Source organism: Phragmites australis, chromosome 22 (genome assembly GCF_958298935.1).
Source record: "Phragmites australis chromosome 22, lpPhrAust1.1, whole genome shotgun sequence".
In the NCBI taxonomy this organism is placed as follows: domain Eukaryota; kingdom Viridiplantae; phylum Streptophyta; class Magnoliopsida; order Poales; family Poaceae; genus Phragmites; species Phragmites australis.
Genome location: NC_084942.1, coordinates 20289402 through 20360349, shown reverse-complemented (window position 1 = coordinate 20360349; position 70948 = coordinate 20289402). Strand labels below are relative to the sequence as shown.

General features: G+C 42.6%; 6 protein-coding genes, 1 long non-coding RNA gene and 3 other non-coding genes across 10 annotated transcripts; 8 read left to right on the top strand and 2 right to left on the bottom strand.

Annotated features, from left to right (window-relative positions):
- The first annotated feature begins 1182 nt into the window (after nt 1–1182).
- Nucleotides 1183–2361, top strand: LOC133904589 (uncharacterized). The gene is made up of 2 exons (XM_062346070.1): nt 1183–1601; nt 1693–2361. Exons 1-2 carry the CDS (start codon nt 1296–1298, stop codon nt 2359–2361), a joined length of 975 nt encoding a protein of 324 aa, XP_062202054.1. The 5' UTR covers nt 1183–1295.
- An 871-nt stretch (nt 2362–3232) lies between these two features.
- On the top strand, nt 3233–4216 carry LOC133904588 (uncharacterized). Its single transcript, XM_062346069.1, has one exon. It carries the CDS (start codon nt 3233–3235, stop codon nt 4214–4216), a length of 984 nt encoding a protein of 327 aa, XP_062202053.1.
- A 13067-nt stretch (nt 4217–17283) lies between these two features.
- Nucleotides 17284–19651, top strand: LOC133905130 (uncharacterized). The gene is made up of 6 exons (XM_062346840.1): nt 17284–17604; nt 18307–18385; nt 18489–18551; nt 18858–18902; nt 18981–19043; nt 19269–19651. The coding sequence occupies exons 1-6, from the start codon at nt 17378–17380 to the stop codon at nt 19359–19361; spliced, it is 570 nt and encodes a 189-aa protein (XP_062202824.1). The 5' UTR covers nt 17284–17377; the 3' UTR covers nt 19362–19651.
- A 15383-nt stretch (nt 19652–35034) lies between these two features.
- Nucleotides 35035–36624, top strand: LOC133904587 (uncharacterized). Its single transcript, XM_062346068.1, has one exon. It carries the CDS (start codon nt 35116–35118, stop codon nt 36622–36624), a length of 1509 nt encoding a protein of 502 aa, XP_062202052.1. The 5' UTR covers nt 35035–35115.
- A 494-nt stretch (nt 36625–37118) lies between these two features.
- LOC133904878 (uncharacterized) lies at nt 37119–38328 on the top strand. Its single transcript, XR_009907516.1, has 2 exons — nt 37119–37191; nt 38111–38328. It is a non-coding gene; the product is annotated as an uncharacterized LOC133904878 (long non-coding RNA).
- LOC133905621 (small nucleolar RNA Z159/U59) lies at nt 37282–37371 on the top strand. The gene has a single exon (XR_009907672.1). It is a non-coding gene; the product is annotated as a small nucleolar RNA Z159/U59 (small nucleolar RNA).
- On the top strand, nt 37736–37832 carry LOC133905595 (small nucleolar RNA Z159/U59). Its single transcript, XR_009907647.1, has one exon. It is a non-coding gene; the product is annotated as a small nucleolar RNA Z159/U59 (small nucleolar RNA).
- On the top strand, nt 37899–38041 carry LOC133905619 (small nucleolar RNA snoR137). The gene has a single exon (XR_009907670.1). It is a non-coding gene; the product is annotated as a small nucleolar RNA snoR137 (small nucleolar RNA).
- A 116-nt stretch (nt 38329–38444) lies between the features above and the next one.
- On the bottom strand, nt 38445–49611 carry LOC133904877 (trafficking protein particle complex II-specific subunit 130 homolog). The gene is given in 21 exon segments (XM_062346505.1): nt 38445–38922; nt 39015–39105; nt 39451–39731; nt 39871–40054; nt 41328–41412; nt 41471–41561; nt 41644–42010; nt 42225–42437; nt 42657–43202; nt 43418–43628; nt 43748–43902; nt 44613–44703; nt 44883–44944; nt 45849–46010; nt 46132–46221; nt 46736–46896; nt 47595–47685; nt 47815–47998; nt 48229–48410; nt 48543–48772; nt 49410–49611. Coding segments are annotated over 21 exon segments (3717 nt in total). The 5' UTR covers nt 49474–49611; the 3' UTR covers nt 38445–38746.
- A 12586-nt stretch (nt 49612–62197) lies between these two features.
- LOC133904917 (uncharacterized) lies at nt 62198–67280 on the bottom strand. Its single transcript, XM_062346564.1, has 7 exons — nt 66861–67280; nt 65501–65692; nt 65080–65352; nt 64066–64168; nt 63568–63686; nt 63254–63421; nt 62198–63170 (listed from the first exon to the last, which is right to left on the bottom strand). Exons 1-7 carry the CDS (start codon nt 67188–67190, stop codon nt 62574–62576), a joined length of 1782 nt encoding a protein of 593 aa, XP_062202548.1. The 5' UTR covers nt 67191–67280; the 3' UTR covers nt 62198–62573.
- Between the last annotated feature and the right edge of the window lie 3668 nt (nt 67281–70948).

Genomic DNA, 70948 nt, shown 5'->3' with positions numbered 1-70948 from the left:
GTGGGTGTCTGGGGCAGCGATAGGCGACGGCGAGGGCTGGCGGCCCTCACGTTCAATCTCCCGGAAGACCTCCTCGACCTCGTCGACTATCGACTGTAAGACATCTACCTCGAGGAGATGCTGGAAATAACTTGAGCCATGAGACCATGACCAAGGAAAAGGCTCGAGCAGGAAATTTTGAAAAAAAAATGCTAAACATACCAGTTTCACCCAAGCCCTCTCCGACAGGGGGAGCTCACACAAGGGACACACGAAGGGCCACCCTTCCTGGTGGCCCCCGCCATCAGCGACCTGACCCGTAAGTCAATGACCTCGTCGGGAAGATCTGATCAAAGTGAATAAGACACCGCATGACAACCACATAGTGACAGAGGGATGGCTGTGATGTTACCTGCCTCGCTCTCCCGGGTGTCATCATCACTTCCGGTGTACAAATATGCCGGGTGTGCTCTCCACCGTATGGGACACAACTGGCGCTTGATGAAGTCCCGGACGACGTCCGACCCTGACAGGCCAGCTTCCGCAAGCGTCTTGACCCTGCCGGCAGGGGATAACAGTTCGACGTTCGGCTTGGGGGAGCTCCCCAACCTCTCCGCAAGACGTGCCGACGCATCAGGCACATGGATGTTGTCCAAGGAGTCGTCAGTCGTGATGTAGAACCACTCGTCCCTCCAGCCCGACCACGATAATTTGATGTTCATCTCCAGATAGGAGCTCACGACACCATCACGGAGACGAAAGCCACAACTCCCAGTGGCCAGCTCGAGCTGCACCTTGGCCGTGTAGAAAAACCAGAACAGATCAAGGCACGGATCAAGGCTCATGTCTTTTCGATGCTTCGCGATTTTGTCTTCCCTCTTCCTGCCGGCACCAGCCCGCCGCCGCCGCATTTCCCAATTAAGATTTCGTTGCTATGTAGTAGTAGCATAGGCCGCTGTATGTTGTACAATTGTATTGATTATAATTATTATGTTATTTTCATCTTAAAAACGTTCATGTGTTTTCCTGTGAATTTATACCCTACATGTTTTCAAATCAACTACTAAGTTTATCTCTTTCTTTTCACTTCTTATATTCCAAACAATGCGTAGGTAAATTATATTAGTTATTTTACGTAACAATTGAAGTTGATAGAAGATATAATATATTACAAACTAGCTTGATGGCATGTGCTGGCCATGTTGTTCTGTATCCACATTGCAATAAATTCTCTAGTTCTTTATTGGAAAAAAATGTACAAAGTTTTTCCGTGCTCCAGGACGTGATCAGGTTGGCGCGTGAGTGTGGGAGGAGGAATGGGGAGCCAAGCGGCGGGGCAGCGGCGGCAATGGACACTGTGTCTGGTGACCGTGGTGGCGCTGCTGGAGAGCGCGGACGAGGCGCTGCTGCCGGCGGTGTACAGGGAGGTGGGCGCGGTGCTGGGCGCGTCGCCCACCTTGCTGGGCTCAATCACGCTGTGCCGTGCGGTGGTGCAGGCCATGTGCTACCCGCTCGCGACCTGCGCAGCGGCGCGCTACGACCGCGCGCGCGTTGTCGCCGCTGGAGCCTTTCTCTGGGCCGTGGTGAACATGCTCGTGGGCGCCTCGGACACCTTCGTACAGGTCTGCTACCGCCTCTTCCATTTGATTTGTGCTCACAAGAGTGCGCGCGAGCTCTCTCATCTCAAAAGGAAAAAAACGAGCTCTCATGCAGATGGCGATCGCGAGGGTCCTCAACGGCGTCGGGCTGGCGCTCGTGCTGCCAGCTGTCTACGCGCTGGTCGCCGACTACAGCGACGACGCCACGCGCGGCTCCGCCTTCGGGTGGGTGTACATGGCACAAGGCATGGGCGCCGTCATGGGGAGCTCCCTCGGCGTGCTGCTGGCGCCCATGAGCTTCCTCGGCGTCCCCGGTTGGCGGCTAGCATTCTACACCGTCGCTCTCGTCAGCATCTCGGTCGCTGTCTTGACGTGGCTGTTCGCCAGCGACCCCAGGACCAGTAGCACGAAGGCCACAGCCACGGTGGCGGAGCTTGTCCGAGAAGCCAAAGACGTGGTGAGTGTGCCGACGTTCTGGATAATCGTGGCGCAGGGGGCGGCCGGATCGGTGCCGTGGTCGGCGCTCAGCTTCGCTGTCATGTGGCTGGAGCTCGTGGGGTTCACGCACTGGGAGACCACCGTGATTACCAACCTGAACTGCCTCGCCAATGCTCTCGGCGCGCTGTTTGCGGGGTTCGTCGGGGACCCCGTGGCGCGGCGGTTCCCCGACACGGGCCGGGGATACTATTACAGTATCCCCTATCACTATTACAGCATCCATCAATCCCTCCATCTTCAGCAGCTACTTTATATCTCATCCACTATCTTCTCTCCCCTATATTAAACTGATTTTTTCCCAACCGCCATAACCGTCACAGGAGCAATGTTTTTTCACATGATCCCGTTGCAGCGGCTATTGAAAGGCACGTTACAAATCAGTGTGATGAAATTTATTTGTTCAGAATATCCTTTTTGCGGACGATATTGTTGCATTAAATATTTGAGCGCTTATTTTGTTGTCGCCACCTGCAAATACGCAGTCCGAAATGAACGTTTCCAACGTACGCAGGACGTGGCGTTCCCTACAATGTAGCTTGTACAGATAGAAGGCCACCAGTCTTGATGTGGAGGAATGACGAGTACTGGCTTGCAGTGGAAGGAACTGCGGTGCGTTGCTGCGGAAGAAGGCCGCGAGTCTTGCTGCCGAAGCCTCACGAGAACTAGCTTCCAGGGGAAGGAACGGCGTTGGCTTCCGTCACAAGGCTCATGATATCCCATATATATGAGGGTGAGGTACTCAGACTTTGCAAGCCAGCAAAAAATGGATTGTCGCGAAGCCTGGAAGCAGACCGTGAGGGAGCTGTGTTTCAGCAATGACTCTTCTGATGAGGAAGATAATTTGTTCCTTGCGACTGTGAGCACCTTGCATGAGTCGGAGGCATCACAATGGGGAGCTTGGGGTGGTTCAGTGCCGGGCCGTCGGCGTATCCAGCGGAATCGCCTGGAGGGCCATCATAGTTTGTTCAATGACTACTTCGCCGATCACCCGGTGTACCCCGATTACATCTTCCGTTGCATGTAATATTGCGAACAGAAAGTGTCTTGTCAAAGTATTATGAACACATGTATGTGTGTGGCGTCTTATGGTCGTCGGTCCTACAGGTTTAGGATGAAACGTGACCTGTACCTCAAGATTGTGCAGGCAGTTGCGGACCATGACCCGTGGTTCCAACAGAGGAGGAACGCTGCAGGAGAGCTCGGCCTGTCGGCTTTGCAAAAAAGTCACTGCGGCGTTTCGTATGCTCTCATACGATGCTCCTGCCGATTCTCTGGATGAGTGCCTCCGGCTAGGGGAGGCCACTATCATTGAGAGCATGAGGCGGTTTGTTCATGCCGTCGTCAGGGTATTTGGCGATGAGTACCTCCGTGCTCCGAACGAGAAGGACACCACGCGCTCGATTGCTATAAACGAGCGAAGAGGGTTCCCCGGGATGCTCGGAAGCATCGACTGTATGCATTGGAGGTGGAAGAACTATCCGACAGCGTGGTCGGGTTCTTTCATCGGCCATATCAACTCTCCGACGATCATTCTAGAGGCGGTGGCGTCACAGGACCTGTGGATTTGGCATGCTTTCTTCGGCATGCCAGGTTCGCTAAACGACATCAACGTTCTGCACCGCTTGCATCTCCTCGACAGTCTTGCCGCTGGCGTGGCCCCCCAGGTACAATACTCCATTAACGGACATGACTACACCATGGGGTACTACCTTGCAGACGGTATCTATCCGGAATGGGCCACCTTCGTGATGCCCATACCTTGTCCTGTTGGGAGGAAGCGGCAGCACTTCGTCGTTCAGCAGGCGGCGTTACGGAAGGATGTCGAACGGGCCTTCGGGGTCCTACAGTCTCGGTTTCCCATAGTCCGGGGGGCTACGAGGATATGGGATGAGGAAACGCTTCACAATATCATGACCGCCTGCATTATCATGCACAACATGATAATCGAAGATGAGAGACCTGATCGAGACGTCGAACACGTGTACGACGGTGCTGGTGATCATGTGGAGCCATCACACACCCCAACCCCCACACTACAAGCATTTGCCCAAAGGTATGGGATGATAACTAGCAGGCAGGGTCATCACCAGCTCCGTGACGATCTTGTCGAGCATCTCTGGCAGGTCCACGGAGTGGAGTAGTATCCACATCAGGTAGTCTCAAGAATAAATTGATTTGTCCTGTGTCCTTTGGCAGTGCATATTATGTTGAGTACTTTGTCATTTGGCATTCTGTACGCCATATTATGAACCTATGGTATGTTTTGTTAGGAAGAAGGTACTGAAGAGTTGCAAATTCTGAATGCTTCTGACCTTCTTTTCCTTCCCCACTAAAAAACAAGTGTTACAGAATGTACTCCTCCACCGAGCAGCCGTTCTTCTGACAAGCAAGGGATGTCCTAAACGGTGGGACATCGATACTCACAAAACAGCATATATTACGCACCAGAATGATAGCCATCACACACCAGAACATACCAGCACTACTCATGGATGATAGCCATCACACACCAGAATGAATCAAGTTTTCTATATCAGCTCAAAAGAACTGGATGCATGAGACAGAGTATGTAGGATTTCCATGAGGAACAATTTCACTGGTGAATCAAACCTGATAGAAATCATGGATGAATAAAACCTGATAGCAAAGCCATTAACCAGTATGAAAATCATGGATGAATAAAACCTGATAGCAAAACCATTAACCAGTATGAAAATCATGGATGAATCAAACCTGATAGCACAATCATGAACCAGAGTAGTAATCTAGCACGGTACCACAATCTTTAACCAGAAGTTACCAAGTGAAACTTCATAAACCAAACTGGAATAAGCCATACAGGTACTCAACACTTGTTCTAAGCCAAACAACATCAATATTGAAGTACTTCTTATGCATCAATCAACTAGAACAGCGTCAGTACAGAAACCAAACTGGAAAACAGTTTCAACATCAAATAAAACTCCGCAAACAAGATCACAATTACATAGATGGGCCTTAGGTCATGCGCATAGCGGCAATGATGCTCTGCCTGAGGCTCTTGTAGTAGGCCTGCTGGTCCTCATCCATTTGAGAAAGGTCCATGCTCATTATGTGCCTCTCCTCCTTTTCCTTTTCCATTTGCATACGCTCCGCCTCGAGCCTGAGCCTCTGCTGCTCCTTTTCCAGTTCCATTTTCATTCTTTCCTCCTCGAGCCTTAGCCTCTGCCGCTCCACATCCATCAACTCAGCAAACCTCTCAGCCCTTTCCTTTTCAATCTTGTCTTTCATTGCCAACTGCCGATCAAATAGGTCTGTCATGGGCCCAGAGGCTGAACTCGACGAGGAAGTACCGTGGGCTTCCTTGGACCGAGTGCGACCAAGTGCCCGTTTGGCACATTCACCGGCATTGGATGTAGGTGCATCCACATCTTCTGCTCCGTTCAGGCCGGCAGATGAGGCTACATTAGGCGTCGATGAGGGGCTTCCCGCGGCGGTGATCTTTTGCCTTTTGCACGAGGACTCCACTTGCCACTTGGGATGATCCCGCAACTCCCTCCAACAAGGCAGCAACGTGGACTCCTTGTGCTCAGCGGCCTGAAACATCATGCATGCCTCCACGACCTCCAATGTGTACAATACATGGTACCTCAGTTTAATAGAATTGCATATATGTTGCATATGAGGCATGTTGTAATTGTTGCAAGGTTGCAAAAATTTTAACCAAAATCCTATTGATATGTTTGGCCAATATGAAAAACTTAAGCACAGGCCTCCTATGGAAAAGAGCTACAATGGTTTAGGTTTACACACTGAGCTAATCTACATAACGAAGCAGTACAAGGTGCAACAATCTTAACTGTGCTACGCACTAATAGACAAATTGCACTCTGCTAGTTAAACAATGCACCAATTGCTTGGAATAAATAGCTGAATTGCAAAAAAAAGAAAGAACTAATCACATACCGTCTCGGCCTCGGTTGTTCCACTCCTCCTATTGCGCTGAGCCCTAGCGTAATGGCCGCAGAACTTTTGGACCATACCGTTGATGAAAGTCCATCTCCCCTGCAGCGACTTACTATTGCGGGTCGACGTGAACTTTTTGTTCTCATGGTAGAAACTCTCGACCCGCTGCCAGAATGCACCTAAACTCTGGTTGCTCCCCACCACGGGATCCATGCTCACTTGCAGCCATGCCCCCACCAGTAGTAGGTCCTCCTCGACCCTGTAACTGGATCCACGGCCACCCCCAGGTGCGACATCTCCCTGAGCCTCTACATTCTGGACCTCTGCCGAAGGGATTTGGGTCCTGAATATTCCTTCTTGGGTCAGCGGCGTAACCTCGCCCCAATTCATGTCTTCCCTGTCGCCACGAAGGAACCCGGCGTACTCCATAGATTCCCTGAACACAACAAATTAAGCAAATGGACTGACATTCTACGGAAATCAGTATGGCTTTAGAGATAGAGATTCTGAAAGGTACATTGAGACATAACTTAGCTCAGTGAGCATCAGAGTTCACCCTGCCATAAGCAGTTCACACACAAATTGTTACGTCTTAGGAAATAATACATACATCACGCGGTACTACTGGAACACATACATTACGGCCAATTCCAAACATCTAAGTTTCCACCCTCCCCGACTACATCCTCCCAGAACGATCAGATTCATAGGCCATGCTATCATCCGAACAAAGTAGCTCATCCGGGCTCCAGTCAACGGGAACCAAGTCATCGTCGTCAACATCCAATGATCCCGAAGCTTCCTCTTCCTCTGCCACGCTCGTATTGTCGCCGTGACCAACATGGTTCATAGCATCTTCTACTTCGAACCCAAGTTGTTTCAAGTCCGCCGCAATGGTCTCGACCTGAAGAAGTGCCATGTTCAGGTCCACGGCACCAAGGGTGCTGTCCGGACTCAGGTTATCACTGACCACCTTCTTCAACGCGTCAGCCGCCACTTGCACACGGTCTTGCATCTTCGACACAAGATCGGCTAGCTCGGCGGTGTCCATCTACAAGCACGGGAGAAGGAAGACTAAAGCGACAAACTAAATTTCAACTCAAAGTGAACACTGCATACAAATTTCATGCAGCATACATACGTACACAGTATTGCACACTAGTGTATCGCCCATTCTCATTATTATCCCCCCTCCCCCAATGGTTGGCTTTGCTACGAATTTTCAAGTGCAAATGGAGCCTTCTACTTAAAAAAATGGATGACGCGTGAGTTCTGGATCATTGTTCCAACATACCAGATTGTTTATACAGCACACAATTGAATGTAAAAACTATAGCATGTCGTTTCAAAATATTCCATCCCAACTATCATGATCAATAGTGGAAAGAAATAATTGTTGTTAGCTCCAATTTCCAAGTTATACTACCAGGACTTTTTATGCTGTACTCCATCTGCCATCTTCATGACTTCATGTGATTAACAAAAGCATGCTTTTCGGTTCAAAACAAATTATTGCACTAGGTTTCATGCCTTCCCTCTAATATGACCCCTTATCTTACATGAACCTTATATGAACTCAAGCTTCAGTTCAGTCATCAGTACCATAAAGATTTATAAAGCTTCAGTTCAGTCATCAGTCCAAAGTACAAAACTTCATTTTTCTAATCAAACACAATGCACTTATTTCAGTGATTTGCACTTGCAATGAAACTACATTTATCCAGCATCAGGTTACTTCAACATTGAACACAACATCAATTCTGAACACACTATGTACAGGATGATCTATCACATGACAGTTTGCAATATATTTGCAAGAGCCCTTGCACAAAATGGTCGATGTCCCAATATGTTATGAAGCTGCCAAAATTCCATTTAAACAGAGGTCAGTTGCAAGAATGCTAGCCTGTTACTGTCTTCTGAACGATTTAATTTTATCAAACCTACATAAAGATTAGTATGAAATGGTCAGCACAGTACCTGACAAGCTTATAGTTCAAATACATTCAAGGTTCTTATATTGTAGTAGGAAATTTGATCTTAACGGCATTTCTATTGTTGAAGTTCAAATGAGTGCACTTGTACAATAACAAAAACAGGCGATATTATGTCCAAATATCTTCTGCGCCTGCTCAAAGGATCAATGCATCAGACATCCTATCAAAGGCCAGCATAAAGCAAGATAGCAGCTACAAAAATCCTAGCCACAAACAGAGGATGAACAAATGGGAATCGCCATGTCCAAAGCATGCTAACAGACCTGACTCTTTGAATCTACATGCTCAAATCAGGAAGGGAACTCGCTTGAATCTCATGCATTAATGAAAATGAACACAGTTCAAGTCAGATTGATGCTACAAACACAGTTGTTTAATTAAGCTACAATCCTACCATTTTGCTGCACAAATGAAGGAAGGTTTCCATCATTGCCTACCAGATCGGAATGTTAAGTGTGCCAAACCCACAGATCCGTGCACCAAACCAAGAAAGATGACACATTCACAGACTAATCACTACAAATCACTGCATATTCCGGAGGTAGCTTCCCTAGAACACATAGATCGTTGTATCCCCTTCACTGCCGACGGCAACCAACCCCATCACCGCCCAACCTCCACGCATAGCCATCGATCTAGGAGCGGAGGACTTACCACAGCCCTAGGGAGGACCACGGTCTTGCTAGGGCGGCTGCGGCCGAGCAAACTGAAGGTGGGGAAGCCGCCGGATCTGCGTCGTCTGCCGGCTCGCCGGATGGTGGTCGCTTGCGCCGGCCACCGAACCTGCCCGCCTCGCTGCCGCAACCAGTCGCCAGCTCCACTTCCTCCTCTCCGTGGGAGCAACGGCCGGTACTCGACTCCCCTCGCGCACAGTGTTGAGGCGCCCGCATCTCTCCGTAATTATGCCAATGCCAATCCCCTCCCCGCTTCCCTGTTCCACCGGATACGGTACCCGCTGGAGACGGATGCGACCGACGTCGGGACCAAAACTAGGCGCTACAGCGTTTTGCGGCTCAGAAACGGACTCCGCTGGAGTTGGTCTTAGATGGAAGGCTTGGGTGGCAGGGCGGCACGACGGTGGTGACGTGAGGTGGGCGGAGTGGTGAGGCAGTGAGAGCGCCAAGGGGTTAACTGAGGTCAGCCAATGGGTAGGGTCGAAGCGGGGCATCAAATCAACTGCCATACTGATGACCGCACATGGGAAAGCAAGCAAGCTGTAAGACCATCTTAACCATTTTCTATTTATTTCGTTTCCTTTTCGATTTTTTTTCTAGTTCCTATTCCTTTTATTTCCACCTATCTTCAACAGCTTCCTTTCGATAGAGATCGTGAAAAAAAAATGAGAGATAATTCCGTCCTGAAGATAATGACCTTGAGAATCCCTTTATAACGGAAACTGTGAAAGAAAACTGTTGGAGCACTAAAAAAACGAAAATCACTTCACAACAGGATTTTCGTCCCTAAAGAAAAACCGTTAGCTATAATCTAAGATTAAGCTGCTGACCGCACATGGGCTACCTCAATATGGGAGGCAAAAAGATCATACGTCCATACTGATGAGGGCAGCCTACTGATGAGTAATGAACCGTTGAAAATATTTTTGCTCTTTTTTTCTCTGAACATGATTGAATGTATTTTTCTTGATTGCCAACTGCGCCACCACGTGGCCGGGCCCCAGTTGTATGGGCAAAGAGCCAGAGACAATGCATGGGCCTCGGGCCCACGGATTAAAATAGATGTTAGCTTACGGCAGCGCTGATCACCGTACAATCAAATGGGGATCACTGAAGAGCAGGACAGATTCAATCGCATGTGTTTTTTTTTTCTATTTACTACAGCACATTCGATTGTAATCGTCCGTGATCTCAGTCTATGTACTCTCACTAGAGTTTAGGAGAGGGGGTTTTCGTCGATGGATCTTCGATGAGTCTCTATGACTGTCGAGCTTAGAAATAAATTTAGCGAAGACAGGTTAGTTAGTCAGACGGTGGTGGCGGACGGAGCGACGAGGTGATAGGAGACGCTGGCTGCGGGCGGTGGGTGGAACTAGAGTAGGGGCGTCACCGGTCGAGAAGTTAGTGTGACGGGGATGGCGAAGACGGACCTAATATCGTCTGGACAGGAATAGGCAGGGGCGAGCACGCCGAAGAGCAAAAACACAGGAGAGAGCGTGTCGGGCGGAAGGAAGAAGAGAGCACGTAGTTCGATTTCGATTGTGCGGTCCATGTGTCGATTGAAATTGATCGACGATTGAAAATTAGTTGTCGCCTTTTTTTCCCGATTCAATCGCATGTTGTAAATTGTTGTACTGATAAAAGTATCTGATTTTCAAGTCAAACTTGCATCTAATTACTAATAAAGATTAAGCCCATCTTTACTGCTGTGTTTGTCCATGTACCGAGAGGTGAGCAAAGATTCGAGATCATGCATGTGGACGCCAACAGCGGACATGCTGGTCATGTATACATATATGAGATAGCAGCCAACAAGAATCCTGTGGTTCCTGCGATTTTGGACGTCCTGCGTATCGCCATCCCAACTACCAGTGTCAACAAACACCTTTTACTGAAGAAAGACGTCGCTATCATAAAATCATTAAAAGTAGATAGTATGTCTTAGATAGTTTTTAAGTCATTACAAATTAAATATTCTCAGACGATGATTAAGATAGATATATCTATAATAAGTTAGGTGTCTAGTGGATGAACTCACCGATGATTTTTATAAATCCGTCTGTTTCTATTATATATATAGTTTTTAGAAAAATCCGTATGTGATATTATCATAGACGGTTTCTTGTAAGATTTGTCTGTATCTATTCGATGTACACAAATAGATTTTATAAACACTTATCTGTATTTAAAGACCCGCCAATGCTTTTAAATTTGACCGCTTGTCTATCCTGACTTTTGGCTTCCCATATACACAAACCGCTCGTCTCTCCTGACTCTTGGCTTCCCACATACACAAACCGCTCGTCTCACAAAGCTCTTTTAGCTTCACACACATAACCTATCGTCTCTCCTCAATATAAAGCAACGAGGAGTGTTTCTTCTTCCTCACTCGTCATATCTAAGTGCTCAACCGCATTGAGAAATGAGGATTATTCTGCGTCCTCACTCACCATCTGTGTCGGAGAAGCTAGATCTCGCCGGGGGGCGAATCTTTTTCACTGCACCGAGGTGAGTATCATGTGGTTCCTTTCACTGTAATGAGGTTTTCATTGCTTCGATCTGTGCAACTGATGGCAAAACATTGTTTATGTCGTAGATCTGCAATAGCGCAATTCATGGCAATCAGGAGGTGGTAGGATAGAGTTGTCTTCTTCGCTGCTGTGAAGGCCCCTTCTGTTGATCCTGTGTACACCGTCAACCACACGTTCTTCATTCGGTTCTACTAGATTTTTTTTTCTATTGTTGTTTGTAAGAATGGAGACATTTTCGTCAACTGCAAGACATGCTTGAATGTCCATTTGTTGTTGAACCATGATTGGCAGTTTGGCAGCAACGTAGTCTGGTTCTGGCTGATGCGTGAGATCGTCAAGGTGCAGCTAGATCCGGATGACTGTGATCGGCTAATGAAAGATGATACTTGGGTTGATGTTTTACTAAAATGCAGGAGGTTGAGATGATGATCATCTCATCTTTTTGAAAGACAGCGTCGATTGACCTAAGTTTGTCGATCACTTTTTATCTCTTTGGAAGACAGCGTCTCTTTGAAAGATAGCTAGCTAGGATTATGTGTTATAAACAATATGTGATATTCTTAACCTTTGTGATATATAAATACATGTATTTTTTGTTCTGAATAATGTGTGACGTTCTTAACTTTTGTGATATGTAAATGCATGTGTTTTATGTTCTGAATAATGTGTGATATTCTTAACATTTGTGATATGTAAATGCCGGTGTTTTGTATTGTGAATAATATTTCAATGTGTTTAATTTGTGAATCATAAATTGTGTATCTGTGTGATCAGCCAGGAAGCAAATTCGCTTATAGGGGGGAAAGGAGATACATAAAGTTTTTTATAAAAATCCATCAGTGACAATTAACATTGTTTTATAAAACCCATTTGTGACTCTTAGTAGTCACAGACGGGTTTAACCAAAGACCGTCTGTGACTCTTAGTACTCATAGATGAGTTTAAACAAACACTATCTATGACTCTTCCTATGCACATACAGTTATCTATAAACTTTGTCTGCGTGTAAGTATATTACAGACGGTTCTAAAACCGTCCGTAACAAGGTCGAAATCACATACTCTTTTACAAAGATAAAACCTATAACCGTGTGTGATTGGGTTTAAAATTTATCTATAATAACCTTTTCTGAGGTAGTGCATGTAGCCTCACATAATCACACCACGTCTAGATGTGCATATATTGCTATATTCCTACAAGTGATATTCATAAGTGAGTCTCATTATTTGTATGCACACATAAAGGGGGAGTTTAGATTATATCATGTCAGTTTTATGAATTATGATCCTTATTTGTTTTTTTCAATTGATATCAATGCCTCATATCCTTTCAATTGGTATATCTTTTCAATTTGTATCATTTCATTGGATCATGATTTATGAAGCTCTCTCCCATGTGCTCTAATGCTTTTTCTCGAGTTCAACATATGTTTGTAGCCCTTTTAAGATTGTTGACAAAGGGGGATAAGTTTGATGACCAAAGCAAGTAGCAAAGATACAAGATATCTAGAAATATCGAAGTTGAAAAAGGGAAAGAACAAGAAGAAGATATAAGAAGCAACATCATGCACCTAGGTTGACAAAGAGGGAAAGCTCTTGCATGGGTCGATCAAGTGAGATAGAGGTAATGGAGAAAAGGGAGCCACAACAAAGGGTGACTAAATGGTAAGAACATGCATCCAAACAATGCGGTAAGGCTTTGTGCTCTTTAGATTGATATCATTTATTATTTGCCACTTCCTTTGGTTGTCTTGTCATCAATCACCACAAAATGGAGATATTGTAACGAAAATAGCCCTATTAGATCATGATTGTGATTTTAGTGATTAATGACAATATAGTCATTGGGACTAATATGTTTGTCAAGAATATATGTTAGTATGTATCATGGATGCAATACATCAAAAAGCCACCGTAGCCGGAACAAAGTTTGATTGAAATGAAGAAGTTCTAGAAGAATTGACATCACCGGAAGGTCCGGTACAGAGGAGTTTGCACTCACTAGAGCATTGTGCACATAGCTTGATAGTCTCACCGGATAGTCTGGTGCTCTGTGTGTTGAACTTACCGGAGTATTTCTGACAAAGAGGGAGAAGGCTGAGGACCTCACTAGATAGTCCGGTGATCTACACAGGGTAACACTGGAGTATTTCTTACAAAGAAGAATACAAGTGCAGAAGACTGAAGATCAACCCACTGGATGGTCCGGTGCTTGGTTTGTGTACACCTGAGTATAGCACCGAGCATTTCTTGCAAAGGCGACTACAAGTGCTGAAGAATGAAGATCAACTCATCGGATAGTCCGGTAATCACATAGATGAATGCACCAGAGCATTTCCAGGGGAAAAAAAGAGAATGTTTAACTCATCGGATGGTCTGGTATGAATAGAATGAACACTGGAGCATTTTACATACAGAGCCTGCAGAGCTTCGGATGGCTAAAGACAACTCACCAGAAGGTCCGGTGATGAATTTAAAGACATACCGGAGTATCCGGTGTTCACAGAGGCTGTGAGTGGAATTACAACGGCTAGTTTCTTAGTTTTTACTCACCGGATCATCCGGTGTTAACCGCTTTTTTGAGCTGTTGGAAAAATGGCTAGTTGGCGGGTTTGAGGCTATAAATACCTATCCACTCAGTCATTTGAAGGTGTGGCTGGAGTCTAGAGGAAGCTCATATACACTTGAGAAGACATCCAAGCCACCAAAGTTCTTAAAGTGATCGTCTAAGCTGATTAAGCACAAGATTAGAGAGTATTTAGTGCTTATAGACCTAGAGTGAGTTGTAACTAGGTGCTGCAACTTGAAGAAGGGATCAAAGAGTGATCCTAGCTTATACCGAGTGGTATGTCGGCACCTTGGAATCTTGGTAACTCTCCTGCATCTTGGGCTTTGGTGGCTCAAGCTTGTTGACCCTTCGACTTAGTGTGGAGCGGCGGCAAGACACGTGTACAAGAATGCGGAGACCTTTACCTTGGTGGCTCAAGTTCCGAAGTGATCAAGGTAGCAAGTGACTGGAAGAGAGGCTAGTGGTGAGACCTTGCCTTAGTGGCTTGGTGGCTCATCATGCTTAAGACCTTGTCTTGGTGACTTGGTAGCTTAAGAGTTATGACCGAAAGAAACTTGACGATCGGGAGCATATCCTTTATGGAACTCCAACGTGGATTAGGGGTAGTATTCATGCCATCGATACCACAAGTTAAAAATCTCTTGTGTCGAGTTTGTCTCTCTACCTTATTTACGTTTTCGCATTTACATACTTATAATTTACCTTGCTAGAATAGGTTGCAATCCTCTTGAGCGGTGAGTAGACACACTAGACAAACCTAGAGCATATTTAGATAGAAATTGATATAAGTTTATCTTGTGAAGTTTTTAGAGCCAATTTATTTTAGGTTTCTAAGTGTCATAATTCATCCCCCTCTTAGGATGTCACCGTTCCTCACAACTGGGGAGCATTTCTCATCGCATGTCATTCATACTCATTGCGATGCACTGTTCCTTTATTTAGTGAACGATGAAAGAAAGAGTGACGCGTGAAATATCAAGGTCGAACCTGATCTCGAGATCGTTTGTGCAACACCAAGCAAGTATCTATTATATCTCTCCTATATCTTTGTGAATTGTTGGTCAATTTACTAGGTCTTGCCATATATCATATATGCATGTTTTAGCAAGTTAGTGTCGGGAATCGAGTAGATCCTATTTGTTGCATAATATCTACCTTGGTAAGTTATTAATCCTGATCCTTGCAATCGGGGTATTTTCATGACATGATCCAACTTAAAAGTGATACAATAATTGCTTAGTCCTTACATAGGTCGTCGGTAGAAGTCGAGCAATGGATGTCACCATCATTCGCGAGCTACAAGACTCCTAAATTATTGGTTCAAAAGAATGATGAGTTGAGATGATGAGTTGATGAGATGAAAAGAGATGTTGGCGGTGCTAGGGGTATTTCGGGGAAAAGAGTCCCGGATGTCATAGACTGCTTGTGAGTCAGAAAAATTGAGACGACATGTGGGCGAGGTTAGGGGTAGGTCGGGAGAGAAGACTCGAGTGTCATAGACCGCCTGTATCATTTAAGCATCGCTCGTTGGTGTCGATAGCTTAAGCACTTTTTCGTACTAACCATATGTGGATCTAATGGTAAGATAAGCTAGATACCTTATGTAGTTGTAATCTTTTGGCTTGGACGTCTCGGGTGTTGTCGGTATGATAGGCTTGCAAGGGGTAACATCTAAAGGTGTTGTCAGCATAATAGCCTTGTAAGAGACAGCTAGTTTACTTGAGGAGTAGTTCTAGCTATCTTCGCACTTTTAGGCATATTGATCTCCACACCTAGAGGCGCATGCTCCAAACGGTCAGGGTTTATTTAGGAAAGATTGTCATGAGTACATCCTTATGTGTACTTTTTAGTGGGTAGCACAAGCCGAATGATCCTCGTATCGTGTGGGTAAAGATGTACCTCTGCAGGGTGTAAGAACAATACGAATTGCCGCGCTCTCAGTCATGAGCATGCTTCTGTTCATCAGCATCAGCCGTAGAGTCCTGCTTAGTTTGGGAAATGGAAAGTATGTGGGCTTATGGAAGAAGCATGTACTGGTATTTATTTACGTTGAGCAAGTTTACTTTATTGAAGTTTATGTTTATGGTCGGTCAATGCTAGTTCGTGTCATTACATTGGTTAAATTGCTTTTTCAGTGAGTCAACTGAACTTTGTGGTCATTTCCTTGCTACTCAACTCAATGCATTATCTTTGTAGATGGGATAATATATACCTATATTGTGTAAGTCTTGCGAGTACCTTCGACTCGGAGTGCTGCTCTTAAGTTGATGCAGGTAACGACGAACTAGTTTACGAATACTTTTATCCCGCTGATGCTAGAGTTGGTCTGAAGTAGAAATCGAATGTCTGAACTAGTCCCAGTGGTATCTTATAGGCAATGGTGCCACTAGCCGTTTGTTTTATCAATATCTTTTCACGGCGTTCGAAAACTCTGCTAGTAAATAGAAACTGCACTTGTGAACAAGGTCTGTAATAAAAGTTAAAACTTTTACACCTGTTTATATCTTGTGATTAAAGTATGTTGTAAATGATATATATTATGATCTTATGTTTTGTTGAGCATATATCGAGACGGCTAGGATTACTCCCATTTTAATCAATTTAATTGTTGATGTAAGCCAGGTGTAATTTGATCGAGTCTGACAATTAGGTACCTGACCTGCCAGACCCGTATACGGGATTTAGAACTCGAACCCACAGGTATAACTACCATCCCTACCGAACTCTAGAGTAGTTGGGCTACTCCAATCGGAGCTCCAACAAAGAAGAATGGTTGTAATTTTTTATTTTTATATTTCTTAAATAAAAAATTAAATAATGAGCATCTATTTTGAAAAATCATACACCTTTCCTTATCGCCAACGGTCACGTTTAAAAATAAAAAATGATACATTCCATGACACTCAAAATTCAAAACATATCAAAACAGTCAAGAAAATTCTGAAAATTTTTGGTGATGAGTATACTATGATGTTACTCTTTAAAAAATTTCAGACAAAAATATGTTCTGTACAATGAGAGAAAAAAATACAAGTAATCATTTGAGTTCAAAAATACAAGTAATCTGTACAATGAGAACCAGATTATAGTATGTTATACACCATTTTAGAATTTTTTTAATGACTGTTTTGATAGTGTTTTGAATTTTGGGAGTATTAAAATACTGTATTTTAATTTTTAACTGTCACATGTTGAAGGGCGACGTGAGCCTAGATTTACGGTTTTTCAAAACACACAGCTATTTTTACAATTTTTCGATTTAAGAAACATATAATAAAAAACTCGAATGGTTTCAGTCCTGGGCCAGACGGCAACACTTCAGCCCACTAAGATGGGCCTAATACCCGGCTCATCATGGCCCATCCATGGCAACTAGGCCTATTCCGATAGTCCTTGAGGGAAAGCTTGGTAGATCTGGGTCATCGTTCCTGGGACCCATCGTGGTGCACGTGCGTCACGTGACCGGACCAGCCCATAAGCTCAAGCGAAGCCCTAGTGGAGCGGCCCGACACGTCTTCCGGCCGACACGGATCGCGCGGCGCTACCTCGTCGCATCAATCCCTCGAGCGCCGCCGCCGCCGGGAGCCATGGCGCGGTCCCCCGCCTCCTCCTCGTCCTACACCGACAGCACGGACTCCTCCTCCTCCGGATCGGCCTCCTCCTCGGGGAGCGAACGGCGCCGCCGCCACCGACGCCACCGCAAGGAATCCTCCTCGTCCTCGTCCGCGCTGAAGGCGCGCAAGGACCGGAGGTCCCGCCACAAGCGGCGCCGGAAGGAGCGGCGGCGGTCCCCGTCCGACGGCGACAGCTACAGGTGATCCCCCACTGCCTCTCCAGGTTTCTGGATCTAGGGTTAAAGGACTTCGTGATCTGGGAGATATGGTTCCCCATGATGTAGAGATTGTAGGAGGGGAAAGGAGCGGGATAAATTTTGTGGGTCGAAAAAAACCAATGATTTGTGGATTAGTATTGGTGTTTGGATTCTGCGCATCGTTCATGTGTTACCTCGTCTTGATGCACATATTGGGATTAAGGGAATGGAGATTTGGAGCTCTTCCTTAGTCAGGATTTTTTTTATGGTCTGGTTGGAGATGCTGCGCAAGGTGTGACTTTAGGTTGGGCAATAACCTGGGATTTTGGTGTGTACATAACTAACCGCACCTGAAATTTCGTGTTTTCTGTAGTTCTTTTAGTGCATGCAACAGTGCATTTGAAATAGATCAGATAAAGCAACTGAGGCATTCGTGTCCCTAATGATGGTTTGTTGATTAGCTGGAGGAGTTCAAATTTTTTGGGAGATTGTGGTTAAGAGTGACTGCGGTCGTTGACTCATTGGGTGAACACACCTATTAATTTGTGACCAATCAATATCCTGTTCTTTTCTAAATGAACTATTGTTATAGCTATCCTGGTTTTTCCGACTACAATCAAGAAAATTATCTTCTGTATGCAAAACTTATAATCTTGCGAGGTTCTCCCTGGTATTGTCATATTGAATATCTGATTCTTTTTTTAGTAGCACAAGCTCTTATGACAGTGACCGTGAGGCATCTGGCAGATCAAGTAAGCATAAGAAGAGGAGCAGATCAAGAAAGGTACTGCCACTAGAATTTGTGCATGTCTGATGTGTTATTTTAGTTTTTGTCGGCATTCACCTCGTATGCATTTGGGCTCCCATTGTATTTCCTTATGTGACAGTCTAGGGAGAGGGTGCGAAGCAAGGATAGACATCATAAACGAGACAAGAGTAAACATAAAGAGGTGAATTTCATATTTATTCAGAAACTACTTTTCTTTTATATGGCTTAACATTTTGGTAAATTAGAATGTTATCACATGCAATAATTATGATCTTGAAATCAACAAGTGTTGGTGATAGAAGTATGTATTTTTGTTTATATTTCGACACAAGAGATCCTTATATTTCTTTGTGCATGTTTCTGGGTTGGCTCTTTGACATTGGAGCTGGGGTTCGTGAACGGGTGACAACATGGTGGATTGGCTTGTTGGTTGTTTTGTTCGTTGGTTGGTTGGTTCTATTCTCTTCAATGCGGGAGCTCTATACAGAAGGAAGAGACTGCGCGTGCTGATGGTCCTGTCCAGCTCTCCAAGGTACAAGATATTTTGCTTTGCATCTTAATTACCTGTTGTGTTTACCATTTTGAAACACCCTTTATTTTTGTCAATTAGTTCCTTGGGCGCGAAAAGGAAAAGGAGGAAGGTGTTCAAAGGAGTGCAATCTCTGGTAAAAAGGTGAGGAAAAATGTTTAACTATTCTCATGTGCATTTTTTGAGTTGTGGTGTTGTGCTAAGTGAAGTAGTATCTATTGAAATAAAAAAATTATTTCCGATCTAATTTGGACTGTAAGTAGTGATCCTGGACTAATTCATTCAATTTGTGATTCTGAGAAAACAGAATGTGTTGCTTCTCTTACAAATACAATGAAAATCAAATAAGTTGTTCGTTTTAATGTGTAGATAATGATGAAGCTTGAGAAATCAAAGGAAGATAAGGCGGCAGAGAGTAAGCGCAATGAGCTATTGAAGTTTCTGAATGCCAGCTATGATTAACTGTTTGTTCGAAGTGGTGACACAGTATTATTACCTCTGGATTGTCTTGATACTACAGCATAGTCATGAGTGCTTTTGATGGTCTTCATAAGCTTTTTGTTGGGTTTGTTCCTAGTTTATCACATGACCATTTTTTTGTGGTATTTAACTAGTGACCGGAAAAGGTCTACACTTAGCATTACAAGTCTTGTATTTTCTGTAACTTCTTTGTGGTTTTTCTTTGTCAAAACTGTTTCACTGGGCATTCACCGCTCTTGTTGCAATTTATGCGAACTTGTTTGCTCGTTGTATCCGCATTTGCGTGTGGTTGCCTAATGAACTCTGCATATTCACAAACTTGCATTGGTTCAATTAAACAGTACAGCAAAAAAAGATTTGTGAGACCGCATGAATGACCTATTTGATATGGGGCACTATGTATTGAAAACTAGCAAAGCTGTATTGGGGGTGTGGCTTCACATTCTCGTGAGAACTAAATCGTTTTATGTGACTTTATTGTGCTCCAAACTGTTCCTCAGTCGTACCTCCTGCATCTAATGCTGTGATTCTACGCGCGATGTCACTCGTATATATCACCTTTCCCAAGCTTATCTTTCATCATAGTCGTGCTTTGCTGCTGTTGTGCCTCAATGGAGTCACGGCAAAGTGAAGACCCAACCATCCGCTTGCTACGCTACTGTTTTGATCTTTATTTCGTATCAGATTTACCACATGATCTCTCTGTGATTGTTTGCAAAACATGCATCCTATTAGTTAGGTTAGGTCTATTAGATTCTTCTAAGCTTACCTTTTTTCCTTATAATCTTTACTATATAAAATATGAGTTGATATTTTTATATCTTTCTCTAATCTTCTACTATCTAATAAAACTCTTAAAATTTGAATAACTTATTCACTCTCATCATCTAACCTTTCGCATATTTATCGGCTATGAATATAAGATCAGTTTTACTAATAAAAATATATAAATAAAGAAATTAGAAGAGAAATTAGCGGATAATCTCTTTTTTATCCTATGTTAAATCAAACTATGACATCACTATCATGTATTTGTTCGACGGTACTTTCATGTTGCATAGATATCATCATACCTTAAATTTATACTTGATGTTACCGTATCTAATATTTTTATTTTTGTTCTAATACATAAACATTTAGCTAGTCTAACTTCATCTAGTTCTTCCACAAAACAACCCACCTCTATAAGTTGTGGGTACTACTAAAGTTGGGGGTGAAACCCACATCTATAAGCTCAAGATCTTGTGCTAGATAACGAGACAGAGCTTGTTTGGCAAGAATACCAGGTGAGCCTTTGAGCCTGCCTATGTTCGAGCTTTGCTTGGCGCAAGTGCTCATCCTACTATTTGTGATTTATTCTTAGGTGCATTTACCTCAAGGATTAAATCCCAGACAAGTTATGGATAACGGTGGATCCAGAACGAAATATGAGCTACGCCCTATCTTACGAATACGTAAATAAAATAAGGGATACTCCCTCTAGCCGAATTATACGTCAAAATACATAGATTTATACAGGTTCAGACCTCCTAAAGGATAATAGTCTTACATCCTATCGTCTTGTATTGATCTTCGAGACAGAGTGCAAGAGGAGGGTGGGGAGGGGAGATCTTGGCTAGCCTAGATGGGATCTAAACCTAGTCGATGGCTCCTTGAGGGTAGTTTTGGCAAGATGTTAATGTAGATCGTGTGTACAAAAGACTCGAGGCTTGCAGTGCACTTGTGGCTTATATAGGGTTGTGCAATGGGCTTGTGTCTCTTTTTTCCTCCACAGGGTCCCTTGACTCTGTATATATATGGGGGTTGTCATGTAGCCTCCTGTGACGCCGTTTCACCAGGCCCACTTGTTAGCACCGTCTCCTTTGCCGTGCCGCGTCGACTGAGTCCGATTCGAGCTCGAGCGCCGTCGCCCTGAACCCGAATCCAAACCAAACTCCAACCGAATCCGTCCTCCACGCGTTTATCCGTTCTCCCTCTATATATGTGCACGATTTCCCCCTCCATTTTCCATCTGTTCTGCAGCCCTAGCCGCCGCTGCCCAACGCCATTGCCGCACCCTCCCCGAGCTCGTGTCGCTGCCGCTTTGCTGCTGCTCCGCCCTTGCCGACGGGTTCGCCAGCTTCGCAGGCTCAAGAGAAAGGTCGTTGGCTCCTTCCCGCCGCCTTTCGGCCATTGGAGCGCCTCCCCGTCGTCAACCTGAGCGCCTCCATCGCTTTCACCCCTGTCGACCACCTTCCCGTGCTCCGCCGCTAAAGGTATGCGCTAAAACAGGTTCATCGTTTGCCCCTCTTCCTCCCCAGCCACTCGTCGTCGTGAATCGTGCCCAACAACGAGGTTTTCGCTATTTTCCAGTGAAAGTCCGAGACGCCGCCACCATGTTCCCGCTGCCACCGGTTGCCCGTTTTCCCCTTTTGTCATCGGTCGTCCGATGTATCGCGTGCGGTTGAGATTAGAAGCACAGATACCCCCTACGCGTTTTAAATCGCAGCCATCCAATCTAGATCGTTTGCCCTAGATTTAAATGCTCTTATCCAGTCAGCGTCAGTGCCAAGTCAACGTCCACCTCAGCCAGCCACCTCACCGCCCATACCCATGTGTAAAGATGGCCAAATGGGCCAATCGGGCCGGCCCGGCACGGGCCCATCTCGGCACGGCCCGAAATCGGCACGGCCCGATTGGCCCATTTACTGTTACGGGCCGTGCCGTGCCGGCCCGCGTGCCGAGCCGTCGGCCCACGGCACGGCCCAACTGTCACCGTGCCGTGCCGGGCCGGCCCACGGCACGGTCGGCACGATGGGCCCGGCCGGCACGATGGGCCCGTTCGGCACGATGGGCCCGTTCGGCACGGTGGAGGCACGATAGGCCCGTTTGGCACGACGGGCCCGATCGGCACGGTGGAGGCACGACGGGCCAGGTCGGCACGGGAAGGCACGACGGGCCCGGCCGGCACGGGAAGGCACGACGGGCCCGGCCGGCACGGTGGAGGCACGTTGGGCCCGTCAGCACTCAAAAAAATAGGAAAAAAATCAAAAATAATAGCTAAAAAATCAAAAAAACAATAAAAAATATGGAAAATAAATACATAACATCTTTATTGATTGGTTGCCTCGTTAAAAACCTTTCTACTAGAAGGAAAAAAGAGTACAACCAATGATTATGCTCCGAAAATTACATGGTTTCATTAGAAACCCCAGAATTTTGCTTGCAATTTTTCATATGCTTCCTCAAGTGTCCCGTTCCATGTGAAGATCTGGCACCTATTTCTATACTGCATATATTACACTTAGCAAATCTTACCTGTTCCCCGTTAATTTCTTTGAAGACCTTTTCAAAATGTTGCCACACTTGAGACCATACACCTGAGTTCTCGGCGCCTTGATCCATGAATTGAAATATGGAATTAGTTTCTTGATGTGAAGTGAATACTGGCTACTTGGCTAGCAAATAGGAAAAGAGAGATGGGTGGGCAGGGTGGAGTTTGAGATGGAGTAGATGGTATTTATAGGTATGAGAGGAGAGGTAGGTGGGGGTGGGGCCGCGGGGGGTATTTTAAAAAAATAAACAAAAAACATGAATAAAAAAACTTAGAAATAATAGGGGCACATGATTAATTCTAAAAATGAGCTTTATTGATAGGTTGCCTCATTAAAAACCTTTCTAGCAAAGGAAAAAAGAGTACAACCTAGCTCAGAAAATTTAAAATTACATGTTCTCATCAGCATCTAGATACAAATTTTGGAATGATTCTTCAAGCTCAGTATTTTCTGCAGTGTGTTGCATTCGTGCTTCAGCTTGTTCCCAATCCTTTACTATGGTGAGTATTTCAACCATCTCACTTGACAGATTTGTTCTTCTCTCTTCGATTATCCTTCCTGTAAGACTGAAGGCAGCCTCAGAAGAAACTGTAGATACAGGAACCGTTAACAAATCTCGCGCTAACAGTGAAAGAACTGGATAATTCGTCTTGTGCTCATGCCACCATTGCAGTATGTTGAAGTTTTCTTGTTCGTGGCTGATAACGTCACTGTCGATGAAGGTAGTTAGCTCCCCTCCGGATGTTGGAATTCCGGTGCCCGTAGACGATCGTGACGAAGAGTCTGAACTTCTTGATGAAGAACCTGCACCAAATATTTTTCCCCACGTTGTCGTCTTCTTACTTGTTGTGGGTGCTAGTGGAGGTCGTTGCAGGCGAACTCCGCCATACTTTGTTTCATATTTACTATAAACTTCGAATAACTTAGAACGAACATTAGTATAATAATTAGAATAATCATGGCCAAGAGCATCACCTAGAATTGCGAGAACTCTACAGAAAGCTGCAATTTTAGCTCTAGGATCTAAAATAAAGGCAAAAGCGTATAACAAAGGAATTTCTTTCCAATACTTTAAGAATTTAGATTTCATAGGAACTACACAATCTCTTAAAAGATTGTCATTTTCATAGTTGTTTAAATGAGTAGCAATTTCAACAATATTATGCACTACTAAACAAGATGTTGGATAATAAACTCCTGATAAACTCACAGTTGAATCATAAAAAAATTCAAGAAACTCCAGTATCCTTTCAGCAACATACCAATGCGCTTCCGTGAGTAAAGTTTGACCCCCATGCTGATGGTAATGTGTATGAATAAACACACCAAATGTGCTCTTATATGGTATCAAATTTTTAAGCATCAAGAAAGTAGAGTTCCATCTCACCGGCATGTCCAGAGCAAACTTACGTGGACGCACACCCATTGCAACACAATACTGTTTATATGCTGCAATTCGTTGGTTAGAGGAGTTCACAAAAGATATTGCAGTACGAAAATCTTCTAAGTATCGCGATAACCTCTTCAAACCGGATTTTACTATAAGATTGATAATATGACAAGCACAACGTTGATGTAACAAGAAAGATTCAGCATAGGTACTAAACAACGGAGTAAGAATATCCATTGCTCTAGAATTTGCACCGGCATTATCTAAAGTGATAGAAAATATTTTATTCGTGAGGCCAAAGTCTGCAACTACTTGAGATATTTTTTCAGCAATATTTTCACCGGTATGCGCGTTGTCAATCAAGCGAAAACCTATTATTCTCTTTTCTAATTCCCAATCATTATTAACAAAATGAGCAACCACACTAAGATAATCCTCTCTAGCCCTACCTGCCCATATGTCCGAGGTCAAAGCAACTGAAAATGTACATGTTTGCAACATTTCTTTAAGTTTGCTACGACACGTATTGTAGTATTTTACCATATCCCTACTAGTTGTCTGTCTAGAAACATGCGTGAACCTAGGATTATGAGCTTGCTTAATGTAATCTTCAAATGCAGCAGACTCACCGATATTGAGTGGTAGATCCGCTCTTGCAATGAAGCGACATAGCTCTTTTCGAGCATTGGCAGAGTCGTACTCCCAATGATGAACAGAGCCGTCGGGGTTGTACTGCAACACCGTCTGCTTCATGGCTGCTCCACTCTTTCGCTTGCAACTTATGGCGTGCCTCTTCAAGTGCCCCGTTCCACCCGAGGGCTTTGCAGATAATTCATTTTTACAAATATAACACTTAGCATACCTGACACTTACCCCATCTTTCTCTTTGTAGATCCTTTCAAAGTCTTGCCAAACATCGGAAGTACCGGCTCTTGATCTTTTAGACCCGCTGCTTGCTAATGTGTGCGCACTTGTAGAGCCTGACGATGGTACTCCTGCTGCATCACCTGGATCTGGATGTGAACCAACCGGAGGTTCACCGTCGGGTCCATCATCACCTGCAGCACTAGTATCAAAGGGGCCGTAGTCCCCTGTGAGTCCTTGGAGAAAAAAATCATGATCTATGGATGTATCATGATCACCGGCATCCATGATCAATGTCGAATGACACTACAAAAATTGCAAATATTCAGAGTTAGAAATAATCAAATAATAAAACTAATAATAAAATAAGACTCAACAACGATGCAAAAAAATCACCAAGATTTCTTCAACTTCAAGATAGCAAATCAGCAGGATGACGATTTTGGAATTGCTCGGATTTTTTTGCAATAATTCAAACTAATTTTGCCAAATTATCGCTAATTCTCACGAACTTTGAGACAAGAATGAGAGGAGGAAACAAGAGAGAAAATGGTGTTGCTGGTGTGGAATGGAAGGGCAAGGTGCTCCTCTATTTATAGGTGAAAAATGGTGATTTTTGCAATTTTTTTCGAATTTTTTGGAGCTCAAACGGTCACAAAACGGCTATAAAATTCAAAAATATCGGGTTAACGGGTTAAACGGGCCGTTCCCGGCCCGTTTAACCCGTTAACCCGCGTGCCCCCGCCGGCCCATCGTGCCCCACGTGCCGGCCGGGCCGTGCCCCCCCGCGGTGGGCCGTGCCGTGCCGTGCCGGCCCGGCCGTGCCGTGGGCCGCCGCGTGCCGAGCCGGCACGGTGGGCCGTGCCGTGCCGGGCCGACCGTGCCGTGATGGGCCGGCCGTGCCGTGATGGGCCGCCGCGTGCCGTGCCGGCCCGGCCCGGCCGTGCCTCCTGGGCCAACCGTGCCTGAGCCGGGCCGTGCCGGGCCGTGCCGTGCCCGTGCCGCCCGTGGGCCGGGCCGTGCCGTGCCGGCCCGTCTCAGCCGGGCCGTGCCGTGCCGGCCCGCCGTGCCGCGCGCTCGGCCCAGGCACGGCCCGTGGCCTCGTGCCGTGCCGGCCCGGCCCATCTCGGCTCGGGCCGGGCCGTGCCTGGGCCGTGCCTACAGTTCCGTGCCTCGGGCCGGCCCAATAAGCACGGCCCATTTGGCCATCTTTACCCATGTGTCATACCACGTCAGCGTACCCGAGCTCAATCAGCCTGCTGACGCAATAATTAGGTTTTTTTAATAAAAAAATAATTCCTTTATTCTCTGAAATTAGGTAATTTTACATATAGGCACCCAAACTTTTCTGTTTTCACAACTATGCCCTGGTTAGTACTATTATTTTACTTTTAACCCCTTTAACTTTTATATAATTACAAATAGGTCCCTAAATTTTACAAATAAGTCCCTAAAACTTTCTATTTTTACAATTTAGCGCTTATACTTTCTCATACGAGCTCCGATTTAGACGATTCTTACGCTCCCGCGATCGTAGTAACGAGTACTATCCATTAGTAATCTTTTTATAGTGCATTGCTACTGTTTTGTGTACTGTTCTTAGATGTTATATTTGTTTGTTTTCGGTGTGCGCGATTTCTATAGGAGACGAGCAATGTGTAAACTTGTAGGACCAGACGTTCTAGGACTTTGAACAACCTGCGGTTGAAGGCAAGTGTCCTTGATCACTTTGATCCCATTGTAGGAAAGTGTAGCTTTTATTTTTCTAGATACATGCTTGTCAACATGAATCCCATGTTTAGGGTTTTACTAGTATTTTTCCCTATTGTCCTTGTTGCCTGTGTTATACTTTGAGTGTCAAGGGTAGACATGCTTAGTTGTGTTGTCAAGTCAGGTGGGTTAAATATTAATCTGAATAATGTTCTATGCAACATGAACCGGTTTGGGTAATTTTTGTAGCAACTTTGATCATAGGGATCTAGGTAGGTTGGTTTGAATGGTATGGTTGTTGTGTGTGCATTGGGTGATATGCAAGTACCTGTTGTAGATCCTAAAGATCGGTTTGTGAAGCCTATAACCCGCCATAACAGCGCAACCACGAGGCTTATATGGATACAGCCTGACTAATTAATTAGATGTCTTCCTTATTTTGTACGCACCAGTGGACGGTTAAGTGGCACAAGATGGGACCTCTGCAGTGGATGGAATCCCTATTAGCGGTGAAATCTTAGTGGGTGCATATGAATTTGGAGGCGCTTTGTAAATGCCTTGTAGTGAGACCCCGGCTCTACACCACGGAAGTGTAAAGTGTGCAAACTTTGCAGAGTATAAAACTGATCGATCAGCCGTGCTCACGGTCAAGAGCGGGCTTGGACTTCTTCATAATTAGTGGGGATCTTGGATGGTTGGTTTTTGGTAGTCGGTTGGTGGAACCCCGATGAGTTGGTAGCCGGATATGGGATATTTGGTGAGTCTAGTAGTCGGATGGAATCCGATGAGTTGTCCCTTTGAGGTTAGTGTCATCACACATAGTAAATAGATTGTTATATCTTTTGATTCCTAGATTAAATTGGCATAGTTACAGTCAACCTGAGTCAAGCTTTTCCTTGTCTTAAGCCTACATGTCATATTTTTTCACACTTGCTGAGTACGCCATGTACTCATACTTGCTTTTTCCCAACCTTTTGATGCTGCTCATAAGGTGAAGATCTCGAGGACATCCCGGTCGATGGAGCTGAGTTCTAAGCGAGAGAAGATGTCGACCTGAAGACCATGTCGTAGCCTGACACTCCCCTAGACAACGCCTGTAGATGGATGGAAGACCTGCTATCGCTGGAAGTTATCATAGTATTTTCTTTAAGACCTATGAGTCCTTTTGTAATGAATATTATCGTTATTTAATGACACTGTTATGTTATCACTTATAAAGTCACTGTATGTATGGAAACTTGATCCTGACATACATGTGAAATGCATCTGATTTGTTCTCTTGAAAACCAGGTGTGACAGAGGTGGTATTAGAGCTGTGTTGACCGTAGGACACAACCTAGCTAGAAATGATCGTTATTAAGAACATATCTCTATTAAAAACTAGTTTCTAAAAAAATCTTTTACTTGACCCGTGTCGTTTCTGTTCTCCTTTCTATTGATATTGTTTATAAAATCTTTTTTTAAATGGTTACTGACTCCTCCCTCTCTTTCAAAATTTTAGATGGCCCGCACGAAGCAGATGCCCCGCAAATAGGTTGGAGGTTTCATTCCTGCTAGGCTATTTGGGCGTTTCAGCCGCCCGCGGAGTTCCACACTTCTGGACTACAGGCAAGGGAGTTCACTCGCAAGCTTTGGACAATTCTCAAGGGTCTAGGCTATCAGGAGGCCCCGATCTACAAGAGAATCAGGACCCCGCTCAGTGGTCATGGATACGCTTGGATGGTGGAGGTAATCATCTTCAAGAAGCACCCGGACAACGATGGCCACAAGGTGCGCAAGATCCATTTAGCTCTCGCACCGAGAGAGACCTTTGCAGCTGGGATCTGTGACGCAGCTTGCCAAGCACTTTCAGTCATCTACGCAGAGTACCACGACACCCTTTAGACTACGCAGTATAGCTTCTACCCTCAACGTAGGAGTGGCAGCATGGAGGTCATCTTTGCTGGCACCAATAGGGAGGGTGATGCCAGACTGGTGGAGCAGGTTCACCTCATGGGTACTTTGACTTAGGAGCTGGATAGAGCCCTTGACGAGTTACACGACATGCACCTGAGGCTTGCCGAGGCAGAGAAGAGGATTCACACCGTTCAGGCAATGATGATTGATGACTCAAAGGAGGAACCAAAGGAGAGGCCCGAGCCAGAGTTACCACGCTCTCCCTCCCGCAAGAAGATCCGCCTTGAAGTCGCTCTGCATGTTGCACCACAAGACCTTTTAGGGGGTGGCGATAGTTCCTAAACTAGCAGTTTTTCCCAGTAGTAGCTTAGCGTCGTTTAGAGTCATTTGTTTCTTGATGTAATGATCTTGCTTATTTTTGATGCTGTGAACTTGGGTGTTAGGTTTGCTTTGTGTGTGTTGATGCGATGTGAAAGTTTTTCTTTCGCAGTTGTATCCGTCTTTGATCTATATAAATTAGTTTGAGTTCTTCATTATGCTTCATCTGTCCTTGCCCTGTTCTCGTACCCCAATCTCATGTTCTTGCAACCGTCAGATGGTGAACTCAAGGAATGTGAACAATGTTGGTGCCGATAGGAACAACGTTAAAGGCGGTAGCCCCAATGCTCACCCCCAGGACGACAACCCAGACAAATTTCCCTCCTGGAACAGGCGAACCAACCGGAACCCTATGGACCCAATGCAGATGGTGGCCGTGCAGACTCAGATTCTATAGGGATTGGCGCAGGCCGTGGCAAGACTTCAACAGGCACCCCCAGCTTATCAGACACCGCCACCACCACCACAAATGCAGCCGTAGAACAAGCTAAAGGACTTCCTAAGCACCAAGCCACCTACTTTTGCACAGGCAGTCGAGCAATTGGATGCTGACGATTGGCTCAAGACAATTGAAAGCAAGCTGCAGATTTCTCAATGCACCGGTAGAGAAAGGATTCTCTTCGCTTCTCACCATCTTGTATGACTAGCTTCATATTGGTGGGTAGATTACACTGCCGCCCATGAACCTGGAGATAATTCAAGGATAGTTTCCGCAAGCACCACGTGCCAGTAGGGGAAGTGAAACTAAAACGAAGAGAGTTTCTTGAATTAAAGCAAGGTCCCATGTCAGTGCGTAAATACCTTACCAAATTCATGCAGCTATCCTGCTATGCCCCCGGAGATGTGGACACAGATGAAAAGAAACAAGATTGTTTCTTGGAAGGTTTGAACCCTGGACTTCTGTACTCTCTCTCTCATCCAATGAGTAACCAAGCTTCTAGAAGTTGTTGACTGAGCCTTCATTCTGGAGAAGAAGAAGCAAAATGTAGGAGAAGAACATAAGCGAATGGTGCAGGGTCAGTCCTCAAGCAGCAACACCCGTCCCGGCTTCAACCCACCTCGCACAGGACAAGTATACCGCCAAACAGGCCAGAACCAGCAACAGAGGGCACCCAACTAGGCTTCAGGAACCTTCAGTCAGCCAAGGCAGCAGTTCCAGCAGCAGCAGTAGCGCTCCAACTACCAGGCCTCACGCCCAGTGAACCAGAACCAGAACCAGTAGAAACAGGGTCACACTGGCCAGGAAACCAGTACCATTGGTCCATACTTCAGCTGTTGGAACTTTGGGCACCTTGCCAATAAGTGTCCCAAGAAGCAGCAGAGTCAGACCAACAACCAGCAGCATAATCGCCCCGGAGGTCAGCCACAACACAATCTCGTCAGAACTTCATGAGTGGGTGAGTCAACCACGTTGCAACAGAGGATGCCCAAGATACTCCAGATGTGGCACTTGGTATGTTTCCCGCCAACTCTCACCCTGCTACAGTTTTATTCGATTTCGGAGCAACATATTCCTTTATTTCAACTAAGTTCGTAGAAAAGCATAATCTGCCGGTAGCCATAATAAAAAATCGATTGGTAGTTAGTTCTCCAGGCGGAGAAATGGAATCGAGGTATGTATGCCTTAAGATAAGTCTTGCCATAGAAGGGGTAGAATTCCCTGCAAACCTTATCGTCTTGGAATCTAAAGGGATAGATATCATTCTAGGAATGGATTGGTTGGCTAGATTCAATGGATTGATAGGATGTGCCACCAAGATAGTTCAATTGACACATACATGTGGCACCAAGGTGGAGTTCAAGGCCACAACAGAATTAGGAAGGAATATCAAGCTTAACCAGGCCAAGGCAGTAGAGGAAGTCAGAGTAGTCAGCGAGTTTCCGGGTGTCTTCCCCGAAGAATTGCCAGGTATGCCACCAGACCAAGACATTGAGTTCGTTATTGAATTAGTACCTGCCACTGCTCCAATATATAAGAGATCGTACCAAATGGATGCCAATCAATTGGCTGAGCTCAAGGAGCAAATCCAAGAGCTATTATTCAAGGGGTTTATTCTCCTCAGCAGCTCACCCTAGGGAGCCCCGGTTATCTTTGTGCCAAAGAAAGATGGAACTTAAAGAATGTGCGTCAATTATCGTGCACTTAATGAGGTGACCATTAAGAATAAGTACCCCTTGCCTCGCATTGAAGATTTGTTTGATCAGCTAAAAGGAGCATACGTCTTTTCCAAGATTGATCAACGGTCAGGTTACCATCAGCTGAAGATTCGAGCATCAGGCATCCCCAAGACCGCTTTTGTCACCTGATATGGTTTGTATGAATTTACAGTGATGTCTTTTGCATTGACCAACGTCCTAGCATATTTCATGTACATCATGAACAAGGTTTTTATGGATTATCTGGACAAGTTCGTGGTTTTGTCTATCAATAATATCCCTGTCTTCTCGAAGGACGAGGAAGAGCACGAGGAGCATTTGAGGATGGTCCTGCAAAAACTCAGGGAAAATCAGTTGTATGCCAAGATGAGCAACTGTGAGTTTTGGTTGAAGAAAGTCTCCTTTCTAGGTCATATCATCTCAACAGGAGGAGTATCCGTTGACCCCAGCAAAGTGAAGGAGGTCCTAAATTGGAAGTTACCGCAAACCGTTTCAAAGATTCAGAGTTTTCTGGGTTTAGTAGGATACTATCATCGTTTTATAGAAGGCTTCTCCAGGATCGCCAAGCCAATGACGGAGTTACTAGAGAAAGGAAAGGAATCTAAGTGGACTTCCGCTCATGAGGCCAGCTTTAACGAATTAAAGAAGAGATTAACCACCACCCTAGTGCTAATCATGCCTGACACACAAAAGCCATTCTCGGTGTACTGTGATGCCTCGCGCCAAGGTTTGGGATGTGTGCTAATGCAAGAAGGCCACGTGATAGCCTACACTTCAAGGCAATTAAGGAATCGCGAGGAGAACTACCCTACTCATGACTTGGAACTAGCTGTTGTAGTTCATGCACTCAAGATTTGGAGACACTACCTGATAGGGCAGAGATGCGAGATCTTATCGGATCATAAAAGTCTGAAGTATATCTTCACTCAACCCGATCTCAACCTCAGATAGCGTAGATGGCTGGAACTTATCAAGGATTACGATTTGATAATCAACTACCATCCAGAAAAAATAAATGTAGTGGCAGATGCTCTGAGCAGAAAGACTTATGTTAGTATGATGACTTTACAATGTAAAGTACTAATTCCTGTCAGTACTGCATAAATTGTTTCATTATTTACCAAATCATTTGAATGCTAGGTGTTAGGTAGTTTGTCTGTAATTATGTTAGTCTCAAGGAACCATGTTGGGAAAACTTATATGTCAGGAAACATACATCAGTCGACAAAACAATAGTCAGTCTGCATTTCTTTTGTAGTACCATAGAATTGTCAATCGACAAAAACATGTTGGTCTGCAAAACTTTTGTTGGTGCCACTTACGCCGACCGATGGGATCGATCAGTAAAACATTTTAACGACTAATGGAACGTCGATGTTGACCCCTTTGCTGATCGAGCCTCTATTGCTAACTTTGTACCATGGTGTAGTGTAATAAGTCAAAATGGGTAGACCAGGGATTAATGCTTCGGGCCGAAATAGTAATGCTACCCTAGTCCAATCCATAAGACTATTGGGCTTAATGATAGGTTCAAGCCAGACCATTCGATGATATTACATAGGAAAAGTGGTATAAAGTTTGGGATTGGGCTTGTTTGTTTGGGGCTGATGATCTACTCACTAGGTCCTGCTTGAACATCTAGGGGGGGCTCATTTGTTAGGTCCAATGTAGCATTAATGTTAAAAGTTAAAGCATAAACGTAACCCATTATATTACGGACACTATAGTATCTGATACTTGTTGACGTGTTGTGGCAAACTATCTAGAAAGAAGAGACCGATCTCGTGCAAGAACTCTATAAAAGGCAATCCAACAAGCGGCATTGGGGTGTGGAAATATTGAGTTTATTTTCCCAACCTAGCACCATCTATCCGCACTTGGTTAGGACTTAAGAGTTTGCCCTTGCCTTCTTCTTTTACTTTGTCAAACCATTCCTATCTCCCCTCCATCATCGACTAGCATGATGTGATTAGTTACAATTAGCCATACAATCAACTATTTGAATCATATGGTAATTTTGTCATCAATAAGAGGAAGTAAGTTTATATCTCTCCCTCTTTTACACAGTTTGCTAATTTGTAATTCCTAATTTGTGGCATTGACTATGATTTAGTGTTTCACTAGATCTCAGTGGGGAAAATTACGTCTTGATGGGGTGGTGGATACATGAGGTACGACTCCACCCAACAAACTTCAAATCCTGGTGCTCACGATTTACACACATGCAAGTGCTTTTGATGGTTTTATTTACAAGTGGTGTGTGTGAGTGTGGTGTGCGTGTGTAGTGGTGTGCTTGTGTGCGTGTCATCCTTGTAATCGGAAAAGAAAGAAATCAAAATGGCCCTTTTCAATACAACTTCTATTTTAATTTCTCCATAGCAAAGAGTCAAAGTGCTTCCAAATGGCAAGATTCTTCATCAGCTTATGAAGAAGCAAAAGTTGAGATTGAACCAAGAAGCACAAGTTGCCTCCCACCTGCTAATCTCATAAGCCAGCTTATGTCCCAAATGGAAACTATGAATCTATTACTTGTGGATTTCTCATGCCATACATCATAGTTAATTCCTCCACTTTTTGCGTCACTGTTTTTTTTTAATTTTATGAAGTACTTATAGTTTGAGAAACTTGTACGATGATTATATTTAATAGTTAAACTCTTTATAGATGCATGCCTTTAACTTTTCCCTAAATCTTTTTAGTTGTGTATCGATGATCATAACTTAAAAGAAAATTCAAACTTTTGGCATCACTTTTTGGGAATGTACAAGGTGAAAGATTGTCTCTAATATACAAATCACAAAAATAACCAAAATAATCAAAAAATTCAACCATTTTGGTTGTGGATCATAGGTGGGCATGGAAGTTATTGATGCTTTTGTGCATGTCTTGCATGATGTAGTCTCCACAACAAAAATAACCAAAATAAGAAGATAAGAAATCACATGATCAGAACTCCATAGCAACAAAGATCCTCATATCTAGCCATGTCATTTCTTACAAAGTCAAGAAATGTCACAACAATCATCAAGGACACAAAGTAGAAGGTGCATGAGCCATGTATGCATGTTCTAGGAAAGAGATAAAGCAATGACTCAAAGATATACCTTTACACCACAAATGGACATCCACTATATAGCAATGCCAAATCAATAAAAGGTAACTTCTGTAAAGTGTTTACAGCCTGTACAAAAGTTGGCTTCATCTAGAACCATGCATGCAGCATGCACCTCCCTTGTACATACCCATGAATCTTAGTTGTCATACAGAAGCCCACAAGTAACCCCCTTGCATGCCATTTGATGACCATCCATATTAGAAGAAGAAAGTTGTTGGATACCCCATCTTTAATTTATCAAGCAACCGTCGACAGATAAGCATAAGATATAGTAAACGACAAACTGGCAATAGCCAAAGGATATCAAGCAAGGTGCATGGATAGCATCAAGTGTGTATTCATCTGTGAATGCGTTACGGCATTAGGTTATTTGGATTGTTTTTAGCATTAGAAAAATATGGAATGGATGGTTCAACAATGTGAGGCCCCAATCCGTTTCAAGAAAACAGTGGAAAAGATGCATGTATGGCTAAAAAGAACAGCAAGAAACCTGCAAGAAATTGGTCAAGAAGCACCAACCTTTTTATTTTCTTCAGTTTTTTCCTTATTTTCTCTCGATCATTGAAGTTGGTGCCTAGAAATTTTGACCCCCTTGGTTTCCTATATAAACCATAGTACATGGTGGCCATTCTCATCGTTCACCAGTAGTGCTTTCAGAATTTTAATTTAAGGTACAGAATCTATCTTACTATTCTCACAAGTAGTTTGTGTAGGGGTTTGTTTCCATGGTATCTTATAGTTTGCAATTTGAGAAAGTATGTTAAAAGTTCTCTCTTTATTTATGATACGGATATAGATTGGGTTGTTGGCTCAATCAAATGTTAGTTTAAAATTAGAATATTAAGAGTATTCAATAACTATATGGATGTATCTTATATCTAGGTACATCTATCACGCCTAGAGAAGAAGGAAATGGATTGTCCTATTGACATCCGCACATCGCCAAGGACGCCCATGCCAGCGTCTGAGCAGCAGATGATAGAGGAGTTTTGGAGGACGAAACAAGAAGAGATTGAAGCAATTGAGGACTTCGGTGAGCGTGCAATTCCCATGACCCGTCTCAAGAAGGTCATTTGTGCTGAAAAAGGTAAAATGATGATGACATTTGACACGCCTTCCTTCCTGACAAAGGCGTGTGAGATGTTTGTGCAAGAACTTACGTTCTGTGCTTGGATGTGTGCAAGTTCCCACCATCGTGGTATCATACTAGACTCTGACATTGCTGAGGCAATTGCCTCCATGGAGTCCTATGATTTCCTAAATGATCTTCTACATGCTTATCAGAATGATCAAAACTCTGTTCCTAGGCCCAAGCCTACTAAGAAGCGTCATAAGTCCACAGATCAGCCATCCACCTCCTGCCATCCACATCTCCATCAGTTCCAGGTGCCACAATTCCAGGTTCCACAATTCCAAGTGCCACAGTTCCAAACGCCACAGTTCCATGTGCCACAATTTAGTCCTCAATTTGTTGGATATCCTCCCTATGTTCGTATTCCTCTTTTAGTGCCACCAACAAATTTTCATCGCATGCCATTACCCCTTCCATTTCTACCACAAGAAACGCCACCCTTGATGGCAACCACGGTCAGACCCACACCTATTGTGGGTGGAATAATACCGCCTATCAACCACATGGCAAGGGGTTTGGGGTTCTTTGGAAACAACATCAACACCACCACGAACAATAATACCCCAAGCAATTTTGCTATGAGTAATAACGTTGCTGCTTCATGTGTGATGGCTCCTCCTCTGCAAGCATGTGCAGGAGCTATACCTAATGTCCCAAACACTTACTGTTTCATGAACCTGACCAGTACTTCTGCTACTGCTGCTGTCTATGGTGCTGGTGGTGCTAGTGCTAGTAATCTTGCTGCTCAAGATGGAGGTGTGCCATTCCATTTCCCTTATAACCCTCCAGTGGCTTTGCAATTCCCATCCCTTCCAGAAATGGCTAATAGTAGCACCGGCCCTACCGCCTCTACTGGTAACACCATACATGCTAGCGGTGCGGCAGATGCCGATGCCGATGCCGATGCTGATGCCAATCATGATGTTACTGTCGGTGTTGATGATGGTCCGCAGCAACACCAGGAGAACGAAACTACTGCTGACAATTGTCTAAATGCTGCGGATGGAAGCTTGGATGCAGTAGTTGCTGCCGCTAACAGCCCAGCCGAGAATAACTTGGATATCGATTGGGATGATTTTCATATGCCCGATGACTCTTTGCTATCCCAGTTTTGGGAGGACATTATGATGGACGAAGACCCGGTGCTTCTGCCTAATGCTACCTCTACTGAGAACCTTCCACTTACTGGCGACATACAGGATCTCGAGGGATTCGGCCATGAACCGTATCTCCTTGACAACATCGTCTCCGTCGCAAGCACCAGCAGCAGACGCAGTGAGATGAACTGAAGTCATTGAGATGTAATCATAAGGAGAAGGCAGCAACTGGTTAAGTGTTTTCCCTTTGTATGTGTGTCTGCTATAGTTTTTAGTACCATGCTTGTACACATCTGTGTATGAACAAGCTAGCTGATATATGTTTGTGTTCTTGTTTTAATAAACATATGCAGATGCGCTTTAGCTAATTCGAGCAATCATTTTAGCATATCTGTTTTCTTAATGAGTACAAATGAAAAATTGCCTTCTACCTCTAATTTTGAAGCCAAGAAAGAGCAATTATCGGATGAAATATTTTTAAGGTGATGTTCAGTGTAGTTTTACCGGGATCTGCAAACTCTTTTTTATATTTTTGTAGCGGATGGATGTTTGGGCCAAGCGCTAGGCCTTTTGGGCCTCGTTTGTGATTGTTCATCGCCGACAGCGCGGGAGGCCCAGGCGACGAGAACCCTAGCCGGAGACTCCATAAATAACGAAGCAACCTGGCCTCTCCGCAGCCGAATTGGCCTAGCCGCCGCTGGAACATGGAAGACCTCCTTCGTTGTTCGTTGATTCATCTGCGCGCCGAATTGACCCAGGGTCTCGCTTTTCGATCTGGTTCTTTTGCTCTTCCGTTTCTTGGTTTTGTTTTTGTCTTGTTTTCGGTCCTGTTTGCTGATCGGTCGGTCGATCTCCGATGATGATGTAAAATGATTAACTTTCGTTCTTCTGAAATTCGCGGTGTGGAAGAACAAATTTGGAGACCTGAGCTGAGGAAATCTCCGTCGATCTGCCTTAATTTTGTTTCTATTTTTTTTCCCACTGGGTTAATCTGGAAGAACATGGACGATCCCTGTGAAGACCTGTGATGTTAAAGTAGTGGCCTGATTTACATCGTTGATGAATCTTGTTATTATCACGCTGAGGGATCTGAATTATCTTCGCATATCTGCCTTTCCTTCAGCCTTGTTGGACCCGATGACTGCGCATGATTTAAGTTTCAGCCTTGTCTGAAAAACTATCAATCTGTTGATACCCTTCATATCCATGTTCTGAGGGTGCTCATCGGTTTTTTCCCTTATCTCTTCCTCCTATCTGTGCTGAAATTTTAAAAGAATCTTTTGGAATTTTATGATCGATTCTAGTCTCTGGTGATGATTAAAAATGAAAACTTTCGTTCTTCTGATGCGCTTTTTCATGGCGCGGTGGGGAAGCAATCTGGAGACCTGAACTGAAGAGACCTTAACCAGTTGTTGAATCTTGGATCGGACACGTATCAAGGGAAAAATGATTTTTGTTTTTTTGGTGTTGCTTCACGACTGGAAGAATGGCCTGATTTTTTTTGTTTGGTCATTCTGTAGAGAGAAGCATAGATTGAACAAGCAGCCAGAATTAAACAGCATGATGCCTTGTTTCGCTGCATCCATGTTACCTGTCTCCTGGCACATTTCAATGAAATGTATTACCAAGAAATTGGTTCTGGTTATTTTATTATCGTTTCCTTTTTCCTTTTTATCAGAATCTACCAGCTTGTGGACAAGAATGTGGTTTTGGACTGGATTCAATGGAAATGACGACCAGAAGGAAGCATAATAAAATTGCAAATCTAAGGGAACGAACAATCCCTTCACATGGCCTGATTATTGTAATAGACAGCATTGGCTAGGGACGATAATTTATAGGAGCTTGATGCTCATGATTTTAATTATTAACCATTCCAATCTTGCTAAAATGCTATCGATGAAAGGAGCCTTTATATAAAATGTAAATGACGAATTATCTGAAGTCTTGAGAACTGAGACATGGTCATGAATGCGAACCAACGGCAGTGCAACTAGCAAGATGACGACAAAGGCAATGCAACCTCGAGCCTCACGAGTGAAATAGTTCAGAGTCACCGGTGATGGTTCAAGCTAAGAATAGGAACATAAATTGTCCGTAAATAGCACAAATTACAGAATAAATCAAGCTTGAAAATTTTTGCAGAATCCTGGAGAACCCAGCTTCACTTATCAGTCAATGTACAATTGTACACTACGATTATGGTACAATAAAATTGCAAGAAACTGGTTCCAGTGAAACACGTCCGCACAAAAAAAAAAAAAAACGGACACTACAACTCTTCTAGGTGAAAATGGTAAGTGCACAGGATGAATCATGCCAGTATACAGTAGGAGGTGCTAAGTGCCAGAGGAAGGACGCACACCAGGTGCGGCCCTGCCGGATTGCAGCTGATGTTCGCCTCGCCCACCTCGGGCAGGCCCAGCTGCGGCGGGTGGACGTACCCGGACACCAGCGGGACGCATGTCACGGTGATCTCCATCCTTGAACCTGTGTGACCAAGTGTAGTGTGCGACGTGAGGATTGGCATTGTGCCACAGAAGAACGGACATGGATTGGACACAAGGTATCAAGGTTCTCACCTTGCCCATTTGACAACGATATGTGGCCGCATTTCCTCCCGGCAACCATCCAGTTCTGCGGGTTAGCATCGACCTGATAAAGTATTTCGTCCTGCCATGGCAAATTCAAGTTTAGATGCAAAGAGAACCTTTCACCTATGTTACCTGGACATCCGTGTCCAAAATTTTTTGCCAGAGTCAGATACTCACGTATCAGTGTCGGATTCCGACACCCATGTCAGATTCCAAGTGGTATATGGTGTGTTCCAAAAACTTTTGCCGAATCAGACGTCCCGACACAAGTCAGACTCTAACACCCGCACCCGTGTACATGTAACACAGCCTTTCACGGCCTTTATCCTTAGAGCTTACACTGACAAGACAATGGAAACTGCAGGAGCACTGGTGTCTTATATAAAGAGATGAAAAGTTGAGCAAAAATGTTCTGCAGACTTACACCAGATATAGATGTGTCCTCCGGTTTTTTCAGCCTCTCAACCCTCCATCTCATATTAACTAATTGCTCAACCCTCAGGCAATCTGTGGAAAATGGAAGGAATCCAACTGCTAGACATGGATCGAGGACAGGTCGCTTCAGTTTGAGTGCAATCTTGAACAGAAGCTCTTCACAATCGTTGGATTTGACAGGAACTGGAGAATGTGCTCCAGTTGTTCTGTCACCAGATATTCCGTACTTAATATTCAGCATGCTGTCTGCATTTTCTACCTCATCCAGATCTGAAAACAATGAAATCCAAAAGTCAGTAGACAGTAATTTTTTTCTCCGAAGGGACTTGTAGTAAAAAAAGCAGAAGCGAGCAATCGTCCACTGGAAGGGACAGCTAACAATAAAAAGTAAACTTTATAAGAGACTTACCTTTTGTGCCACTTAACCGTATTATGAATAAAATTCCTGCTCTGGAAGAAGGAGCGATAACCAGAGGGAACAAACTTGAAGCTGGTCGCCCGTCCCCCTTTCCTAAGTGCTCAAATCCAGATTGAAGATCTAACCGTACATCCTTTACATGCAGAGCGGCCTTCACTTCAGAACACAATATCACCTGAAATAGGCAGAAAAAAAATACTAATTCAGATTCAATAATCTCAGAAAAATATTGGAAATCAACACTTGAACATGCAGGAATATACAATCTCTTCTCTATCTCTATCTCTATCTCTACCTCTATCTCTATCTCTACTAATATAAAGCATGAGTTTCTTCCTGCATCACCCTCAAACTGCAAAACACCCCTGAAGTTCCTCGAATTTACCCGCCTTTGCCATTGAGCATCATCCTCCATCCTTGACTAGAACCCCCCCCCCATTCACCAGTTGCCTAGCTTATCCCCAGCCGCACCACCCCACTACTGCTCCGTCGCACCATGCCATCCTCCACCCGCATAGCTCCGCCACCGCCCTCCATCCTCATGATGCTGCCTCCACTGGCATCTTCCCACCGAAGGATGGCTAATGCGGAGTCATCTGGCAAGTTGGACTTAGCCACCTCGAGCTCCAGCAGGGGCGGGGGTTTCTTCTGATTCTACCTGCTTAGCGGGAGCACTGAGGAGGGGTCCTTGTTCGTCGTGATGTGGCCTTACGTATTCACTCTCTCCACTGAACTTACGTATTGTTTTCAACATCACATTTTTTGCATCATGTGAGAAACAAACTAAATATTGAGGATGAGATTTAAAACCCGTTACAACACACAACACACAACACACGGACACCTTACTAGTATTTATAATTGCCAGAATTTTTTATGCTAATACCCAACAAAATATGAGAACATATTATGGCTGCCTTTTGTGATGAGGTCAGCAACAGACAATAGAATTCACATGTCCATGAAACCAACTTATGAGGCTACTACAGTAAGACGTCATTGTTATATCATGATTCAGAAAATTTTCAAAATGCATAATATTTTGGTATGGACATCTCTTTTTGGCACCTGAAGAATGGTGAGCATTGATCAAGTTGTAGTGCGAGGAAAGCAAAAAAGAAAAGGCACAAGACCTTGGTGAAATTTTGTGGCTATTGCTCTCATGAATGTGAAGATATACTTGGAAAAAGAATGGTTTCAGTTCACAATGATGTCTATTCAAGTGCATGCTAAGATGAAGTTTACATATGCTTTTGAAGGGCTGATCATAGTTGCCACAGTGCCAGACCAGTAGTGGAGACCCATGGGCAATAGGGAGTAACTATATGTTTCGTGCAAACTTGTGCTGTACACAGAACTACAACCACGCCAAGCCCATGCAAGCATGCAAAATCGCACATGCACGCAATCACTCACATGCACATGTGCCAGACAGGAGAAAACTGTACCTGTAGTAGTAGAGTTCCATCATTGCACTTGTCTACAACGCGTGTGCTTACATGGAATGGGTTAGTGAAATGTACTGCAATGGTCCTGAAATAACAAGGATTTGCCATGTCTAAAAAGCAATGTATGAGAAAAGAAGAGCTACCTTTCAAATACTTGATTATGGAAAACTCCAAATTCAAGTTTCAGAGCAATCATTCTCATTCCGTCTACTATGCTCTGTTTCTGAGGAGACGCTGAAAAAATGGAGACAGAAAGAAAGGTCAACCAACTGGCTGAAACATAACCACCAGAATTTATTACTTGTTACGTACAAACCTGGGGATTCTCCCTTGGCAATCGTGTCATCAATAGCACGAACAGGAAACCAAACTAGAGTAGTCACATCACTAGCCCAATCTGGAAGTTCTATCTTCCCATTTTCAATAGGGATCTTTTCAACCCTTTCACCATCAATGGAGCTATCAGCAGAACCAGCATGCTCCATATCACTTCTGTAACTTTCTATCTCAATCATCTGAGACTCCTCAATTTTCAGTTCAGCACCGGCATCTATATGCAATATGCCACCTTTTAAAGAATAGTCTCTTGGCTTGACGATTAATCCAATCCACTGGAGCTCATTCATAAGCAATGCAGAGGACACAACAGGGGTAATATCAACTAAAGCCCTTGGTTTTCTAACCTACAATGGAGAGTGCAATTAATGAGAATGAGGTTGTCTTACAACCAATATAACATACGATGCTTCACTAATTACAAGAAAATTTTGTTCTGTTGTTCAGTGACGCTCTTTTATTTTGAAAATATAGCTATTATCTCTTATTGGCAATTTGATGACATGGTTCACGGGGACTAAGATTTTATAAAATACTTCAGTTCATTTTTTATGAAATTACCTTCAAAACAGGTCTAGTTGGCTTCTCAAAGCTCATGAATTCATCGGTATCCACTGGACCATCCTGGGAAAATCTATGCGATCTGAATGACAGCTTGCCAATCTGTCCCGTAAGAGCACCCAACACATAGGAACCAGGCTTCTGAGGAGGAATGTCAAAAGTGATAACATTTCTACCTGGTACAAGAATATGAGAACCCGAACTCTTTATTGCCTGCATGGCATGGCGACATCAACCTGTTAGGTGACTGAAGAATATAATATGGATTATGAGGGTCATTTTTCTACAGTATGTACATATATCATTAGTTTTGATTTCTGAAAGCCGTATAAAACTGAATTTTACTTGGAAACATAGTAGTGCATCTGAACCAAGAACAAATCATATACCCCGGGGGAGAAAAGGTAGCAATCAGTAATATGGTAACTGTACCTTGATACCTTCATCTGCACTAGAAGAAGCTGATAATCTTAAACTGAGAGATTCCAGCGTGATGTCATCTGGGAAGCCACTCCAAACTGCTACAGATAGTGTACCGGGATCCCTGTCACATAATTCTAGTGGTGGACTGGCATTTCCAGCAAATGTAATTAGTGATGAGACATCAAGGGGCACAGTATGCTTCATTTCACTGTGAGCAAGTCGAACAACTTCTGACTGGAAAGCTTGCCGCTCTTTAGATGAAAACAAACCACTGTCCAGAGAAAGTAACTTTACACAGGAAGCCAAATGACCAGCTTCATCATTGAGAATCTTCTGGCATTCTGCAAGATCAGGAAGAACATCTGCCAACAGCTCTTCCCAGCCTTCTGCAGAATACATAGCACATACTTTCTCATAGGATTTCACAGCCAAATCATAGTTTCCATGCTTGAAGAATAGAGCTGCAATCTCTCCATCAAGCACAACTCCATGTCTTTTCCACCAAGAGCGGTGATAATTATCAGCTGCACCGTTAGTAAGCTCCATATATCTTTTCTGTAACACAAAAAACAATTACTGTTGCAGCTCATCTTTTTTATAAATTGTTGGCAGGAATTCCAATATTACAGTAGTATTCAATAATCATTGTCTCTAAATCAATTAGTTCAAGCAGGGGAAAACATAGAAGCATTACAAGGAACTTTTACGATTTATAACAGGAACATACAACATAATGTCAGAATCTGTCATGATGAGCATGAACACACTACCTCAAATTCTTCTAGTGATGAAAGTGATGTCATAAATTCAGGATCTGATATCATCTGTTTCAGTGCATGCTCAGCTGCAACATGAATTTCTGATAACCTCATGGGGCGATCAAGAGGAGTCTCAGACATTGGTGGACCTGACAATGTTCTTGTCATGAAGTTAGAAGCAGATCTGTTGGGAGGAAGTTTTGAATTTGCATCTAAAACTGAACTGCCCAGACAAAAATATACACAAGTATATAAGTAAATAAAAATGACAATCCAAAATCTTTGCTGAATTTTTACTGAAAAGATAAATACATCACAAAAGGGGGGAATAATAGCCCTTACCCATCAGCTGCTGAATCCTATAACTCAGATATATTTCCAACAGAAAGAAAAGCTCTGCGCCTATTAGCCTCACGTAGAAGTAGAGAAGGTTCTAGTGGCAGAGGTTTCCTGTGAATGTTGAAGAGCTTTTCTCTTGGTTCTGCTTGAAGAATCATCTGCACACGGAAAAGGATCCAGAACTTTAAGCTACAGTTTGCAATAAGTGTGTTATAAGTATCTACACAGGGGATAGCAAATATAAGGGTTTTTTAGGGGGGGAAATGAAATTGACTAGCAAATTTGGGTCAGTATAAAGCTTCACGTTATCAAAATCCAGAATTTGGCATCTCTATAAAATTACAAAATCCACTCCACCCTGTATTTCAGCAATAGCTTTATGGTTTACTGTTGAAAGATCATCACTAATTTACTGGTCTGGCTATGTTATCAGACCTTTTCCTGTTTTCCTCTTTTATGCTACACAACTAAGTGACTAACAAATGTATAATTTGTCATTTGTCATTTGTGAATCATGATGTACCTGAAAGTTTCGATGTGTGTGGAAATATGTATGTTCACTGACAAAAATAAGAGGCCCAGGCCCTACATGCTAAAAAGCTGGAATGATGCCGATGACTGGAATAGCATAGTCAGTTTCCATATGTCATGCGTCATTCAGTGCTACTTTATATAGAAATGTTTTGACTTTTGAGCGTACCAATTTACAGAGAGAAAAAAAAGGTTCAATGACCTATTTTCAACATGTTGATCTCGTCAATTGGGAAGGACATGGACCAATTATACAGGGCATGTGACTTTTGAAATTAAAGAACCATCCACAGGAAATATAATTAGAAGCCACCAAGAAAAGCTGGAAAATGCTTACCTTCTCCTTTGCCATTATTTCTGCCGATGAATCAGGAGGAATTGAAGGCCATGTAGCTGGCTTTGGCCATGGTAGCATGCTTAAAGATGCACTGCAAACACATTACAAATATCAGTTTTAAATTTTTAATGCAAAACTGTATGGAATAACTGAAATACTGCAGCTGCAAGCTTCATTAAGACTTAAAAAAGAGAGGAATGCAATCTATTAATTTAACCAGCCAATGGAAAGGTGAAGTCAATAAATAAAATAGCGGTATTGATCTTATACCTGTTGACTGGACTCTTTTCTATCTCAATCCCATAACCAATCAAATAAGCAAGCCTCATAAGCTGTGATATCCATGAAGAGTGACATAAACAAACAGTTTTGTATGCTGTAAGAAAATTAGGAGTGTGATATCCATGAAGAGTGACATAAACAAACAGTTTTGTATGCTGTAAGAAAATTAGGAGAATGTAATCCAAAAGGTAAGAAAAAAGGACTTGATGCCACACTTGAATTCTGTCATACAAAGAAGCTAATAAACTATAAAAAATACAATGGAAAGGCATTCTCCAGTTTCTATTTTCAATTTAAAAGGCTCCATGGTTTATTAGGAACAGGGTAGTCAATTACTAAATAACTCAGGACTGTATACGATTATAAGGACAGTAGTGCAAGGGAATTTCCAAACGGATATCAATCTAAAATAAACCACAGCATGATTACCAAGAAAAAGAAAAGTAAATGAATCATTGTGATTGTACACAAATGATGCAAGTTGTAGCTGCTGGTGTGAAGACACTGGTGCTAGGCAAATACTAAAATGATTAGAGTTTAAATTTTAAAACTCACACAGCGAGGTATGTAGTATGTACCAAGTGTGAAATGCAATATTTGAGAATTTGCACGAAATTCCTGGATAAAACAAATTTTATTTTGTTCGATTTACTATTTATTTAATTGGAAATTAAATATTCATATTGAAGTAGAGCCCTTGGTCATTGACCCAGGAAACTTTACATTTGATTTGCAATTACACTTCATCTACCAATCCTGATGCCAAAGCATAAGCCGTATTAAGTACAGGAGTCTTGACAACATTCCTTAAAGCCCAAAAATAAGCTACCACGCAATACTTAAAATTTCATAGTTCCTCAATTACAGACATGAAAACAATAAACTCAGAACACAAACAAAATAACAATATACCAGGCAAATCGATATTGGAATAACAGAAGCGTGGCAACTTGCCTTAACACGGCAGAGTGAATAAAGATCACCCTGAAGGCGATAAAACTCTTTCTCTGAATCAATAGCAACAGCTCCACCATCATAATGTGAAGTTGTAGACTTTATTAAACCCAAACATGCAGTTATCACCCATACTTCATGGAAACAAAATAGTAGAGCATTCTGAAGGGGAAAGGGAAAGCATAATCAGGATTAAATAAACAAGAACTTCACAATGACAATAGTCTTCCCGGCACATAAACAATTTATAGAGGAAGAAAATAGTAAAACTATAGTTACATACTTCATGAAAGGCTAGTGTCTTGGAAAAGCCAACAACAAAAGCATATCCTCTGGCAGCAACCTCAATTGGGCGGAACAATTTAAACAATAACTGCAAAAAAGGTGAAATTGAAAAGGTGATGTATAATTTTCAGTTGGCCTAATAATCATTAATAAAAAGTAAAGCAAAATAACTCTAACATAAAATTGGTACTTCTATATTGCATGGTACATTTGAGCATAATGACACTCTCTTTGATACGGATTGTTTTGACATGAAAAAAATTGACAAGCTTGTAATAGGTCATTTGGTTAAGCCAAAAAAAGATCTGTTCTTTGACATTCATTCCCTAACTGTAAAGATTGCCCACTTGTGACAAAAAAGAAAAAGAAGCACAATAGGTTGAGATGCTTCCAATCTTACATAAAATAGTAGTAAGTAGTAATGTAACAATGCAGAAATCATTTCATAGTAGCAACAAAACAGGAAGAATGCTCATGCTTGACAACAACAATAAAAAAACAGATCTAAGACATACTGACGAAATAGAATTTTATTTTCCAAAATTTTGCCACCATATCTAGCTTGCAAGGCACAGCAACTGAAGAATCCATTATGTACAAACCTTAGACTGGCAAGCAAATATGTACTGTCTGAACTCAAAATCTCTGAATACATCATCCTGAACAATTTGGGTCAGTGCTTTGAATCCTGGATTTAGCAGCACAGCCTGGTCATCACCAGTATCTAATCCTCCAAATTCTCGATGTTTCCCTGGAGAGTTCACTGCATTCATGGGAATAAAATTATATTTATACTAAATAAGCAAAAAAAAGTTGTGAATAAATGTAAGTGATAATGTACTCGAAATTTCTAAAATATCATTCCGTACATATACCAATTTTGGCAGCAACAGGATAAGCTCTATGTCAGAATAAAAAAGAAATTCTTAAACAGAAGACAAGAAAGGGATGTAGTCATCGATGATGCCATGATAGTTTTGAAGCGAGAGAAGTAACATATTATTAATAAACAAGCAGTGACCTGTCTCCAGAATGAACAAGAAAACTTTCACAAGAGATTCACAGGTTTATGAGTTGTGAGCAATACCAAAAATTTGTGAGCATATTGGGTGTCAATGTCATCTAACTGATCAGTGATCAGGAGCTCTGTTTAATATCTCTATTGTTAACATAAAACCTTATCCAGGTCAAATTTGTCTGCATCTCCATAGAATTCTATCTATGGGGATTATAAATGAGGAATCTATGCTGCAGGTAAGAATGCATGGCCATGCTAACTACAACAATGCAAATAGATGAAATTAATGTAAGCTCATGAAGAAAACTTCATCGCTCTTAAAATAACCTTATACTCAAACCCTGGTAGATTAGAACTGCCAAATCTTTTGTGATGCAAATCTAACTAGCTGTGAAGCTCAAAACTGAATGCAAGGTAATTGTCAGCTAAAGTTAGAGATAAACCTGATTCTGAGTAGCATAGTTCAAGTTCGTCATATTCACGGAGTGAATCTTCATGAAGATTACTCATCTCAAACATGAATGCCAAGCTTACCTGAACATTCGAAGGATTCGAGTGTAAACAAAGTCACATTGAACAACAGCACAAAGGTAGAAAAAAATCCAGTGGCACTGAAAAATGAAATAACAATTGGCAAGCATCACCATGGTTGCATTGTTGTACCTTCAGAATGAAGAAGTTACAGAAGTTCCATATTGGAGTGAACCGTTGCTCACTTAACCTCCGTATTTCCTCTTCATAAAACTGAGCCCGCCTATCTAATGTGTTTCTGATGCAGTCCACCATTTTAGAGTCAAAATTATCCCAGAATTCTGCATCGGGTCCATGTAGATCAAATTTGCAGCATCTATATCACAAATGAGTATTTTTTTTTACACTGTCAATAACTCGACATTGTTTGCAGTAAAGTTTTACCCAAGAGTGCCTAGAGAATTCAAAAGTGGAAACTGCTCATAAAAAATAGCGTAACTGCAAATTAACAGCAAACGAACAGTTGAGTCGGAACAAATGGAAAAAGTAATTTGAGCCATAGTACAAATGCTACCAACACTATCATGGAGAAGTGGTAACAAATACCTTTCTCTCTTTTTGGTGTTGAAATCAGCCTCGAGCCTAGCGTATACTTTCTTTGCCATCTTATTTGCATGATCATTGCTAGGATGGGCTTTCGACACAAACACAATGAACCATTCCCGCTCATCATTTTGCACAATTAATTTGAGGCAAGGCTTAAGAATGGTCTTAAATTCATCAAGGTCCTGCACATTTTTTATAAATAAAGTAATGGAAAAAGTCATCCACATGGTCCATTTGATAAGTAATGTTGCTTAAAAGAATAATCAAAACGAGCAGCATGCAATAGGATTGGATAAAATGTGGGAGGGAAGTACCTCACAAGTAACAAGAACAACAGTCGCATATGGCTCCCGGAACCAGAACAAGTATTGTTCTTACGGAAAGCGACTCCGAAGCCTTGAATCAGTAGTTTGTATAAACTCAGCTGGCAGGTTTTCAACAAAAACAGGGTTCCTCGCCTTGTTGTTGAGGCAGGCCTTCTTCACTGGTAGACGTTGCTCAAAACTTTCCTTGACATTGAGCCACAAATCGCTCACATCCTCAACTGTTGCAAAAGGTAGTCTGACATATGAGAAGGAATTTGTACGAATGTACAAACTTGATAACGCTTTTCATCAGATGCACAGCAAAGAATTGAAAGTGATTGCTCAGTTCAATTCTGATCCTCCAAATGGTTACACTACAAGGGTATTTGCCCTTCCATCGCTATACAGATGTAGCGAGGGTTGCTTGTGCGTGCTCCTACCTACCATAGGACTTATATCCCTAAATGAGTATACATGAGAAGGAGCAGGAACAACAGTGTTGCATGCATGAATTTACATGAGTCGATGCAAATTAAAGATTGTGGGAGGAAAATGGAGATTTGAGATCTCTCCGCATTGCTCTTAAGCTGCTTAAGCACTCTAAATCTCACTACGTCAGATAGCCACAGCAGGGAGGTAAACACAACCCCGATTCTTACTACGTCAGATAGCCACAGCAGGTAAAAAGCCTCCATTATGCTCGCATTGCCGCTCGATCGGGCCCTTGGAGATCGCGCAGCCCCGATATCACGCTGACCGAGCTGCCCAGATCGCGCTCGCGCCACGCCGCGACTCGTGAGGTCGCGGCTGGGCGCGAAAGAGCAGTTCAGATCCCAGAGGTTGGGTCTACGGTTCAGAGGGGAAGCGGTACCGTACCGGCGATGACGATGCGGTCGCAGGAGGACTTGATGGTCTGGAACTGCGCGAGGTAGTTCGCCATGGCGACCGGCAGCGGGGCCGGAGGAGATGGACGCCGCGACGGTACTACTGCTCCATGCGGTTTCCCCGCCGCCGGGGAGGTCGCCGGAGATGAGGGCAAGGCGCGGAGTTCGGAGGGAGACGGAGGAGCGCGGAGTTTGGTTGCCGGTTTTAGTGGAGCTGCAGCTTATATGTCGGGTCTTGTCCGGTTGAGCGGATACAATAATTAAAAAACATTTAGTTATTTATATCTAATTGAGTAGGAATAGGTTAAGTGGATATAATAACGTTTTTAAAAAAAATATTTAGCTACCTATACGATCGAATATAATGATTCTATACCTATAGATGCTATGACTATGTGAAATATATTTGATTGTTTATATAAGAATGTAAATGATCTGCACCTAACAAGTTAGACTCATAGGAAAGCTCAATTTGAATATAACCACCAGATCAGCTTCTAACCATATAATTATATATATAAATAAAGAAAAAGTAATACATATAAACAATCAAAAACCTTATCATGGAAATATGTGTCCAGACTGAACCAGAATGCCCCCTGAGCAGGTCGGGTGCAGAAATGGCTACGGACTTACAGGCTGGGGGACTGACAAGGTGGGCCCACTACGCACTGCCTCCGTTTATGTAATCTGACAATGAGCTTGCCACACAATGAACTACTAGGAGAAGCACCAAATTTGAGGATCCATCTGATTATACACTACTACTATTATTTGCAAGAGTTGTTTACGTCACCAATAACTAGTATAAATTACAGTGACAACTTTCCTGATGCACCGACTGTAACACGATCTTCAAACTCAGAATGGCTCCACATAGGGGCGAAGCCCAAGGGACACCCTGATGCACCGGCACCATAGTTCAAACTTTTTTAGTTACTTGTACCCATGTTTAACGAAAATTTTTATTTATATATTTTATTTTTCTAATATTTACAAAATTATATGGCCATTTTAACAAATTGCAAGAATAGACTATCGTGATTTCGCCCGATGAACGGATGAGATCGTATGAGATCAGTCAGTCAAAAGTTAAAAAATACGAAAAATACGATAAGACAATGTCTCACTCGTTCAGCAGGCGAGACCTTGCTCTTGCTCGCTGAACGAGCGAGCGAGCGGTCTGGTTGTGCTCGTACAAAGCATGTAAGCATGTATTTATTTTTTCCATTTACTCTCGATTTTATCTGAGAATATCAGGGTGGTCTAAAAATTATAAACGTTTTTATGAGTAAACTAGAGTCCACTAGTAATCTATTATAATTGATTTGATAAAAAAAAAACACCTAAAATTTAATTAAAATTCTCAAAAAAACCTACTTTTATAACTTCTAACAATCTTTATGTCTAAAATAAATTTCCAAAAATTAGGGAAAAAATCACTAATATTCTTCTCATGTGTTGTACTTAAAGATGGCCAAATGGGCCAATCGGGCCGGCCCGGCACGGGCCCATCTCGGCACGGCCCGAAATCGGCACGGCCCGATTGGCCCATTTACTGTTACGGGCCGTGCCGTGCCGGCCCGCGTGCCGAGCCGTCGGCCCACGGCACGGCCCAACTGTCACCGTGCCGTGCCGGGCCGGCCCACGGCACGGTCGGCACGATGGGCCCGGCCGGCACGATGGGCCCGTTCGGCACGATGGGCCCGTTCGGCACGGTGGAGGCACGATAGGCCCGTTTGGCACGACGGGCCCGATCGGCACGGTGGAGGCACGACGGGCCAGGTCGGCACGGGAAGGCACGACGGGCCCGGCCGGCACGGGAAGGCACGACGGGCCCGGCCGGCACGGTGGAGGCACGTTGGGCCCGTCAGCACTCAAAAAAATAGGAAAAAAATCAAAAATAATAGCTAAAAAATCAAAAAAACAATAAAAAATATGGAAAATAAATACATAACATCTTTATTGATTGGTTGCCTCGTTAAAAACCTTTCTACTAGAAGGAAAAAAGAGTACAACCAATGATTATGCTCCGAAAATTACATGGTTTCATTAGAAACCCCAGAATTTTGCTTGCAATTTTTCATATGCTTCCTCAAGTGTCCCGTTCCATGTGAAGATCTGGCACCTATTTCTATACTGCATATATTACACTTAGCAAATCTTACCTGTTCCCCGTTAATTTCTTTGAAGACCTTTTCAAAATATTGCCACACTTGAGACCATACACCTGAGTTCTCGGCGCCTTGATCCATGAATTGAAATATGGAATTAGTTTCTTGATGTGAAGTGAATACTGGCTACTTGGCTAGCAAATAGGAAAAGAGAGATGGGTGGGCAGGGTGGAGTTTGAGATGGAGTAGATGGTATTTATAGGTATGAGAGGAGAGGTAGGTGGGGGTGGGGCCGCGGGGGGTATTTTAAAAAAATAAACAAAAAACATGAATAAAAAAACTTAGAAATAATAGGGGCACATGATTAATTCTAAAAATGAGCTTTATTGATAGGTTGCCTCATTAAAAACCTTTCTAGCAAAGGAAAAAAGAGTACAACCTAGCTCAGAAAATTTAAAATTACATGTTCTCATCAGCATCTAGATACAAATTTTGGAATGATTCTTCAAGCTCAGTATTTTCTGCAGTGTGTTGCATTCGTGCTTCAGCTTGTTCCCAATCCTTTACTATGGTGAGTATTTCAACCATCTCACTTGACAGATTTGTTCTTCTCTCTTCGATTATCCTTCCTGTAAGACTGAAGGCAGCCTCAGAAGAAACTGTAGATACAGGAACCGTTAACAAATCTCGCGCTAACAGTGAAAGAACTGGATAATTCGTCTTGTGCTCATGCCACCATTGCAGTATGTTGAAGTTTTCTTGTTCGTGGCTGATAACGTCACTGTCGATGAAGGTAGTTAGCTCCCCTCCGGATGTTGGAATTCCGGTGCCCGTAGACGATCGTGACGAAGAGTCTGAACTTCTTGATGAAGAACCTGCACCAAATATTTTTCCCCACGTTGTCGTCTTCTTACTTGTTGTGGGTGCTAGTGGAGGTCGTTGCAGGCGAACTCCGCCATACTTTGTTTCATATTTACTATAAACTTCGAATAACTTAGAACGAACATTAGTATAATAATTAGAATAATCATGGCCAAGAGCATCACCTAGAATTGCGAGAACTCTACAGAAAGCTGCAATTTTAGCTCTAGGATCTAAAATAAAGGCAAAAGCGTATAACAAAGGAATTTCTTTCCAATACTTTAAGAATTTAGATTTCATAGGAACTACACAATCTCTTAAAAGATTGTCATTTTCATAGTTGTTTAAATGAGTAGCAATTTCAACAATATTATGCACTACTAAACAAGATGTTGGATAATAAACTCCTGATAAACTCACAGTTGAATCATAAAAAAATTCAAGAAACTCCAGTATCCTTTCAGCAACATACCAATGCGCTTCCGTGAGTAAAGTTTGACCCCCATGCTGATGGTAATGTGTATGAATAAACACACCAAATGTGCTCTTATATGGTATCAAATTTTTAAGCATCAAGAAAGTAGAGTTCCATCTCACCGGCATGTCCAGAGCAAACTTACGTGGACGCACACCCATTGCAACACAATACTGTTTATATGCTGCAATTCGTTGGTTAGAGGAGTTCACAAAAGATATTGCAGTACGAAAATCTTCTAAGTATCGCGATAACCTCTTCAAACCGGATTTTACTATAAGATTGATAATATGACAAGCACAACGTTGATGTAACAAGAAAGATTCAGCATAGGTACTAAACAACGGAGTAAGAATATCCATTGCTCTAGAATTTGCACCGGCATTATCTAAAGTGATAGAAAATATTTTATTCGTGAGGCCAAAGTCTGCAACTACTTGAGATATTTTTTCAGCAATATTTTCACCGGTATGCGCGTTGTCAATCAAGCGAAAACCTATTATTCTCTTTTCTAATTCCCAATCATTATTAACAAAATGAGCAACCACACTAAGATAATCCTCTCTAGCCCTACCTGCCCATATGTCCGAGGTCAAAGCAACTGAAAATGTACATGTTTGCAACATTTCTTTAAGTTTGCTACGACACGTATTGTAGTATTTTACCATATCCCTACTAGTTGTCTGTCTAGAAACATGCGTGAACCTAGGATTATGAGCTTGCTTAATGTAATCTTCAAATGCAGCAGACTCACCGATATTGAGTGGTAGATCCGCTCTTGCAATGAAGCGACATAGCTCTTTTCGAGCATTGGCAGAGTCGTACTCCCAATGATGAACAGAGCCGTCGGGGTTGTACTGCAACACCGTCTGCTTCATGGCTGCTCCACTCTTTCGCTTGCAACTTATGGCGTGCCTCTTCAAGTGCCCCGTTCCACCCGAGGGCTTTGCAGATAATTCATTTTTACAAATATAACACTTAGCATACCTGACACTTACCCCATCTTTCTCTTTGTAGATCCTTTCAAAGTCTTGCCAAACATCGGAAGTACCGGCTCTTGATCTTTTAGACCCGCTGCTTGCTAATGTGTGCGCACTTGTAGAGCCTGACGATGGCACTCCTGCTGCATCACCTGGATCTGGATGTGAACCAACCGGAGGTTCACCGTCGGGTCCATCATCACCTGCAGCACTAGTATCAAAGGGGCCGTAGTCCCCTGTGAGTCCTTGGAGAAAAAAATCATGATCTATGGATGTATCATGATCACCGGCATCCATGATCAATGTCGAATGACACTACAAAAATTGCAAATATTCAGAGTTAGAAATAATCAAATAATAAAACTAATAATAAAATAAGACTCAACAACGATGCAAAAAAATCACCAAGATTTCTTCAACTTCAAGATAGCAAATCAGCAGGATGACGATTTTGGAATTGCTCGGATTTTTTTGCAATAATTCAAACTAATTTTGCCAAATTATCGCTAATTCTCACGAACTTTGAGACAAGAATGAGAGGAGGAAACAAGAGAGAAAATGGTGTTGCTGGTGTGGAATGGAAGGGCAAGGTGCTCCTCTATTTATAGGTGAAAAATGGTGATTTTTGCAATTTTTTTCGAATTTTTTGGAGCTCAAACGGTCACAAAACGGCTATAAAATTCAAAAATATCGGGTTAACGGGTTAAACGGGCCGTTCCCGGCCCGTTTAACCCGTTAACCCGCGTGCCCCCGCCGGCCCATCGTGCCCCACGTGCCGGCCGGGCCGTGCCCCCCCGCGGTGGGCCGTGCCGTGCCGTGCCGGCCCGGCCGTGCCGTGGGCCGCCGCGTGCCGAGCCGGCACGGTGGGCCGTGCCGTGCCGGGCCGACCGTGCCGTGATGGGCCGGCCGTGCCGTGATGGGCCGCCGCGTGCCGTGCCGGCCCGGCCCGGCCGTGCCTCCTGGGCCAACCGTGCCTGAGCCGGGCCGTGCCGGGCCGTGCCGTGCCCGTGCCGCCCGTGGGCCGGGCCGTGCCGTGCCGGCCCGTCTCAGCCGGGCCGTGCCGTGCCGGCCCGCCGTGCCGCGCGCTCGGCCCAGGCACGGCCCGTGGCCTCGTGCCGTGCCGGCCCGGCCCATCTCGGCTCGGGCCGGGCCGTGCCTGGGCCGTGCCTACAGTTCCGTGCCTCGGGCCGGCCCAATAAGCACGGCCCATTTGGCCATCTTTAGTTGTACTAATTTATAAAAATATTTTAAACTCTTGGTTATTTGGTGAAAAAGTAAATTCCTTTATAATAACCTAGTCTAGGGTTACAAATAAATGATAAAAATGCATATAAATAGAGCATTATAAAAGAAATCACTTTTTCACCAAATAATTTAGGGTTGGGAACATTTTTATAAATTATTAGATCATATAAGAAGAATATTAATGAATTTTTCCTAATTTTTGATAATTTATTTGAGATATTAAAAATTACTAGAAGTTATAAAAGTAGGTTTTTTTGGAGAATTTTAATTAAATATTGGCTTAGGCAAACCAATTAAAATGGGTTGCTAGTGACTTCTAGCCTGGTCATAAAAATATTTAGAATTTTTGGACCAATCTCTCAAATAAAATCAAGAGTTAAATGAAAAAATAAATACATGCTTACATGCTCTATATGAGGATTGCTGATGTAGATCGAGAGTGCATGAGGCTTAAAGGCTCAAGGCTCCTATAGATTTGAATGGACTTGTCCTTCGTAGAGTCCCCTAGCTTCGTATATATATAGGGTCATCATGCAATCTCTCCTTCCTTATCATTCTTAGAGATAAACTTCCGTGTTTATAAGATATCTTAGGTATCTGCGAGCAATTTTCATATGTCTAGGGATTTTCTTTCAAGGCACAGATATATACACTAAGAATATAAAAAATTCTAGGGAGTCCGAATACAATAGTTTTATACTACCCATCGGTAAGCCCCCATCAGTACGTGAAATGAGACTTCAACGGATCAAGAGCTTAGTCAGTAAAGATAAACATTTTGACCGACTGCATCTTCGAGTTATCTGGTTGGGGTCTCGAATACCCTCGAGTACTCATGAGAGCCCTTGAGAAGGTATTCCATCCAAATAGGAATCCCAAATCATCCAAGAAATATCAGCCCAACTTTTTGAAAGGACAGGGAGAAAAGACTTATCGCTAATCAGGTTTGAAATTTGAACCATCGCAGCGACGATTTTACATGGTGATAAAAAGAATCTTTTCCTAGCAAAGGATCATAATGACGTTTGGAAATTGTGTGCGTACGGCGGAGTAATGCGACGGTTTCTCTAAGATACTGCTCCAATTGCTCCTGTATGCGTCGAAAGATATTCCAAGCATTAAATTAGACCAGGAGAACGTGGCCCCAAATTGTACTCGGAACCATTACTGTGCTAGTCGGAGAGCCGTCCAGATAAGGCAGCCCATATGATGTTTACTTCATCTGTCATCATTTTCCTTGAGCCATCTTCTCTTCTGCCTCCTGCTTAACGCCTGCAACCACCATAAAAACCCTAATTTTGCCGCTGCCTCTTCTTGGTGTCATGGGCCGCAAGAAGATCTACAGGGTGAAGAGTTCTACTGTTGACGCCCCCAAAGCCGCAATTCAACTATGGGCGGAATCCGATGTTTTAAAGGAGGTCCTGGACTGGGCGGAGCGCGATGAGACCGTTCCTTCCTGCACCTTGATCGCCTACGCACCAGCAGCGGGTCAAACGATCCCCAATCCAGACACCACCTGGAATGTCATATTTTTTATTTCTTCAGTTAAGGCTTATGTTTCCCCCATTCTAGCTTTTTCCTCCAGGTGCTCAGCTTTTATAGTATCAAGCTCATCTATCTCAACCCCAACTTTATTATCATGCTTAGCGTCTTCGCACACCTATGTGAAGCCTACCTAGGCGTGCGCCCTTTGGTTGATCTCTTTCGACACTTCTATCTCTTGAAGGGGTTTTTAGACAGGGTTGTTGGTGGCGCCCGATTCCACCTCCATGAAGGGAAGTCGACATAGTACATTAGCTTATCCGCGAAGAGTTCCTGGTCGGGATGGCATAGAAGGTTGTTCTACTGCCAGCTAGGCCCGCTAGAAATCACGTACCAAGGTCTTGCACTGTTTGTAAGGCCAGTGTGGACGGAGGTGCCAAAGTCCACTACTGTCACTCAGGCCTTCATCGTCGAGATCCTAGATCTGAATGAGCGGGGATTAACAGCATGGGACATCGCCAGGAACTTCATCAAGCGTCGCCTGTGTCCCATGAAGTCAAGGATTTCTAGCGTTTGGGAGTATATGAGAAACCAAGTTGAATGTGCTTTGATTTTCTTGTGATAAGTGATTGACATTGTCATTTGTTTGGTTTGATGATCTTCAGTTTTGCATGAGCGTTGATGTGATTTGAATTGATTTGAGATTTCATTTGAGCATAATGATTATGGACTAATTGGAATTGGAGTTGGAGATATGTGTTTGTTTGTCTCATGGTGTGTAGGTGATAGATGCAACTTGGCGGTCGACGGCGGGATGATCGGAGCCAAGCAGAGTGCTTGGTGCCAGACGATCAAGGAGGCCAAGCAGAATCAAGGGTAATACTAGCTGAACACGTGGTGGTCAAGCAAAGCATTGAAGGCGGATGGAGACGGCGTGTTGATAAAGTCAAGCGAAGGGGATGCCGGTGCAAGTGACAAGGCGGCTCGAGGGATTGGGAGCGGGATAGACTTGCCGGTATTCAGGATCGCATGACGGAGTACACGCATCGACATCAAAGCGCTTGCTTAAGGTGTAAGCAAGGCGGTGAGTCACGCTTTGAGAAGCGTGCAGGCGGTTTGATTGGTTCCCTTGCAAGTTCGCAAGTTTTTCGGTTTTTGATTTTGTTTTCGTTTTGGTTTTTGGGCTGAAATTTAAGCACCTTGTGAGATCATTCTTATTGCTAGAGGCATAAAAACTCACATACGAGTGTATGCTCATGGGTCTTGAGTACCCTTGCCTCTAGATCATCAACTTGGAGAGGTTTCTTGCCCTGAGATCTTTTCTTTGAGCTGCAATTTTTCACCTTTGCAGGGTTATTTTTCTTGATGCTAGTGGCTTAAACACTCACATACTCATGTATTTGAGCGGGTCTTGAGTCCCCTTGCCACTAGACTATCATCTTGAAGGATAACCTTGTCCGATGTCCATCTTATCTAGTTTCTTTGTAAGTTATGAGTTTTTGTGCACAAAGACACATGGAATGGTCTTGAATGGAACCTATGATTCATATTCCATCTATGGAGTCATGTTGCCATGGAACTAGTCTTCTTTCTTTGTCTCTCTAATTCTTTTGCTTCCGCTTGAGCGTTTTGAGGTGCGTTGGGTGAGAAATAGGAAAAGGCTGGCCCAGAGACTTTAGTGTTCATCGGATACTCCGGGCAGTTCAACAAAACCGTAACGGCAGTTCTGACACCGTTCTGAGCCCGTTTTAGATTTCAGGTCGGAGACTCCGGTGTTCACCGGATACTCCAGGGTAGGTAAGTCATAACAGTAACGGCTAATTTTTTAGGGTGAGTTATATATACCCCCACACCCTCTAGCATTTATTGCTTGCTGTTGCTGCTGAGCTCCACCTTCACAAAGCTTCCCAAGAGCATTTAAAAGCCCTACAAACATCTCTAGTGCTTAGTTTTGCGCTAAATTTGAGAGATTGTGTTTGAAAGTGAAATTGAGTCGTTGAGCATTGAGTTCATCATCGAGCATACATTTGTGATCATTTCTCTTGGAGCCTTGTGCTCCTAGACGGCAAGGTGTCGCCCGTAGAGCACCTAATCATTGTGGAGTGCTACGGGAAGTTTGTAATCGACATCGACTTGAGTAAGAAAATCTAGCTTGATCTTTGTGGTCGCTAGAAGAGGATAGAGTTGGAAAAGACCCGGCTCTTTGTGAGCTCCTCAACGGAGACGTAGGCACTTCTTTGTGAGGTGGCCGAACTCTGGGATAATTGATTGTCTCATCACTTATGCAAGTTTTACTAGTTGTGTAGTTTTAGGATTTTCCTCATATATTAGTTTTTGTGATTATCTTGTTGTTAACTCTTGTTGTTTAAGCATTGTACTGTTAATAGAACTAGTGTCATCTTTTAGTCTCTAGTTATATTTGCTTAGCTTTAGTTGTTCTCAAAATCCTGTATAGACCGGATATTTCGGACTAGACCGGATACTCCGGACAGACCGGAGTATCCGAGCTTCACCGGAGTATCCGGCATCTGTTTAATCCGCTGTTAAGTTTTAATTTTCAGAAAAGCCTATTCAGCCCCCCCTCTAGGCAACCTTAAGTACATTCATATACTACCCATCATCAGGTCTATTTGCCTTCTGCGGCCCCCTCGCCTCCCTCTCGCCACAAGGACAGTTCTCGCTCTTCTTGCTGCATCTTCTCTGATCTCACTCCTCTGGTTCAAATGTGTCTTCCCTCCGTTCTTTACCTCTATTAATCAGGCTTGCCCTTGGCCAAGATTACTAAAACCCACCGTCATTGTACACTTGCACTTCATGTTCTCGGTAGCCAACAAATCCCTAATCAATCCAAAGCTAATCCAAACCCAAGTTGGACTAACATGAATGGAGAGGTAAATATGTTGGATATTACTTGTATCGCTCTCATGTCTGCTAATTTTCTTCTCTTATCGCTTGCCTCCAACTCCAAGGAACACCCATGAGAAGAGGATTTTTTTTCTTTACCTATTTGTCAATTTTGGCTCTCTAGTTGTCAATTGCTTCAAGATTTTGGCTTTCTAGTTGTCAATTGCTTCAAGATTTTGGTAGACCAAGATGCTCATATAAGAAAATATGGTTATATAAGTGCTTTTGATTGTACAAATTTTCAGTTCCATCAAATTTGTAAGATGCTCCTGGTTACAAATTGTCCTTAACTTTTTTGACCGAAAATTGCCCTAAATGTTCAATTGCTTCAACATTAGAGGAATGTGCTTGATTTAGTTATGTTGTGATTTTGATCACAATACTTTTTGTGTGATCTAGGAGTTTGCAATTGGGTTTTGGCAAATTGTAAAGGAATGACTGAAGGAGAAGGAAGGATTAATTGAGACTTTGAGAATTGAACTCCAATACAAAAATATCAAGTAAGCTTATGGATGCTTGATCGATTTGAATGTTTATGTTTCTTCCCTTAATTTTTGAACATGAACACATGATACACCATGTAATTGAGATTTTGAATAATGTGTAATGACAGATAAACTTATGGAAAGATGGTTGAAAAGGAAAGTGTCAGATGATGCTAACAATGTTGGTAATTCTCATCAACATGACATCAATGCTAGGAATTCAACTTCGCAAGATATTTTTTGGAAGAGGAGATCCAATTTGATCTAGGCAAAAGGAAAAAAATCTAGTTACCATCCTAATCTAAAAATAGTGGTAAGAAGAAGGTACTTAGAAAATGGGCCTTGAAAACAATGAAAATATATTTGTACAATCATATTGGTGATGAGTACATGAATAATAGCCTCATTTGCTATGTGGAGAAAAAAGAATAAAGAATATTACAAATAATGTTGTGGTTCATCACTTTAAGGCCTTGAAAGAATGTAAATAAGAAAGTAATGCATTACTTTTATTAGATCTTTTCAATTCAGTTTCTCATTCAAAATTTTTGAAGTCATTTTTTTTTTACATATTTTATAAGCTATCGATGTTGAATGGTGTATTTTACTAATGCCTATTGTATTTTGTTCATGATTTTGGCATTATTTATCTTCACTATGCTATTTTAACAATTGTTATGGAATCCTTCATTTTGGTAAGTATTTTTATCATTACTTTTTTACTATTGTATATTATGTTAAATTTTTATTGCCACGTATATATTAAAAAGTGCACTCAGATCTTCGAAGCTCTAGCTTTGCCCCTGCTCCACATGTAATATGGCGATAGTGTTGGTACAGGTGTGTAGACTATCTAGTAATTAGTACTTGATTTTTTGTCTCTCCTTATGTTCTCTTTCCACCTTGTATGCAAAAATCTGACGTGGATAGGTCTAACTAGCTGAGGTGTATTATTGGAAATGTCCTTACGGCTTATAACAAACTTTTGAATTTTCTTTTTTTCGCTCTCAGATTAAGGATAGCAATTGGGACCCATAGCAGCACATAAAATCCCTTTTCTTTCCTTGTGTAATCTGCAGGGGTGAAAACAGATAGGATAAAGATGAATAATGTCTTTATCATATTTGTTTTCAAATTTTTTTATTAGATTCAGAACAAATACAGATTACTTTGGATTTTGATATGAATACATATACAAATAGTCTCAAATACAAATACGGAGCGAATTGAAACAAATATGATACAGATATTTCTTGAAACAAGAAAACCCCTTAAATTGTTTATCAGACCTAGACAAAAGGTGCATAAATACTTAAGATTATAAGTTTAACAATACTTAGATATTTAAAAATCCAAATTCAACGTATCATCACCATAAAATTCACGTAGGTAAGAAGAAGAAAGCCGCACACAGTTATTGAGGCACAATAGATATATATATAAGCCATACTAACAGACGAGATCTCACATTCGTAAATTCCTTTAACAATCCAACATAACTAATTATAAGCAAACCAAAAAGGCACACGCTTGATGCTCTTGAGTGGTGCATTCCTTTAACAATCCAACATAACTAATTATAAGCAAACCAAAAAGGCACACGCTTGATGCTCTTGAGTGGTGCCTGACGGGAGTTCCAGACACTTGGAATGTTCCATACTTACTAGTTCTCAAAAGGGCAACTAGCTCATCACCTGTAATAATTGCAGGTTGATATTTTCAGCCGTAAGTTGATATTGGTTGAAAATATGTTACTGCTAAACCTATGCAGCCGATGTCAGTTAATTTTGTTCTCTAGCAAATAATGTATGTCAAATGCAAAGAAGTATTGGGAATGTTCCGAGTCTTCATTATCCGAACTGATATCCAAATTAAAATTTAGTCTATTATTCGAATCTGATGCAAAAAAATTATTTCAAATTCGTATCCGAATTCGAATCCAATCTAACAATATCAAAACCGTGGTTATCGGAATCCGAGAAGGTCTAAATTATCCGATTGAGGATTTGTTTGGATAAAACTAATCCCTCCCAATCTGTATAGATTGGAGTGGAAAAATGAAGTTTTTTTTTTTTCCCACCCTGCACGCATTTCGCAGACGGTTCCGTCAGATAGGTCCAAAATCGTCTGAGATAACCCCGGTTATCATTGACCCACAATCACATATGGTTCCAAAATAGCTGTCTTAAAAGGTACACGTCTGTGAGTAAACTGATCACAGAAACAAGACTTGATACAGCTTCAGGACTGAATGCCTTATTGACAAGCAGTTAATGTCAGTGTCTTTCAGAGGAATATCGTGGGTTAGCTTATGTCACTAATGGTTAATATAATATTCACAACTAAAAACAACAACTGCTGCTGAAATTACTGAAACCATCACAAGGTTCAGCTCTTTGAGCTCTTCCTGAGATGGCTGTCAAAGTGAAATGAAGCAAATCAACAGACCAAAGTCAAATTGGTAGTCCTGTACAGCTTCTAGATTGCCATCACAAACCTTCAAACAACCAGAACTAAGCACTTGCAATCTGAAACAATGCCTTTCCTTTTCTTTTCATGATCTGTACAATAATTATTCTGTACACACTTCTGATGCTACAATGAGTCCAGTTAGTGATCGATGTCCTCCTCTGCAAGCTTGTCGATCAACAGCTCCAACGTTTTAATGTATTTGAGCATGTAATGTTCTCTTATCATGGATCGCGCCAGGCGAATCTTACTGTACAAATGTCGAGGTGTCTCATACAGTGTGACAACCTCCTCCGGGCCACCTTGCTCACTTGTGTTTGGCTCTGCTGCTGGCAATCCAACCATGTGTAATATTCTCCCTGGGGGGTATAACTGGTGGGGCTCTTGAGAAGAGGTTGACGACGACGGCACCTGCAGCTCATCAGTCAAGGATTCTAGAAGCTCCATGGCCTCTTCTTCATCTGTTACTTTCAGTGCTGATTCCTTTTCCTCTCTATTGGCATCCTCATTATCTAATTCTTGAAGATTTAGTTCTTCAAGAGGGATTGTGACTAGTTCAGCAGCTGCTGCTTCATTAATTTTCTCAATTTTGACATCACTATCGGTTTGATTTTTCATGTCCTGAGTTTGTTTTGAAGATTCAATAGTCTGTTTCTGTGCAGCAACACATGACCAGCAAACTAGTGCAGGGCGTTTCCTCACCACAGCATGGGTATCTGTTGAAGGCTTCCTCCCAGCCTGCAAGATCAAGAGTAATTGACTCAAGTACTAGACATCATCCAAATCATTCAGTTTGAAGAGGAATAACAAATTCAATATACCTTAGAACTGTGAGACTGCAGCATATCGACATCTACAACCTTAGATCTTGGATCAGATACAAAGGGCACGTGGGATCTGATGAAACTCACAGAACGGTTTACAAAACCTAAGAATCTAGTCTTCTGAATATGATTGTGAAGGTCATGTACCCAAGATGATGCCATAACCTGCCATCATTGGTATATTTTTTTTATCAGACACAAATTGTTTGCCTTCGATGAACTGCGTATCAACTATCAAATATAGTTCTTGGTCCTGCTTTGCTCAGCATACTCAAACATCAGCAAATAAATTTACGGTGGCCGAGAGGTACCTCTGTACGAAGCTTCGCAGTAGAAGCTCTGCCCAAAGATGGCACTAGGTCATTTCTATTGACAATGGTGGTAACAAAATCTTTACTCGACTCAGCCAAGTCCCACGTCATGCAAGCAGCTGAACAGAAATAGTGGGAAATGTAAATATCACACCAAGTATTCATACATATCTTCGATTCTCGTACTTTAATGCAGACTTAGCCTGATAGATATCATCATGCTGGTACATAACTCAACACAGCTATCTTAAACCGTTATTGTTGAGCATCATTTATTTTTTGTCATCCTTTGATTTTTCAAATAAGATCTGCCAGAGCATTTTCTAAACATAAAAACAAAAAACACGAGTACAAATGCCGACAGATGAACTTAAGAGACCTGTTGCTACAAGTATCATATTGGTATTGCTGCAAGGTGCCAATAAGGATTTTTAATGAAGGATAATATATGCACAAATGGAAAATAGCAAAACTATAGCTCCTTGAGCTATGCAGTACCTGGCCCAAATGCAATACATGTGGATGATGACAGCTTCTCATTCTCTCGTAGGATGTATGTTAATATTGCAGCAATTGCAGCTCCCATTGAATGCCCAATGATCTAAATACAAACAAAAAATATCTGATATTTGAGCCAGTAAAATGAAGGGTCAGATGCAATACACAATAACACAAATACTGAACATCATATACTGTCTGTTATAACATTTGTATCAGGGTGTGTAAGGCTAGATGGAAAATCCTTCCAAAACAAACTAATCAAGAGTGCAGGTTGGACAAAACTAACGGCACAAACTTTTTTTTCCAAATAAATTCTTTTAGGTTGCGCTACATAAATCTGGTTTGAGTAGACATGCACCACATATCTAAACAAATAAAACAGGTCCATCGAAATCACTAAAAATTTACAGCTATAAGTCAATGCACAAAATATGTGATAACACGTTAAAAATTTGGCCAAAACTACTTCCATAGCCGTTTGCCTAAACTTTTAAATTCTTTTAGTGCTGTCCACTTCTCTCTACTCATGGTAGACTACCTTTTACTTTACATCTAAGTACTTTTGACGATTTATCCTCTTAGAATTCTTGGTCAGCAATAGAGCCCTACGAAATCTATAGAAGATATTTAACTGCCAGAACACTTAAATGATTTTTACTTTGGCTTCAAGCCAAGAAATTTGGTTTTACTCTGCTACAACCGGCAGTTCCACTTGCTATAGCATCCACAACTTAAGTTGATTTTTCTGTAATTCGCTTAGTGGATAGGTAAGCATTTATAGTGAATTGCATGAGAGGTACTGAAGTCAATACAGAAACAGAAAATTGTAGCTTGCAAGTTTGACAACGTATCCCAATCACAAGAAGAGGAGAAAGTGGAAATCTATAAATTGCATAATAAAAGAACGGGGCAATAGTTAATTAATGACTATCAGTAGTATGTGTTTACAATGCAGACAGTTAAACATCGAAAGATCACCTGCAGATGTTCACAGAAACTGAAAGAAATTACCTTAATCCCATAGTCTGGGAATTCCTCGACTGCTTTACTTAGGCAAGGAATGGCCTGGTTTGCAATCCAGCGAGCTGCTGCAACCATCCCACAATGGGCATACCCCAGCACTAAGTTGGAGACACGACCTTCTTGCACAACAACATGGTGAAATGGAACATCTGCACCAGTTGCTGCTGTTAGCCGTTCCCTAACACTGATAGCCCCCCGAATGAAAAGGAGAAAGCATTTGGTGCTTCTGTCGTGAACAATTGTGTAAGCAGGCTTCAGGAGCTGCACAAGTACAGAATTTCAGCCAACTGCCCAAGTCTAGATTCATAATCTGTACTAAATGTGCAGTTAATTATTGGCTCAAGACCAGATTTGCATGTTAAGTTTCAACACATAATTGATAATGGAGAGTTGACTGATACTTACGCACCCTCCCATTAGATTTCTTTATAAGAATGTCGTTCTGGGCATATCCACCAAACTCCAGAAACACATCATACGGCTTCTTCGAGAAATACATGCATAACATCAAATATCTGTGTAGTGAAATCAGCTCCTGCCTCACCTCAGGCCCATCCAGTGGTACAGAATCGCTTCCAGCATACTCATGCTGCAGATTACCCTGAAACAGTAAACAGATATGTCATATCCATGCCAAATATGTAGTATGTCCGTCACGGCTGATAAAAAGGAGGCAAAAGAACAGCAAAGTAAAGGCGGATGAGCAGATCAATTTCTGGAAGAAATTCATCAGAACTTATGATTCTGGAATGTAAAATATTTTGAGCAACTAAATGCAACTAGCATCTTTTCCTAAAGTTAGGTATCAGATTTAAACCCAGCTATCGCTTAACTTTACATATCTGGAGCCTAAATTAATCAAAGTGGAGTTCGGTTTTTGGGAGGGAAAGTAGGGTCGGTTATATGTAAAACAATCCACTTATTTAAAATCAAGGATTCAAATTTAGGCCTCCTTTGGATTGTGAGGTGAAAAGGTAATTACATATGAGCATTCCTTCAAAACCGATGACACCAAAGCAGTAGAAAAAATTAAGGTGCCCATAATTCGTTGGAGTGTTCATTGAGTTGGGCATCAATTAAGAATTCTCCGAAACTACGATAACATGTACCCATTCACAGATTCTTGGCAAACCTTATTGTAGGCGCAACAAGCAAGACAGCCCAGCCCTCTGGCGAACTAGGCACGAGTATTATGCTAGGATAACATGTTGCAACCTAACTAAGTATTAAGCTATGACTTGGTCCGAAATCAAAGTCACTATATGGATTAGCCATGAAAATGAACCAAAAAGATTTCCAGTAACAACAAAAAGAAACAAAGATTATTTTCCCTCTACTTTTTAACAGAACTAATCAAGAAGCAATTAACTATTTAGTCTTGTGAGCAACTAAGAACAGACCAAGATGTGATCAAATTCCTAATCCACACAAGGCACTGCCAAACAATCAAGAAGGGGGAGGAAAGAAAGAAGTCCCATCCACAGCATAAATGGCAACAAAAAATCAGACCACGAGAAAAAGAAACTTGCACAAATTGCGCATTTCTCCTTCATCTTTCCTTGCACGCAAAATTCTAGGAGATATTTTTCTCCTAAGTAACCAATCACCTCCAAAGTAACCAAACTCCACCGAAAATAAAAATGTAAAAAAAGAGAAAAATCTCACGCAAAAACACGCCAACAACAAATCAAATCTTCCATGGCGCAATGGAGAGAGCGCAGGGTGCTAGTAATACACAGCCGGTGATCAGCGCGGGCGCGGGCACCAACCTGCTGCCGCATGTAGTACTTGATCCCGAAGGCTAGCTCCCCGAGGGGCCACTTGCCGAGCGTCTCCGCCCAGGTGAACCGCACGGTCCGGGCGGCCAGCGCCGCGGCCTCGCCCCACCCGGCGGGGGCGCGCTCGGGCCACCGCCGCGAGCGCGACGCCCGTCGCGCCCGGGCCTCCTTCTTCCTCCGCCGCCGCGCCGCGGCCGCCGCCGACACCGCGGACGATATCAGCTGGTCGTCCCGGCCGCCGTCGGCGGCGTCCCCGCAGAGGCGGCCCGACAGCACCAGGTACACCAGCACCGCCGCCGTCGCCATCCCCGTCGCGGCCATGGGGCAAGGGCACGAGCAGCACTCTTTCTTGCGCGTGTATGTGCGCAGGTGTCGGAGAGAGGGGAGGGTCGTCGCGTCGCGTCCCTGCGGTTTGCGGGGGGCGGCTAAATTGGAGGGAGACCGTCGCGGAAAAGACGGTTCTACCCCTGGGGGTTTTAACACGCTTGGCTGCTTTCTAAGAGGTCGGGCCCACTGGCAGTAAATCGTGAATGGCTTCGACCTGATCTCAGTCTCGAACTGAGACTCCTCCCCAATCCAAGTGGATTGGACCAATCCATGCCTATCCAAACATAGCCTAAGGGTTTGAATTTCTTGCTAATTTACTTTGCCAATTATTGGTCATGATCAAATTGTAGGTATGATCGGAAGGTTTTTATTCCAAACCTAAGAACTCCAGCCCCCTACCAATGGAAGCCCCTGAGCCCTGCCCCTGACAAATTTTTTTGCCATGTGTTAGGAATTTGGATGTGAGAGACACTGATTTAACGTGAAAAACTCCTTCAATGCAAAAGTAAAAAACACAGAAAACAAATATGTATTATGATTATTTAGGTATAAGTACATGGATTGACCTATATTTATAGACCTTATTCAGAGCATATTTGACTAGAAGTCTATCTATAATTTTGAGTTATACTATCTAACAAACATGTCCTTGACTCAAAATCCCTATAAATATATTCCTGAAGAAATTATCTTCAAAACCCCGAAGGACTAAATAATGAATATGATAACTTGAGTCTTCAAACACTTCATACGAAGTCAAATTGAGCAAATAACAAGTAGGTTCCAACACACGGCTATCAACAAAGCAGACGAACAATCTGGGTTTTCACGAATTCATAACCCCAGCAAAATTCTAAGTCCTTGCAACTGACCTTGTCATTCAAATTGGAACAACGCTCAACCATCGAAAGCATAAGCCAAAATATCACATGTTGTGCTTAATAAAATCTTTAATGAAGAATTCATCTCATAAAATTATATATGCTCTACCTGAAACACAAAACTCAACAAACAACACTCTTACAAGAGCAAATTACATATGTAACCATCATGTACACTAAACTAACAGCCATAAAAGAATATAAATCTCTTGACATGGCCATTAAATGCCCCTTTGAAACAATAGTTTGGATAAAGGCATAACATGCAATTTACGAGTATAAAACTCTACAATAGACCTCACAAGCGGACATCTCCACCTCTAAAACAACATAAATGTACTGATTGTAGTACCAAACGTTGTAGTATCTATGCAGCATACTTCGTACTAGACATTTCTGAATGAGCGAAGATAGCAAATGCATATTGCGTCTGCAATACCAAATGTTGTAGTATCTGGTAGAAAAAACATCCTCTTTTGCACTCAGAATCCTCCACCAAGAACTCAATTCAGAGCAAAACTTTTACTTTCAAATAACAAACTCTAAAAAATATTTAAAAACCATCAGGCTGACATGAACGACATTGTTAAAACATCCATAATGATTAGCTCAAAGTGATCCAATAAAGTATTATACCAATCCCTCCTCAAACATTGTGCAGATCGGCCCAAATACAATAACACCAATAATAGCACCAAGGAGGAATAAAATATACCATCGGTGGAAGATTGCATGAATCAACAATCAACTACATAATATAGCGTTTGACACACTAACAAATAGTTGGTACAAACAAAACACAAGGACTGTGTTGCTTGACATAATCCTCTTTCAAAACTAATATAAACCACCGTATGAATATAAAATACATTTGTGTTGTCCGACATAATCCTCCTTTAAAATCAATAGAAATCAGAAATAAAACAAACTGGCGTCAAAGAACACGCAAATTCATGTTGTTCGGTTGCTTGATATTGTACTTGGTGTAAATCTTTGCGCGCAAGTAGAAATTTTCAGCCTAGAAACCAATGCTGCGCTGAAATCCTGGTACGTTGTGCTGTGTGAACGTAGCAAAACAGACAAAAAAAAAATCAGAACTGCGCCCTGAGCTGATCTGCGTTGGGAGCGTGTAGCAAATCAGACCAAAAAATTGTTCTGCGCAGAAATATCGCTGTGCAACGCGTAGCAGTTTTCCTGCGGCTGATCGGGTGTGGCTCCTGTAGCGCGCACTGCTACTGTAGCATGCAGCAACAGGCGGCGGCGCAACAACAAGGCAGCCACAGCACAATGCACAGCCTCAGGGCAGTGCAGATCGATCGGCGGCGCGGTGCAGCGCAACGAAGACAGACGAACCAATCTACTTTTTTTTTCCCTCGTACCCTCGTGTTAATCCGGCTTTGATACTGCCGGTTAGGAATTTGGATACGAGAGATACATGTTTAACGTAGAAATATCTTCTAATATGGAGGTAAAAATTTACGGAAGATAAATATATATTATGATGACTCAGGATATAAGTACAACGGTTGATTCATATTTATAGATCATATTCGGAATATAATAACTAAGAGTTTATATGTAATTTTGAGAGATACTATCTAACACCATGGATAAAGAAGATGAAGGAGAAAAAAGAAATGAAGAATAAGAGAAAGAGGAGGAAGAGAAAAAGAAAAAAGAATAGGGAGAGATAGAGATGAATGAGTCTATCTTATCTGACTCCTCCGTATCTACCACCAACTACGGGCATTATGCTTCACAGAGATCTGAAACTCAGATCAAGCTCAACACTGGCTGAGTTTTCTTTTCAATCCTACCATTGCACCTTTTCGAAACATTGTCTGGTCATAGCTAGCTTTGTGTTTTAGTTTCTTCGGGTAGAGTTCATCTAATTTGTCCGAGTTCGTGCATCATTTATATAATGAGACGGTTATTTTCATGAATTCCTCACTCTTTCATGGATGAGTTGAATTAGCATGCTTAATATTGCTTAACATGCATAGGAGTGTCGCCTTGCAGAGAAAGTAAGGATAAGCATACAGCTAATCTCATCTACCTTAGTTCTTCACTTATGAAATTGCTAATCATTCTTTTTGCCACAAGCTAATCATAGCATTTCTTTTCTTAATTGTTCATTCTATGCATGATGCTAATTAAACAGAGATCTTATGATGATGCAAGGTACCATTCTAAAGACGTGCATCATTTGGTCAAGAGCACCTACACAAAAGTGATATTTGTATATACGAAATTCACAATATGATTATATAATTTTATAAGTGAGGAGAATGTTGAGCACCTGGATAGGAGGATCGAGGGGACTGTATTGTCTAGAGTTATCCGTTCGTAGCAACACTGTCTGGAGGATCATGATGGTGATCAATTTATAGTGGGATAAAAATAATTTTTGCATAGTATCTTGGTATAAAGGTAGCGTAACAGAGGCGATCTTCGTGGTTGACCACGGTGGAGACGATGTGCGAACGGCAACACACCCTCCCCAGAAACTATAGGTGAAGTATGGGAGACAACGTATCTTTTGGAGAAATTCGGCGGTGAATATATAGAAGTAAAGTATTAGACATCTAGATATGAAAAGCAATAATGTGAGATTAAATATATATTTGAAATATATGGAAGATAAGTATGGAATATCTAGGTATGAAAAATAAATAATAGAAGATTGAATATATTTTTGAAAGGAGAAATATGATCTAACTTTGTACTATAACCATTTAATTAATTCAAATGGACAATAGAGATTAATCATATCTATCATAACTCGTACATTTTATAGAAAAATAGGTGCGATCCAACTAGCGGAACCTTATTTTTCCTAGCTGAATACCAAAGCTCGATTTCCACTAACTA

What these genes read in the sequence shown, in the direction of transcription:
- LOC133904589 (XM_062346070.1), top strand. Translation starts at nt 1,296, where the DNA reads ATGGGGAGCCAAGCGGCGGGGCAGCGGCGGCAATGGACACTGTGTCTG. An exon ending in CCTCGGACACCTTCGTACAG is followed by an intron (nt 1,602 to 1,692) that starts GTCTGCTACCGC and finishes GCTCTCATGCAG; the next exon opens with ATGGCGATCGCGAGGGTCCT.
- LOC133904588 (XM_062346069.1), top strand. Translation starts at nt 3,233, where the DNA reads ATGACCCGTGGTTCCAACAGAGGAGGAACGCTGCAGGAGAGCTCGGCC.
- LOC133905130 (XM_062346840.1), top strand. Translation starts at nt 17,378, where the DNA reads ATGGCGCGGTCCCCCGCCTCCTCCTCGTCCTACACCGACAGCACGGAC. An exon ending in AGAGGAGCAGATCAAGAAAG is followed by an intron (nt 18,386 to 18,488) that starts GTACTGCCACTA and finishes CTTATGTGACAG; the next exon opens with TCTAGGGAGAGGGTGCGAAG. An exon ending in GTCCTGTCCAGCTCTCCAAG is followed by an intron (nt 18,903 to 18,980) that starts GTACAAGATATT and finishes TTTGTCAATTAG; the next exon opens with TTCCTTGGGCGCGAAAAGGA.
- LOC133904587 (XM_062346068.1), top strand. Translation starts at nt 35,116, where the DNA reads ATGGATTGTCCTATTGACATCCGCACATCGCCAAGGACGCCCATGCCA.
- LOC133904917 (XM_062346564.1), bottom strand. Translation starts at nt 67,190, where the DNA reads ATGGCCGCGACGGGGATGGCGACGGCGGCGGTGCTGGTGTACCTGGTG. An exon ending in AGTACTACATGCGGCAGCAG is followed by an intron (nt 65,693 to 66,860) that starts GTTGGTGCCCGC and finishes TTACTGTTTCAG; the next exon opens with GGTAATCTGCAGCATGAGTA. An exon ending in ATGTATTGCATTTGGGCCAG is followed by an intron (nt 63,687 to 64,065) that starts GTACTGCATAGC and finishes ATTTCTGTTCAG; the next exon opens with CTGCTTGCATGACGTGGGAC.